Source organism: Cydia splendana, chromosome 17, assembly GCF_910591565.1.
Source record: "Cydia splendana chromosome 17, ilCydSple1.2, whole genome shotgun sequence".
NCBI lineage: Eukaryota > Metazoa > Arthropoda > Insecta > Lepidoptera > Tortricidae > Cydia > Cydia splendana.
The window spans coordinates 6,149,104-6,213,773 of NC_085976.1; the positions used below are offsets into that span (position 1 = coordinate 6,149,104).

A 64,670-nucleotide genomic window follows, 5' to 3' on the forward strand; every position below is an offset into this window, starting at 1 on the left:
AACTCGTGAACATTTTAAGCCCTCGCTTCGCGTCGGGCTTAAAATTGACACTCGTTCGTAATTTCTTATTTCCCGCCCTTAATACACAATGTACTATTTATTTTTGTCTGGAATCTAACGCACTAGGAGGTAAAATTGCCTTGCTTTTGTCATTGCAAATGTCATAATATCTTGGTTGAATCTCAAGTGTAAAGTGAAGTCCAACGAGGATTATCCAACCCTATTGCCACCTACAAATAAATAAACTTGAACCTTTCAATCCAATGATCAATTCAAAACAATCCAATCCAGCCAGATTATTTGCAGGTATCATTGCAAGAATAAAATCCCGAACATTATTATCACCCCTATTCCAACAAAGTAACAAAATTGCTCAAAACTCGTACAAATATTACCTTCTCCTTTCAGAAAATTGCTCGCATACAAAGCCCATTACAATTGTAAAGCGATTACGTAACATAAAATTGTATCCCGATTTAAGTGAGTTTTGAGTTAAACAGTTGTAAACCTTACCTGCATGAGATTACATACTGAAATCGGATGGACAGTTTCTAAAGGATTGTGCGGTGATAGGCGCTCGTGTGCTTTTAAAATTAAATGTTATTTGTTGGGTAGCGCACAAGTAAAGGCTGAAACGCACAGTGCCTTGTAGTGTAACATCTATTGCGCGGTTGGTCGGTCGACGCGATGCGGTGGTGGCGATTGGTCGTAGTGGATATAATTATCTTAAAACACAAACAAGTGTCCAGAACGGTGGCCTGAGGTGATGTGCTATCGTCTACCATCGTGGACATCGCTTTTTAACAAGTATTTAATAGAATGCGACATGTAACATTAAAACACCAAAATTATTATTAAAGAAAAATAAATACCACAACATAAAGCAATTCTTTATTCTAATACAATCACCTAGCAGGTGTACCCCCTTAACCCTACAACTGCAATAGAAAGATGTCGTTAAACAAAGCGGCCATCCCCCGGTTATGGCCGCTACAGAATTGCAGAAGCTTAAAATTTGCGGGAACAACGCTTCAGCGACTGCGGTAGGGTTGACTGTACCTAGTAAAGGTTTAATTGATATGAAATATTACAATAGGTAGTTTACCACCCGCGTCTTTAAGCGGGAGTTTCTGATAATTGCTACACTACGATATTATGATCTCTCGATTTGAAATTAGATATGGACGTTAAGACGAAACAGGAGCTGAGTTTTAAATATTTTAGGTAAATATACCCGTCTCGCTAACGGAAGCGGCACCTAAAAGTAGTGCGATAAGGACAAGGCGAAAAATCCTGCGTAATAAAAATCTCAAAAATCGAGGTTTCGTACTCCTCTGTTTCCTCCTCCAAAACTTAACCAATCGTAACCAAATTTGGAAATCTAAATGATTATGAAATTATCTGTGTCGGACCGTTTTGCTTTTTTGGCTAATTGATATCAGTTTTGAATGCCACGCCTCTCATTGCGGCATAGTCAATTAGGCCATTTTGGCCATTTTTGAAGGGCTCTAGCGCCTTAAAAAACAAAAATATCAAAAAAAGCAAAACGGTCCGACACAGATATTGACAATATTAATCTGTGTTGAAAAAATCATTGCTCTAGCTTCAAAAACCACGGAGGAAAACGAGGAGTACGTTTGTATGGAGAAATGACCACTCCCGTTGGCTCTTAAGGTATGTATATAATAATAAATAATGTGACATTTGTTTTTACGGTTCTGAAAATTTGTTTGGTTTTGTAGCCAAAGGATTACGGGGAACCCTACCTAATTCTAAGTCTCTGTTGTTGAGCTGCATTTCAAGTACCGTATAGGTAGACTGATGAAATTTTCACATAGTGTTTCTAATTATTTTTAGGTATAACAAATAATAGAAGTAAACATCAATAAAAAGGAAGGATAGGAAGCAGAATGTATCCCAGTTGAATGTATCTTTACTTTATCTACTTAATGAAATTTAAAGGGCCATAATATTATGTACCTAATGTAAAACGTTGTACGTGAAAAGATGTACTTAAAGATAAAAGGATATCCATAAGTTGAGTCGTAATTTTAAACACTTAGGTCGTCATATTTCCATAGAAATTTGAAATTAATCATGATGATCATGACTTTGCCACATTTGCCAGACTTTGTCATTGCAATAGCCATGCAGAGTTTGCTTGGTCCGACTCTAATTGGGTTTAATCTATCGTACCTAAGAGTTGCATGTTACTATTGAAGCACAATTAAATTAACCGACCCGTGCTCCCCGCCGGCAGCCCTGTCCTAACAACCCGCCATTACAATTCAATTTGAGGCCGTCCGTAATCCGCAGATAAACTGAACAATTATATTAAAAGCAAACATGAAAATTTGCCAAATCCCGCAATCGGTATTAAACGAAACCGCGCCGTCAGCCAACGACGTAATATGGCGCGGTATTGAAAAACAGGTATTGTGTGTGGTACATATGTTGATTGTGTTATGAGGATTTGGGATGATTATCGGTAATTGATTTAGAACTTTCATTGTGACGAACGTTGAAATTAAAATTACATTGTCGCATGCTGAATAATCTTTTTAGTCTTTCAAAAATTGTTGGTTTTTGAATACAGAAAGACTGCAAATAGAGAAGAGTTCGGGACTGGACTGTGATAGGCGTAATATCCTACATCCGTAGAGGATGAGGAGGAGGATCGTGTAACAAACTGAGTAAGTACTATACACACATGTTTGTAAACAGCTATGGGTCTTTACTTCATGTGAATGCGAATTTAATATGTAAATCCGACTTAAACCTGTCACGAGCTTTAACGCTCAATTGAGTACCGCTCGATCGAATTTTTAGCGTGATAGGTACCTACCTATTTACGTACCTACCTTATCCGAACACCTACTTTACCTAGCTAAGTACCTACGACCTAAACCTAAATAAAGTGAATTTAACACAAGCTTTACACAAACACATAGGTACAATCAATTTCGAGTTCCGGGGACTTTCCCCATGTAGGACCTAATCATAATTATGTATTAGGTAGGACTATATCAATCATTAGAACTAGGTATATAGGTATCATGCGATGCCTTGATGAATTTCCTTTGCAGTAGACTCCACGGAGCAGATTGCACACGATTCGTAGCAAACTTGAGCGGCCTGAGATTAGTGCTCCGAATCGATCAAAATCAGATTCCCGTTGAGCACACAATTGTAATGACTTGCCAAGAGCGTCGGAACAATCGCATCACGCCTAGTGGTGCTACGCGTTCCAGTCTATCAATTGTCGATACATCGATAGATTTATTCGTTTAATTGTAAAATCCTTTTCCTATTGCTAATATTCGTATGTGACGGAATGACTTAAAAGTATAATATGCTGTTGCTTATGGCACCACGTCTAAAAACGACCAGAATCTTAAGAATGGATATAGAATCTGATGTGCCTAGGTATAAAGTATAAGAGGTGGGTATATAAACGTGGTTAGGTAAATCCATTAGAACAGAACACAAGCTTTTGTATATACTTAGCGTCGTTCGCTTCGTTGAGTCTGGCCAAGTCTGCCGGAGTGTGGTCTGGCCTGTCGTGCACTTTTAGCGCCTACGCCAGTCTCTTGACCTGTTCTCAATTGCCTTTCCGGGGAGCTGAGAGTTCTCATTGGATAGGTACCTATGCGGATTCATTGTCCAAAGAGTTAAAAGCCCTCAAGTAAGTAGGTTTCCACTTTTATTTCTTTAAGATGTTCCCTAGACGCTATACTCCATCTTCATCTAAGTTCGAAGCTTAGGCTTGCTTGTTTTACAGTGACCATGTCTCAACTGTGTTATATAAATTAGATTAAAATATAGTAATAATAACGTCAATGATGTAACTAAAAGAAAACCTCTCACTTAGCTAATAATCTATTATAGTGTAGATTAGGTTAAGTACATAAAAAATATTGTAAAATTTATTTATAATAAACAGTTTAAATTTTAAATTTTTTTTTTTTTAACCCTGGACCGGAATATGAACGAATAAAATATCCTAAGATTTAAGTATTTAATACATGAGATGTACAGTACAGACATCTTGTGATCCATTATAAATGTTATCAATTGTCTTGTTCATCGAGTCCCGCCCCTCTCTAGCAGAGGAGCGGTAAGCGGGTTACGGTAAGTCCGCTTCGCCCCGCCGACCCCCATTACGCAAAACAACCTCATATAATCACAGCGCATTTTACGAACACTTATTTTGTAAGTATGAGACATCTTTACTTACTAATAGGTTTTGCAATGACCGTTTAAGTTTCTGATTAATATTGACCTCATTTATTCGTATAGGCAAGTGATCTACAATAGGGTTGCCATAAGTGTGGGGACTCAGACCGGGACATTTAAAGAAAACCGGCCAAGTGCGAGTCGGACTCGCGTCGCGTTTAAAGGGTTACACAATTTGTAACAATGTATTTTTTCATGTGAAACGTGAGTGAAATGTCTATAATTAAGTCCGACTCACGCTTGACTGCACATTTCTAATAGGTTTTCCTATAGATAGGTAAAGAACTATTTTGTGTTTTTTATTTCAAAATTTTAGCACAGTAGTTTCGGAGATAAATTTTCCATGTGTTTAAATTATTATTCATTGACTAGTCAAGCTACCATGTAGATTCAGGGGATTCAGGGTCAACCAGCAAAAAACGCGAGCGAAGCGAGCGCGAAATTTTTTTGACAAAATTGTGAAAGCGTGTTAAAAAAGCCGGGCCGGGCCTAAAAATCCGAAGTTCCCCAGTGAGGCTAGCTTTCATGCGAGGTCGAAGCCGTGCTTCAGGATAAGCTCAGCTAGAGCATAGACGCCAACCAATGTCCATTGTATTAAAAAGCGAAACCGTAGGCCGAGCTTGGCGCAGCGAGGTCAAAGGCTAAGCTGAAGAAGACGAGATTTGGAAGACAAACCAAAAATTTAGGTAAAATGTGAGGCTGAAGGTCGAGCTCAGAAATCTCCACATTACTTAATAAGCCCGAAGCGTACTTATAACCAGCGCGGTGAGCTTACATGCGAGGCAAAAGGCCAAGCTTCTCAAATCAAATTTTTATATTTGTTAAAAATTAAGCGACACTGAAGGTCGAGCTGTAAGAAAGCAGCGCTAGTGTTACTCAACAATAATATGTGTCATATGTACAAGAGTTACTCGGAGGGCCGAAGTTCCATTGATGAGGTTTTAGGCCCTTGGAAGCCTGAAATTCGAGCTCTACATTACAGACTTTAAAAGCTATAAAATAACATAATTTCCATAATCATCTAATTATTGTGTGTCTGAGAAACTGATATTGGACATTAGGTAAAAGTAGGTACCATAAAACATTTTTTTTTAATTTTGTCCATATGAAACGTAGAAATGTAGGTATATTATTATTTACCAAGTCCAGCCCCCTACTAAATAACTATGATTTTTAAACCGGGACAATTTTCTTATCGGCCGGGACGCCGGGACACCGTGCTTCAAACCGGGACATGTCCCGGCGTACCGGGACGTATGGCAACCCTATCTACAATCTACATGTTTTATTAGTTACAGTAGTTTAGGTAGGTACCTATAGTGCCCATATGTACGATATGGGCAACCATCTTTTTCACCATTTTTCTCGGACATATCTATTGCGAATAAATACACGGTGGCCAAAAAATAACTAAAATAAGTGCATTCCCGTTGCCAGGGAGGGTTTGGGATTAAGTACTGAGCAACTTTTACCCCGAAATTGCGAAAAAAAAATTAGCCTCATAGAAAATGGACCAGCCAAAATGTATGGAACAGCCAAATTTTGTTTTCGCGATTTCGGGGTCTTACGAACGGCGTTAGGTGCGACGGGCGGCGCGGCGAGCATGCCACGACTTCGCAGCAGCGGCGGCGAATGGGACGTACTCAAGTGTTTAAAAACGTCTTTGTCAAAAGTGGCTCTTCAGTGCCACGACAGCAGCTCAATAGACGCTGTTATACGTTAGAGAATAAAATATAATTTAATTAAATCAGACCCTTAAAGTTTTATGAATACCTAAGGTGGTTAGACACAAATGAAACACTCAATCATATTCAAGAAACAACACCGCCGTAAACCAGGGCTCGTATTAAATCGCCAAACCGACATGGGTGGATAAAATGAAACGCTCATAAAAATGTATGAGCAAGAGAATGGGCAGATAACAAGAGGGCTGGCTAGTTATTCCGCCTCGGCGGTAATTGTGACAAATGAACGCGCTGTTATACTTACAAATGGACGGTGTTCGGGGTTGGCTGGACTCGGCGTTGTTACCTATGTTAGGTGTCAAGGGTTTTATATAAATAAGGGCGTTTTCTCCGTTTTCGGTATCCGCGTCTTACAGAAATTTAGCTAGGTACCTACCTAATCATTTATCTTTCTTTGCCAAAATAAAATGATACTAAACAATCAATTCACGAAGAAAAATAAACTCAAGAGTCATAATTTTAGCTAAGAAATATCATCCATCTTCGATGTCAGATGTATATTTGAGTTCTGATAGCAATTTAGGCCATAAGGTCTACAGAACTACTTCTGTGTATTTATGTGTGGATACGAGGACTACGAGATTAAGAGTCCATTAACGTGCACACTAGGCGCCACTGCTAATTAATCGTGATTATTTAAATTTAACGACAGGTATTTACCGCTACCAAAGAGAATCGCTACGTACTGTATTGTGTATTTCAGTACCTTTTGAATAGATCATACTAGTTTTTAAATTGCTGGATTCGTCAATCTATGCGTCCAAAGTTAAAACGGCCGTAAAACATAAAAAAAAATCGGGCAAGTGCGAGTCGGACTCGCGCACGAAGGGTTCCGTACCATATAAAAAAAAAAACAAAAAAAAAACGGTCACCCATCCAAGTACTGACCACTCCCGACGTTGCTTAACTTTGGTCAAAAATCACGTTTGTTGTATGGGAGCCCCATTTAAATCTTTATTTTATTCTGTTTTTAGTATTTGTTGTTATAGCGGCAACAGAAATACATCATCTGTGAAAATTTCAACTGTCTAGCTATCACGGTTCGTGAGATACAGCCTGGTGACAGACGGACGGACGGACGGACGGACGGACGGACGAAGGGACGGACAGCGAAGTCTTAGTAATAGGGTCCCGTTTTACCCTTTGGGTACGGAACCCTAACTAGTTTGATGTATTCAAAAGGTACTTAAATACACAATACAGTACGTAGCGGCCCCCTTTTTAAATACCTGTCGTTAAATTTAAATAGTCACGATTAATTAGCAGTGGCGCTAGCTAGTGTGCACGTTGATGGGGTTTGTCTAGTAGCTAACATTATTCACAAATATTACGTACCTGGCGCCATCTAGTGAGTAACACTAGCAAATATACTTACCGTCGAAATTGATTAGATGTCATTCGAAGTGTAGGGGCCTATGTTAAGAGAGTACAGTCAAATTAAACTAGATGGCGTTAAAACACACATCATAACATAGAAGGTAGGATCGCATAGAAGTGGTATGCGCGTGCCTCCGTGAGGGACAAAACATACGCAAATGCGACACTGTGATTGGTCGAATTTATTCGTTGCCCACCATTATCCATACTAAAAAAATGGTGGGGAGCAAAAAATATGTGAGACTGTGATAAGGACAAACAATAATAGCGCTTTCTCTGCTATTCCTACTGAAAGATACGTAAGACTATCCCGTTCTGTCAGTTATCCCCACCACTCATGCCCAATCCAGTTTAATACTAGATTCATGCATCATAAGTATTAGAACTTCTGTTGGACCAAAGACGATCAAATTCTGTCCAACGTGGGATACAAGATGTATTATATTCTTTGTACAAGATGCTCCATTCGCGTAGCCGCCGAACGGGGCAAAACATACGAAATGAGAGTTGCGTGATATACGGCGTTATGTTCATTGAAATAAACATTGTGACACCAAAAAAGTATATACGATGTGATAAGTAACACTTTTGGCATCGTAAAAACAGTCTGATTCAGTTTATGCTATAATTGATGTAGTCTTCTACAACAATATATTGTACAGCGAAGCACGCAGAAATACCTATATAACACGCTCTACAGATATTTTCACGCACTAAAATTCGTAGTGAATTAGGGTGGTACTCCACCTATCAAATTTCTATGTCCAATGTGTGTTGCGTCGACATTTTGCTTTAATGAGAGAGTGAGACGCGCTGACATTGGACAAAGAAATTGGACAAGTGGAATACCACCCTCAGTTGAGCGAATTAGCTGGCCAACGGGGCAAGTTTCAAGTAAAACAGCGATTATTTTAAAGCATTTTTATTAATATCATCAAAAAATAACTAGTACGTAATCACGCAATGTATACTAAGTTCAAAATATACTATGAGAAATACGCGCATTACGATTAACAGTGGACTGCGCTAACACGTAAGTAACTATCATATTCCATTTGTATCTACATTCAGTTCCAATGGCTGACCCATCTAAATATAATCATTACCAATTTCAACATTATTAATTTCTAATCGTCTACTTATACTAATTTGTTTTTACAATGCGTTTACAAATTTAATGATTCGTTGATTAAGCTATGTAAAAAAATGAGTATAGTTTTATGAATGTAATTAAAATAGGAGGACTAGTCAACCAGACGCGCTACTCTTCCAACGTACTGCTTGTGAAAGACACGGGGTACCAAGTAACAAGAGAAAAGTAAGCCAACTTTGAAGTATTTCCTAATTAAACAGTATGCGTCTAAAACATTTTTGTATGAGAGTGGCGTACTTTTCTCTGTTGGCGAACGGTAAGCACGGCGGTCATTTACAATGAGAACTCCAACTAAAAGCGATTATCACTTGGCCCGAGATCTATCAAAGGGCTTTTCATACACTCGTCAGACCAACCACTGTGTCTAAACTAGAAATCTATGGACAAAAACCAACAAGTTCCCATGTCAATTTCATAGTGAGACAAGTTTTTGACAGAAGCGACTTCTTGAGTTCTAGCTAATAATAATTGTCTAGGTAGACCATATTAGCAAAGTGAATTGATTGTTATAGAGAGGTAAAGTCTAAGAAAAAAACGTGCCCCTTAGTATGACATCCAAAACAGATTGCGCAGTACTGCGTCATATGTTTTGCGGTCACTGAATTGTCAAACGTCAACTTTTGACAATCAGAGTTACCGCAAAATGTATGGAGCTGTACAGCGCCATCTCGTTTACCTGTCAAATCCGAAGCATGAAATTGTCTTAGATTTTACGCATCTTACTTGATATTAGTCACTTCTGATTTTGACTTGATTTGACGAGTGTCTATTTTAAAGCTAATAATGTGTTAAATGATGTTCAGTGATTTTTACTACTGACTCCGAGATATCTCTTTAATCGTCAATGAGAAAGTGTAGTCCTAAAGCATTTATGAATCTTGGCAGTGGGTTGAGAAAAAAGTCATTACATTTTACAAACAATCAGCTGTGAAGTTCTAATCTAAAGCAAAAGGTAACACTGTCGCTTGACAATCAATCTTTACAATAGTAGCGAACAATTTACATTCAACCCCACATGCAATGCAAATCATTGATATTTGTATGAACCCCAGTATTACCCAACTATCGTACCTTTTGCCTGAGAAAATATTTTTAACCGCCAACATCTAATACGAGTACAGCCAGCAGCAGAAGTTGCTATTTAAGCGGCCGAGTTGTTCAAAATTACCTTGACACTTATTCTCTTCACAATAATATCATTTTGAACTCCTCGCCCGCTTAGCAACTTCTGCTGCTGACTGTATAAGTGATAAGATAAGTGTATGAGTGACGAAATGACCGTGTAAATGACACCTTCGTACATTACGAGAGAGTTCAAAACTGTACGGCAATTGAAATGTAAATTTGTAAAAAGTAATGAAGCGTCCTCGCTTGGTGGTTGTGGCCTGCCACGACACCACTAGTTTAAATGCATATTTCTCTAACATAGCTCTTATTTAAGTCCCCATTTGGAATTAAATTTACACAGAAATATACATTTACAAGCAATCATTATTATAATTAGTTTATCTAAATATGGACAAGTATGGACCATGGATATTTATGACAATTATCATTGTAAAATATAAAAGCACACAAATAACTTAATGTACAGTCAGGTGCAAAAGTATCTACTCACAAAAGTCTCTACTGTCAGCGCAATAGAGTTGTTGTCAGATGTTAGTAGTGTAGATATTTTTGCAACTAATTGTTCCGCTGGCTTCCTGCTGGCAAGCACTTGATGCGATACATTGAAATGTCGTCTATCCATTTTACATGATAATTGTCCATTCAAAATTGTTTCAAATATATCCCAAAATATAATAGACATATGCAAATAAACACGGTTTTCTACGTTGGCAAGACAAGATAATATTGCATTTTTTCACACGTAAGCCTCGATTGTGGTGCAATTTGAGCAACCCAAAATTAAATTGAGCTTAATTTTTTTTTACACATAACTGACATAACATTCAACAAATACAAAAATCAAAATATACATATATTTTGTTACTGTTAATTGTTTCTTTAGAAAACTTGAACTTTTCAGCACAACTCAAGAATAATGTGGGTTCAAAAGAAATATTTCCATGTTTCTTTTAAATAATTTCTGCATCTCTGCCACGCTAATATTAATTAAAATCTGTACTTACAACATTATATTTTAGCTATATATCGACCCATGGCGACAGTTATTATTTACGATAAAAATATTACAATATCAATCACATTAATTTTATATTATATGTTATGTAATTTCATATAATTCCCCTAGTATTGCATTGAACCAAAAATGTATTAATATAAATAAAATATGAATTAAACATTGTGAACCTTGTACCCGCATTGTGAAGATATAAATCATAAATATTGATCTGATAATTTTCAAATCGATATATTAAATACAGTGATAAATCGGTGCAAATGACTCCGCTATGGAAGTGGATCGAGTAGCCTCAGAGACATAACATGTACAGTGTATACTTGTATAGACACCGGCACACTACAAATTCTACGCATAATTACAAATAAAATCACAATATAAATGTCGTGTAAAAAACAATTCAATGATACACCTCTGTACGACCGTGCATACATTAGAAACTCAAATTATGCTATCGAAATTAACAAAATCTTCAAAATTAAATGAAAATCTGTTAGGTACCAATTTCATCGGAAGTTTGTAATGCATCGACATTCAACACCATTAAGTTCAAATTGAGTTCTTAACCGGTCACGAGATCATATCAGAGGAGTTTAACACATCGAATCATCGTCACTAGACAAAGGACTAACATACGCTTCCCGTCAATACAGCTTCTCTAAAGACTGCTAATGTACAGAATTCGAGCCGCATTAAAGTAGCCGATACTCACCGCTTTGGTTCGCTCAATGGTTGATAATGGTAGAATGCAAGCACTGGGGCACAACATGTCTGTAGGGGAGTTTGTAGTTTTTGACGGTGCGCGCGGCGAGGCATTTGAGCGTGGTGTACTTGAGGGGGTTGACGATGGAGGCGAGGGACTGGTTGGAGGCCTTGAGGATCTCGGCCGGCGTCTCGCCCTCGTAGTTGACTGTGTCGATGTGTGCGCCGTGCTCGAGGAGCGAGCGGACCACGTCGGGCGGACACGGGTTGAGCTGTGGAATACATAACAATTGTTATTAAGGAGAATCCAGCAGTAGCATGCAGCACAGGAGTCCTTTTTGTTTTAGTTTGTAGTCAAATTTTCGATTTAGGTCACAAGATGGTAAATTCTATGGCATGGATTTAGCTGCGGGGTACGTTACAAATGTTACAAAAGGTGGCAGTTCCATTGAGTTTTAGAACGAATGATGGGTTTGGGTGGAGACAAACTTCGAATAAAACAGTTTTAAGGTTTCATATCTTAATGATACCTTTCAAAGGCTGCCTTTGCCATCAAATAAATATTTCTTTAATCTGAGGCTTCAGGGGCGCGCATCTAATGAAGCGTTTGGCTGCGCGTGCAAGTCAAACCTCCAAGTTATTGCGGCACGTCTCGTCGGAGCGTCCACTCAGTTCGCATCGCACATTTACGCCTCGACCACGAGCGGGTACGCGCCGATCTTCGGGTTGGGATGATTCTTGGGATTTATTGTACGACGTAGGAGGATTGCAAACACCCAGTATAGGTTTGGCAACAGGCGGCGGTGTTACCTTGCAGACGAGGTGGAGCGGCGTGTCGCCCCGGGCGTCCCTGGCCTGCGGCGCTGCGCCGAGGCGCAGCATGAGCTGCAGCAGCGCGCCCGCGCACGGCGCCGCGTCGCCTTACCTTGCAGACGAGGTGGAGCGGCGTGTCGCCCCGGGCGTCCCTGGCCTGCGGCGCTGCGCCGAGGCGCAGCATGAGCTGCAGCAGCGCGCCCGCGCACGGCGCCGCGTCGCCTTACCTTGCAGACGAGGCGGAGCGGCGTGTCGCCCCGGGCGTCCCTGGCCTGCGGCGCTGCGCCGAGGCGCAGCATGAGCTGCAGCAGCGCGCCCGCGCACGGCGCCGCGTCGCCTTACCTTGCAGACGAGGTGGAGCGGCGTGTCGCCCCGGGCGTCCCTGGCCTGCGGCGCTGCGCCGAGGCGCAGCATGAGCTGCAGCAGCGCGCCCGCGCACGGCGCCGCGTCGCCTTACCTTGCAGACGAGGTGGAGCGGCGTGTCGCCCCGGGCGTCCCTGGCCTGCGGCGCTGCGCCGAAGCGCAGCATGAGCTGCAGCAGCGCGCCCGCGCACGGCGCCGCGTCGCCTTACCTTGCAGACGAGGTGGAGCGGCGTGTCGCCCCGGGCGTCCCTGGCCTGCGGCGCTGCGCCGAGGCGCAGCATGAGCTGCAGCAGCTCGCCCGCGCACGGCGCCGCGTCGCCTTACCTTGCAGACGAGGTGGAGCGGCGTGTCGCCCCGGGCGTCCCTGGCCTGCGGCGCTGCGCCGAGGCGCAGCATGAGCTGCAGCAGCGCGCCCGCGCACGGCGCCGCGTCGCCTTACCTTGCAGACAAGGTGGAGCGGCGTGTCGCCCCGGGCGTCCCTGGCCTGCGGCGCTGCGCCGAGGCGCAGCATGAGCTGCAGCAGCGCGCCCGCGCACGGCGCCGCGTCGCCTTACCTTGCAGACGAGGTGGAGCGGCGTGTCGCCCCGGGCGTCCCTGGCCTGCGGCGCTGCGCCGAGGCGCAGCATGAGCTGCAGCAGCGCGCCCGCGCACGGCGCCGCGTCGCCTTACCTTGCAGACGAGGTGGAGCGGCGTGTCGCCCCGGGCGTCCCTGGCCTGCGGCGCTGCGCCGAGGCGCAGCATGAGCTGCAGCAGCGCGCCCGCGCACGGCGCCGCGTCGCCTTACCTTGCAGACGAGGTGGAGCGGCGTGTCGCCCCGGGCGTCCCTGGCCTGCGGCGCTGCGCCGAGGCGCAGCATGAGCTGCAGCAGCGCGCCCGCGCACGGCGCCGCGTCGCCTTACCTTGCAGACGAGGTGGAGCGGCGTGTCGCCCCGGGCGTCCCTGGCCTGCGGCGCTGCGCCGAGGCGCAGCATGAGCTGCAGCAGCGCGCCCGCGCACGGCGCCGCGTCGCCTTACCTTGCAGACGAGGTGGAGCGGCGTGTCGCCCCGGGCGTCCCTGGCCTGCGGCGCTGCGCCGAGGCGCAGCATGAGCTGCAGCAGCGCGCCCGCGCACGGCGCCGCGTCGCCTTACCTTGCAGACGAGGTGGAGCGGCGTGTCGCCCCGGGCGTCCCTGGCCTGCGGCGCTGCGCCGAGGCGCAGCATGAGCTGCAGCAGCGCGCCCGCGCACGGCGCCGCGTCGCCTTACCTTGCAGACGAGGTGGAGCGGCGTGTCGCCCCGGGCGTCCCTGGCCTGCGGCGCTGCGCCGAGGCGCAGCATGAGCTGCAGCAGCGCGCCCGCGCACGGCGCCGCGTCGCCTTACCTTGCAGACGAGGTGGAGCGGCGTGTCGCCCCGGGCGTCCCTGGCCTGCGGCGCTGCGCCGAGGCGCAGCATGAGCTGCAGCAGCGCGCCCGCACACGGCGCCGCGTCGCCTTACCTTGCAGACGAGGTGGAGCGGCGTGTCGCCCCGGGCGTCCCTGGCCTGCGGCGCTGCGCCGAGGCGCAGCATGAGCTGCAGCAGCGCGCCCGCGCACGGCGCCGCGTCGCCTTACCTTGCAGACGAGGTGGAGCGGCGTGTCGCCCCGGGCGTCCCTGGCCTGCGGCGCTGCGCCGAGGCGCAGCATGAGCTGCAGCAGCGCGCCCGCGCACGGCGCCGCGTCGCCTTACCTTGCAGACGAGGTGGAGCGGCGTGTCGCCCCGGGCGTCCCTGGCCTGCGGCGCTGCGCCGAGGCGCAGCATGAGCTGCAGCAGCGCGCCCGCGCACGGCGCCGCGTCGCCTTACCTTGCAGACGAGGTGGAGCGGCGTGTCGCCCCGGGCGTCCCTGGCCTGCGGCGCTGCGCCGAGGCGCAGCATGAGCTGCAGCAGCGCGCCCGCGCACGGCGCCGCGTCGCCTTACCTTGCAGACGAGGTGGAGCGGCGTGTCGCCCCGGGCGTCCCTGGCCTGCGGCGCTGCGCCGAGGCGCAGCATGAGCTGCAGCAGCGCGCCCGCGCACGGCGCCGCGTCGCCTTACCTTGCAGACGAGGTGGAGCGGCGTGTCGCCCCGGGCGTCCCTGGCCTGCGGCGCTGCGCCGAGGCGCAGCATGAGCTGCAGCAGCGCGCCCGCGCACGGCGCCGCGTCGCCTTACCTTGCAGACGAGGTGGAGCGGCGTGTCGCCCCGGGCGTCCCTGGCCTGCGGCGCTGCGCCGAGGCGCAGCATGAGCTGCAGCAGCGCGCCCGCGCACGGCGCCGCGTCGCCTTACCTTGCAGACGAGGTGGAGCGGCGTGTCGCCCCGGGCGTCCCTGGCCTGCGGCGCTGCGCCGAGGCGCAGCATGAGCTGCAGCAGCGCGCCCGCGCACGGCGCCGCGTCGCCTTACCTTGCAGACGAGGTGGAGCGGCGTGTCGCCCCGGGCGTCCCTGGCCTGCGGCGCTGCGCTGAGGCGCAGCATGAGCTGCAGCAGCGCGCCCGCGCACGGCGCCGCGTCGCCTTACCTTGCAGACGAGGTGGAGCGGCGTGTCGCCCCGGGCGTCCCTGGCCTGCGGCGCTGCGCCGAGGCGCAGCATGAGCTGCAGCAGCGCGCCCGCGCACGGCGCCGCGTCGCCTTACCTTGCAGACGAGGTGGAGCGGCGTGTCGCCCCGGGCGTCCCTGGCCTGCGGCGCTGCGCCGAGGCGCAGCATGAGCTGCAGCAGCGCGCCCGCGCACGGCGCCGCGTCGCCTTACCTTGCAGACGAGGTGGAGCGGCGTGTCGCCCCGGGCGTCCCTGGCCTGCGGCGCTGCGCCGAGGCGCAGCATGAGCTGCAGCAGCGCGCCCGCGCACGGCGCCGCGTCGCCTTACCTTGCAGACGAGGTGGAGCGGCGTGTCGCCCCGGGCGTCCCTGGCCTGCGGCGCTGCGCCGAGGCGCAGCATGAGCTGCAGCAGCGCGCCCGCGCACGGCGCCGCGTCGCCTTACCTTGCAGACGAGGTGGAGCGGCGTGTCGCCCCGGGCGTCCCTGGCCTGCGGCGCTGCGCCGAGGCGCAGCATGAGCTGCAGCAGCGCGCCCGCGCACGGCGCCGCGTCGCCTTACCTTGCAGACGAGGTGGAGCGGCGTGTCGCCCCGGGCGTCCCTGGCCTGCGGCGCTGCGCCGAGGCGCAGCATGAGCTGCAGCAGCGCGCCCGCGCACGGCGCCGCGTCGCCTTACCTTGCAGACGAGGTGGAGCGGCGTGTCGCCCCGGGCGTCCCTGGCCTGCGGCGCTGCGCCGAGGCGCAGCATGAGCTGCAGCAGCGCGCCCGCGCACGGCGCCGCGTCGCCTTACCTTGCAGACGAGGTGGAGCGGCGTGTCGCCCCGGGCGTCCCTGGCCTGCGGCGCTGCGCCGAGGCGCAGCATGAGCTGCAGCAGCGCGCCCGCGCACGGCGCCGCGTCGCCTTACCTTGCAGACGAGGTGGAGCGGCGTGTCGCCCCGGGCGTCCCTGGCCTGCGGCGCTGCGCCGAGGCGCAGCATGAGCTGCAGCAGCGCGCCCGCGCACGGCGCCGCGTCGCCTTACCTTGCAGACGAGGTGGAGCGGCGTGTCGCCCCGGGCGTCCCTGGCCTGCGGCGCTGCGCCGAGGCGCAGCATGAGCTGCAGCAGCGCGCCCGCGCACGGCGCCGCGTCGCCTTACCTTGCAGACGAGGTGGAGCGGCGTGTCGCCCCGGGCGTCCCTGGCCTGCGGCGCTGCGCCGAGGCGCAGCATGAGCTGCAGCAGCGCGCCCGCGCACGGCGCCGCGTCGCCTTACCTTGCAGACGAGGTGGAGCGGCGTGTCGCCCCGGGCGTCCCTGGCCTGCGGCGCTGCGCCGAGGCGCAGCATGAGCTGCAGCAGCGCGCCCGCGCACGGCGCCGCGTCGCCTTACCTTGCAGACGAGGTGGAGCGGCGTGTCGCCCCGGGCGTCCCTGGCCTGCGGCGCTGCGCCGAGGCGCAGCATGAGCTGCAGCAGCGCGCCCGCGCACGGCGCCGCGTCGCCTTACCTTGCAGACGAGGTGGAGCGGCGTGTCGCCCCGGGCGTCCCTGGCCTGCGGCGCTGCGCCGAGGCGCAGCATGAGCTGCAGCAGCGCGCCCGCGCACGGCGCCGCGTCGCCTTACCTTGCAGACGAGGTGGAGCGGCGTGTCGCCCCGGGCGTCCCTGGCCTGCGGCGCTGCGCCGAGGCGCAGCATGAGCTGCAGCAGCGCGCCCGCGCACGGCGCCGCGTCGCCTTACCTTGCAGACGAGGTGGAGCGGCGTGTCGCCCCGGGCGTCCCTGGCCTGCGGCGCTGCGCCGAGGCGCAGCATGAGCTGCAGCAGCGCGCCCGCGCACGGCGCCGCGTCGCCTTACCTTGCAGACGAGGTGGAGCGGCGTGTCGCCCCGGGCGTCCCTGGCCTGCGGCGCTGCGCCGAGGCGCAGCATGAGCTGCAGCAGCGCGCCCGCGCACGGCGCCGCGTCGCCTTACCTTGCAGACGAGGTGGAGCGGCGTGTCGCCCCGGGCGTCCCTGGCCTGCGGCGCTGCGCCGAGGCGCAGCATGAGCTGCAGCAGCGCGCCCGCGCACGGCGCCGCGTCGCCTTACCTTGCAGACGAGGTGGAGCGGCGTGTCGCCCCGGGCGTCCCTGGCCTGCGGCGCTGCGCCGAGGCGCAGCATGAGCTGCAGCAGCGCGCCCGCGCACGGCGCCGCGTCGCCTTACCTTGCAGACGAGGTGGAGCGGCGTGTCGCCCCGGGCGTCCCTGGCCTGCGGCGCTGCGCCGAGGCGCAGCATGAGCTGCAGCAGCGCGCCCGCGCACGGCACCGCGTCGCCTTACCTTGCAGACGAGGTGGAGCGGCGTGTCGCCCCGGGCGTCCCTGGCCTGCGGCGCTGCGCCGAGGCGCAGCATGAGCTGCAGCAGCGCGCCCGCGCACGGCGCCGCGTCGCCTTACCTTGCAGACGAGGTGGAGCGGCGTGTCGCCCCGGGCGTCCCTGGCCTGCGGCGCTGCGCCGAGGCGCAGCATGAGCTGCAGCAGCGCGCCCGCGCACGGCGCCGCGTCGCCTTACCTTGCAGACGAGGTGGAGCGGCGTGTCGCCCCGGGCGTCCCTGGCCTGCGGCGCTGCGCCGAGGCGCAGCATGAGCTGCAGCAGCGCGCCCGCGCACGGCGCCGCGTCGCCTTACCTTGCAGACGAGGTGGAGCGGCGTGTCGCCCCGGGCGTCCCTGGCCTGCGGCGCTGCGCCGAGGCGCAGCATGAGCTGCAGCAGCGCGCCCGCGCACGGCGCCGCGTCGCCTTACCTTGCAGACGAGGTGGAGCGGCGTGTCGCCCCGGGCGTCCCTGGCCTGCGGCGCTGCGCCGAGGCGCAGCATGAGCTGCAGCAGCGCGCCCGCGCACGGCGCCGCGTCGCCGGGCGCCGGCAGCCACGCGCCGCGCGCGCGCGCCGCCTCCGCCGAGCACGCCACGTGCAGCGCCGACCGCCCCGCACGCACCTGCCACACACGACATATTAGCTGCTAGATCACTAAGTAACCTACTTCATCAAACGTATGGAAGCCCCAGTTTTTGAGAACATAGCGCTGACCCTCCAGCTTCCTCGACTCTTTCTCAGACATCGTGCGTGAACTGTACGCTCGCTAATTCACCACAACTTATAGTTGTTTGGCCGAATACCGGATGTTTGGCCAGACCATCGGCCGAATATTCGGTATACGGCCGACGGAAGTATACCTACAATACCTACATTTGTGTTTTTCAGCTGCGCATTGTGCAGGTTTTGACCTGCTTCGTAGTGAACTTTAGCGCGAACTCATTTCTAAGTTCGAAAATTTAAATTGAAGAGATGTTTACAAAAACAACATAACTGACTACACTGGTTGACACCTGAAACGATTAACAATGTTCTTAAAAAAGTGTCAACCGCTCTAAGCAGTTATGTTGTTTTTGTAAACATCCTTTCAATTGTTTTAAAATAATAAACAAGTACGATTATGACGGTGACTGTTTCTTAAATCCAATATGTTTACTCCGAAATCAAGCAAAGTTACTATCCGGTATCCGGCCGTTTACCGGATAGTGACCTACTATCCGATATCAAAATAAAGGCCGGATACCTGATAGTAACCGAATATCCAGTGCATCTCTAGTAAAACCAGAGTGCGCATAACCGTATGTCTAACCATTTCGTGGCTTACATATATGTCAAGTTGTGTTATGTGTTGTTTTCATCTTTTATTTTGCCTCGAACAAACGCTCTCTATTCTATATATTGGTCGAGCTCACTTCGAATATTATTACAAACTACGATTATAACTTATCTAGTCAAAAAAACAAAATTTTGCTGACATAATGACATAATAATATACACTATACGCTCCGCGGCATCAATACGACACCAACACTGAATCTAAATTACTAAAGTTGAAATATGTCTACAAAAACTATAAAAACATTCAAACCTCCTCAAATAGCTTCGCCGGCAACGCCACTAACGTCTGGAATTGTCTACGAACCTTGATATCCCACTTGACCAGCAAATACACTGCTTTATGTATGGCTTTTGAGTCTTCCTCTGTGTATTCTAGTTCTTCCAATAACCTCACCAGCAACGCCGCTAAATGAATTACTATCGCTAAGACACGTTGTAGAGTAGTTTATGTATATAATTGTCTACCAACCTTGATATCCAACTTAACCAGCGAATAAACAGCTTGATGTATGGCTCTAGAATCTTCCTCAGTACAATCTGGTTCTTCCAATAGCCTCGCCAGTAAAGCTGCTAAGTGTAGTGATATTACTAAGACGCGCTGTAGAGTGGTTAAGGTCTGCTCCCTGTCGATACTGAGCTTTGACTTGAGTAGCTCCATGCCGCGGTGGATTTCTGATAGAGCCTTCTTGAATACTGGGTCGATGTCCTCGAATGTGACGGGTGGGACGATGCGACCTGGAAATAGGAAATCGGCATGTTATTAGTTGACTACTTCGGGTTGCTGTATTAAAGTTTATGGATAGATAAATTAGGTTTAAAATAAAAGAAAAATATAGTAAAGTTATGGACGTTATCACGAGTTAACCTTATATGTATAGTCCTATCGCTAACAAATAACTTAGTGTTGACTTTTCACACTGTTGTTTCACTTTTTCTTGATGCTTGACTCCTTACATGGCGACCGTGACAGTAGGTACTCCCAAGTTTAGCTAATCCACACACCACTTGATTACATTCGTCTGTCCATAATGTTTCTTCTCGGTCACCACTCACCTCATCTAGATCGTTACTTCGTCTAGCGCTACATGTTTAGACGGGTCGCGGGACGTCCTCGAGCTTATTGGAACTAGTATTTAAGCTGTAAATACCGCGGTTGGGCGGGCGGGCGCGCTCGGCGCGCATGTAGGCGAACAGCTCGGCGAAGGAGTAGAGGCTGGACTGCGTGAGCGGGCTGAGCGGCGGCAGCACGGCGCGCTGCATGTCGAGCGCGTGGTGCCACAGCGCGCGGCAGCGGGCGAAGCGGCCCGCGTCCGCGTACACCGCGCCGCGGTAGCGCACGTAGTACGATGTGTCCGGGTGCGCTGGCCCTGCAAATATTCTTACAGTTACCCTCTTATTCATAAAACATAGCAAAATTCAGTTCAATTTTGTCTATCTCTGTCAAAATAACAGATAGGGACAAAAGATTGTTGACGGCTTGTTATATTTAGCAAAGATTCATCTATAACGCCATTAGAAACACGCCGATTTCGTCGTATTTACGCGACACTGACACATCCACAAATCGAGAACGAGCGGTGAATAGCTCTAACGATAAGTATGTGAGCGAGCGTAATCGTCTTGTGAAAAAATCACAGTTTTATCTTCGTGTAGCGATGTCCTATTATTTCTTCGGTCCATGGGCTTACCTAATATTCTTTCTCTAAGCACTAGCGCCTGCATCCTCATGGCATCAGGGTCAGCTAATAATTCTCTCAGCGCGGCAGCGTCGCAGGGCTCCGCGGCCCATTCGTACGCCTCAATGCGGGGCACATCTTTGGGCTTCGGGATTGGAGGGCTGCCGTCCGACGGAAACCTGGATAAAATGCAATGAAAATCAAAATAATATATGTCAACAATATTCTTTCATAATTTTTCACGATTTCAACGGGAAACTCGAAAGCACTTTACTAATTGAAAGCGATGATCATTACATTGGATACGGATTCAGACGTCAATCTGATTTATGTACGAGGAACACTAATAGTATACGTGGGCGCTGTCGATACTCCGCTGCGTGCCGACACCTCTGCTTTAATAGCTTGCACTCTCACACTTACCGGTCGTCCATCGCCCTCTTCCACAACGCAAGCGCGCCGACCATGTCCCGTCTCTTGTCAACATATGTGGCGCCCAACAGTTCTAAAGCGTCGATCCTTTGCTGTCGCGTAACCAGGCCATTTTCTGCATTGATTAGGTGTTCTACGATGTGTGTGTGGCCGGTTACTGAAGCTGCTAGTAGTGGGGTCATACCTAGAAGATAGACGAGGAAAAAAATAGATTAGTCTTAAAATTTTCACGCCTTGCTTGCCTATTAGGTACCTACCAAAGTGTTATTGATTGTAATGATTGTAGAAGAAATGTAGTCTGAGAAAAAATCGCACCCTGAGTTTGGCAACTGAAGAAGATGGTAAGGCGCAGTATGTTTTGTCGTAGGTAACTACTTACATTGTCAAACTAACATTTTTCACAATCTGAGTTATGTCTGAGTTGCATACGGGTCATTCCACCGTTTCGGGTGTTACAGTTGAACTCATAAAATAAGGTTTTATTCGATATTATAACAGGAACTAGGAGGTTATAACTATTGATTAATCTACTACTTTGATAATATTTTCTTTTCCTGGACACACATAATTAAAGTATAAGAGCAATAACGAGAGAAACACTAAAAAGTAGCTGTTTCGGGTGTTACGCGAATTGGCCTGTAGCTTCTGACCATCAGTACCAAAATTCATAATTTAGCGAATTTTCTCAAGTAACCTCCAGTTTTATTTATGTCAAGTAATAATAGTTCTTATAGTCTACTGAAACACTGAAGTAACACCTAGTATCACTTTTTATTAAATTTTAATAAAATACATTACCTGTTTCGGGTGTTACTCATAGTTCGTTTCGGGTGTTACGAGTACGAAATTAAGACAGATTTATACGAAATTATGGCTCATTTTATTGAAATTATTGTCTTTTTAGTAAATTCGATTAAAAACATAAGTAATAAATGCTGAATTATTATAAAATACATTAATCTTAACAATTAAAATTGTTTCTCGAAGATATCATAATTATTTTTCTTTCGATGCGAATATTTCCGAAAATATTCATTTAATCAAAAAATGGTCGATGGTGACACCTATTCATTTTTAAAGGTATATCCAACGACACCCCACATCACAGGATTAAAGGCGAAAGTAAATAAAAAAAATTGTACAGGAGCTACCGTAAAAAAAAAATTTTTTTGTAATTATTGTGTTACTACTTTATCGCCATGATTGATTTATGCATCCATGCCATATTGCAGCTTTCTAGCACTAACCATCACGGAGAAAAGCCGGGGACGGACAGGCGGACGATCAACACGTTTCAGTTGTTACACAACTTCAAACTTTAAAACATACGACTAAAGCAGACGCTAAAACAATAATTATTACACATTTGAATAGGTTCACATCATAGCCTTTCTTTGGCAAAACATGTTTGGGGTGTCGGTGGCACAGTAACTTTATAATAATAACTACATTATATTGGTTTAATTTAAGATTACTTTATTTTCTACATGACCGTGTCGAGTCAGTTTACATCTCTCTCTAGTGTTGCCAACAACACTCCATTCTTTTTCCTCGACGTGAGGTCTCTTCAGATGCGTGGCGATTCGCCACACCACCCCCCCACGGAGACAATTAAACCACATAAAATTTTATAACAGACAAACAAAAATATTACATACCATATCATGTGATAATTTCTGAACCATACAATATTACAATTAAAATTTGGGTGCGTGGCGATTTGCTACACCACCCCCCCACGGAGACAATTAAACATATAAAATTTTATAATTATAACCGACAAACAAAAACATTACAATTAAAATATTATAAATCTAACCTATTCTTGTGCTTTACTATCCTCCCTGCCCTAGTGACTATAGGTATAGGATCAGGAGTTGGAGAATGGGTAGTAGGACCTGGAACGGGCACTGGCGCTGGAGAAGGTGCTGCAGCAGGTAATGGCAGAACAGAAGTTTGACTGGGCTCCGAGCTATCTATGTGTGCTGGTTTTACTCTGTCAATACTGACGGTAGCCTCTCTGCCGTTTATATCTATGGTCAGGGTTTTGCCCTGCCTCTGTTTGACCAGATACGGCCCAGTGTAAGGTGGTTGCAGAGAGCGCCGCACTGAATCGTCCCGGAGAAATACATGTGTCGCGATATTCAGGTCTTTAAAAACAAATGAAGATGGTTGGGAATGTTGAGCAGCGGGTGTGGCTCGTAGTCCTTTCATATGGTTTCTCAATCGAGTAACAAAATCCATCATTACCTCAGAACCTGCTGTTTTCTCTGGGGCAACGACGAGCTCGCCGGGGAGACGAAGAGGCTCGCCGTACAGCAGCTCGGCGGCAGACGTTTTCAAGTCTTCTTTAAGTGCGGTTCTCATGCCTAATAATACCAGAGGCAATGCTGTTAACCAGGTCTCTCCGTGGCACATGACAGCCGCTTTTAATTGACGGTGCATGCGCTCCACCATTCCATTCGCTTGTGGGTGATACCCAGTCGTCCGAACGCGATTAGTACCGCAAACATCCATGAGGCGATGGAAAAGGTTTGATTCAAACTGTCGTCCTTGGTCAGTGGTCACCACAGAGGGTACCCCGTATCGGGATATCCACTCCCGGGTGAACGTTTCTGCTACTTCTTCTGCCGTGATCCCGACCATTGGCCAAGCCTCTGGCCACCGGGTAAATCTGTCGACAGCTGTCAAACAGTACTGGTAACCTTTACTGTGGGGCAAGGGGCCGATGATGTCGAGATGTACATGGCGTAGGCGAAGGGAAGGGCTAGTAAACTTCTCCAATGGTGCGTTTACGTGTCTGGTAACTTTACAGCGTGAGAGATCGAAGTATCACGTATCACGTCGGGGTCACCACTTTGGGGTGTCGGTGGCACAGTAACTTTATAATAATAACTACATTATATTGGTTTAATTTAAGATTACTTTATTTTCTACATGATCGTGTCGAGTCAGTTTACATCTCTCTCTAGTGTTGCCAACAACACTCCATTCTTTTTCCTCGACGTGAGGTCTCTTCAGATGCGTGGCGATTCGCCACACATGTTTGGCTATAGTTAATTACGGGAAAAGTTACACATGCTTTTATCTCTTATTCGTTTCGGGTGTTACTTTGAGACCACAGTCTAGAATACTCATCTAAAAACCGATTAATCCATGCGTTTTAATATTTTTAAAGACAAATTATAAAAATACGATATTTTACCTGAAATAACTGCGGGAAATTTGTAACAGTTTACAGTTACTTTCTTTTTAATTCGTCTTGCCAATATCGCTGTATAAAATTAGTTTTACGCCTATCATTTAAACGTTGCTATCTAGTACATGGAAAACATGTAAAAATTGTTTTCTGACATGATGGTTTGGTATGTTTTCTATGGAAAAATAGGTTTTTGAACCCTTGGTAGCGTTTATTATGGAATGACCCACCTATATTATAATTATTATAAATATTGGTTGTGATTTACCTATAACTTAATTCAAAACTATACCAAAATGATTGCGAGTAGGTATAATTTAAAAAGACCTATATTAGCAACGAACGTAGGTATTAGTATTACTTTGTTACAGTGGAAAGTTACAATGCAAGTAGAAAATACTTAGTTTACATAAAATATTTGCCAACTAATACTTCGCCTCCATCATTAATGATGTTATAAATTATAAACGATAAGATGAGCCATTCGCGTGATGTCAAAGGCATTCCCATTTACGTTAATATGACGTATTTCTGTACCACCGTCTACGTTGATAATTGCACATTCGTGTACCTTATTCCACAGACATAAGGCCCATTGATGGTTAGTTGAGAATGATACTATTAGTAGCCACGCAAGAATGACGATTAAGGCTTCGAAATGATAAAATATATCAATCGCATGAGTAAGTACTTAATGCCACACAAATTAATTATTGGTCTGGGTAGCGCGGTTAAGACATATGGTGGAACTTAACTTATCATGGTAACAGGGTAGCTACTTGAGCGTTTAAAAGAAACCCTTAAAAACATAAAGACAAAACCTAGAATGATTTACGACTCGCCAAATACATTTGGCATAGTGGTATAGGTATTTACCACAAAATTTTCGGTGAAGGAAAACATCTGTATACATCTGCGAAGAAATTCAAAGGTGTATGTTAATTCCCCAATCCGCATTGAGCTAGCGTGGGGACTATAGCCCAAGCCCTCTCGCGCAAGAGAGGAGGCCTGTGCCCAGCAGTGGGACGTATAAAAGCTTAATTATTATTATTCAAATACATTTGGCATAGAAATGGTGGCATTTCTTTCTTCACAGTTATGTCTACGAGTAGGTGGTGAAGGTGGCAACGTCTGGACATTCACCTAGCAGTCGACCATGCATGACCGAACTGGAGCATTTTCTATTATTTTTAGTGCGTCGATGAACGTGTGATCTTACTAGGCGTAAGTACCGTTGGGGGCCTTGCGGTAATCTCTTACCGCCGAACCGAAAGTCGAACCAGGGCTCGTATCTCAAGTGTTTTTGAACTGGTGCACGAAATATCATTTAATCGCTACCATTCGCCTTTTTGGTGACAGAAAACATCGAGAGGAAACCGGAACAATCCCAATAAAGCCTAAATTCCCATCTGGGTTAGAAAGTGATATTGCAGTCGTTCTGTCTGTTCCAATCGAAATAGTTAGTTGAGTGTGCTCCCCAAGTGAGCGGTGGCAAAAAATGTCGGATCTAAACTAGGACGGCAATAAAAGGGTATTTGACCACTAGTCAAATCAGTTTCTTTTTTCGAACTGTCAAAACGATTTTGCTACTATGGAATTTATATGAATCACTAGCATGTGACGTCACAATCAAATTACCTACTCTTTATAGTTTTATACGGATTTAAAAATAGAAATTGTGTCTAAATATAATTGCTGTCTACGTTTTTCTATTAATCTTCTGGTGCTTTATTTCATGCATGGTGTATACCCTATATGGTGTAGGTACTTACCGTATGAGTCAACGTCCATGGTAGCACCGTGTTGTAACAGCATCTTGAGTATGTGTAGCGACCCGCTCTCCGCGCAGTCGTGTAGTGCAGTATTGCCTTTAACACTCTTCCTATTGACATCGGCGTTCAGCGCTAGCAGGTACTTGGCGATTCGGATGTGACCCTTGTAGCACGCTATCATTAGACACGTGTGACCGTGCCGATTCGCTATTTCTATGTCTGTAAAAGAAAGGACAAGTTACATATTGATCTGATTGTATGTGCTATTCAAGCTATACTCTGTAGAATATTGGATTTTCAGAGTCATTATCATACAAAACAGAACAATAGGTAACCAAATTTTGAAAAGCTCTCTCTCAACTATAATTCATGCACATCTATGTATAAGCAATCGCACCTTCGTGTGCGTCAGCTGCTGATTCGGAGCCGCTAACACAGACTTTGTACCTACAGTGTTCTTTTCTTCAAAAACTAAGCGCTGAAGTTTTGAACCAGTTTTATAAAGACACAGAACTATTAAACTTTAATGAAAGTTGTAGTGAAGGGTAGCGAAAGTAAGCGAAAGAGTTGTTTGTTTATGAGGTTTCTTGTTTGGTAAAACGTTTTATTTTAAAACAACTCTCAGAGAGCAGGTGCACTGGTCACCTACCTGTTTGTCTACATTTAAGAGTCCAAACTGTGGCGTCCGTGGTGCCTATTTAAATCAAAAAAGTCGAAGCCTAGTTCTTCCAGCGTGAAAATCAGCGCCGGATTTGGCTACGAGCGACCTATGATGCAATTGACGCGGCGGCGCTAGGAGCATGATCACAGACAGTCTATTACACACCTGCCCCACTCTCCACTAAGAACTTGACGATGTCATAGTGTCCGTCGAAGCAGGCGGCGCGCAGCGGCGTGCTGTGCGTGCGCGTGGTGGAGTTGACGCACGCGCCAGCGCGGACTAGGAGGCGCACGAGGGGGAGGTGACCGGCGGCCGCCGCGCACCATAGCGGCGGGGCGCCCTCTATCGTCTCGCCGTCGAATGTCACTGGAAGGAAATGGTACTTGTTTTACTAATTGGTCAAGTTAGGCAGACATTTATCATAACACTCTGCCGGAATAGGTCTGCCGGCTAACCCAGCTTAGCGATACAGCAGCGTGCCAATTGTGAGTGGAATAAAATGTTAATTCTTCAACAAGATTCAATCTTAAAACTTAACCATAATTCGCAACTGACTCATCGTCATCATCACGCAATTGAGTCTGCGACTATCCCAAATGCGTATGTATATTTTTCAATTATCAGTAACAAACTGTAACAGATACTGTACCTATTTTAAAAAGCTTTGTAAGCTTCGAGCAACACCGGCTTCCGACACATCGGAAGGGAGGGGCCCAAGCGATATCTCACCGTACAAATCTTTCTGCCATTTTTCACGGGGGGAAAGGTGCACACAGACGCACTTCTCACACACTTACATACAAAATACAATCTGTAATGACGACACAAATACATAGAAAATGACACACGTCAAAGACAAATCTTGCAAACCTCGATCTCTTTTTGTGTACGGACCAGTGACAAGTGTCACAACACGCACACTAACACATTTTCGTTGAAGTATGTTATTGTATTCTGAGAGATGAGAAGTCGGATTTGTCGCTCGACCGATCCGCAATTTGTACTGAGCGAGCAAAATCGATAAATCCAACAATTACATGAGACTAAAATATAAAATTGTGTTTGAATGTAATTAAACGTATGATATGTAAAAAAAAAAATTACATGTGAAATGTAACACTTTCTTTTTGTAAATTTGATGTCCCCGACCTCTTTTTATAACAAAAAACCGAGCAAACAGGCATTTTTGTGCAGCAGTGTTCACGCGCGCGTCTGGACTCGGTCTAGTGAAAAATCCAAGTGCAACTAGTTTTATTACCCGCGCTAGATTAGATTGACGCGCTAATCTTGTACCCTTCCGTGTTGCTCGAAGTTTGTAAGAAAATAGTCTCCAATTTTCAGGTGGGTAGCGAATTGTTGGCTATCCGCCATAATCAGGTGTTTTGGTAGAACAGACATGGTAACGTCAACTGTAAAAATATGAGTGTAGCCAAATTATTCAAAAATATGTCCCATAGTTCTTAATTCGCTGACATAAGAGCCATGGGACATATTTTTGAGATGATTTGTGCACCCATATTTTTTACAGTTGACTGTACAGGTAAATAACAAAGACTCGGTTTTACGTTACTGAATAACCTGGCAAATTTAACCAATGCAGTTGTACCAAAGGGATACCAAAATATCGACAAGATATATTATGAAGATATATTATAACTGCTAGGTATGCCAAAGCAGTAGATGTTTCTTTCGACTTTTATATGCACATATTTTCCGGTTTGGCATATCACAGTGGCCGTAAGCCAAGCTATTGACGTATAGAAAAGCAGGGAAAGCGTATAATTAACGTCGCAGACGCTTGCTTCTGTGAACAATGCCTAGTTGATAGACAAAGGTACTTAATGAACGCTTAGTCAGCGGATAGTTTGTGAAACTTGCAGAGACCGATGGGTATTGTTATGCGTCGCCGTTGCATAGAGAATCTGCGTAGATAGCATAGCGTAAGGTAAATAAGTAAATAATCATAGATTGCTCAACACATACACGTCAATGCCAGTGCTTTACGATGCATTAATGGCCTACAGTACCATCGTCAGTCGGCGTCAAGTAGCATTAATTTTACATACAACTTCAGCTTCAATGTCAACCAATGATTTCGAAATTTCGAAGGTATTGGAGTATTTAAGTTCATTTAACGTTATGTAATTAAGTTACTCTTTGGTCCGTACCCAGGGCCGGATTAAGCATGTCGGGGCCCCTAGGCAGTGCGAGGCTCGGGGCCCCCTACAGTCAATTCTGCACACAGCATATTCAGTAGGTACAGGGAAATAAGTTTGCGTTTTTAATTTCAATCTTCAGGCGTCGGCCGAGCCGATCCAAATCGAACGACGTCTTTTTCGCTCTTATTGCGTGGACATGAAGCTTTATTCTATCGGTTTTTGCCGATTCCGCGTCGCATCAAGTGGGGTTGAGGTTTTTAAGCTCAACTAGTGCCGCAAAGTTGATTTTCTCAATAGTTTTAATATTTTGCGAGGCTGAACAGCGATTGTCCGACCATAAGACCAAACGCCGAGCCACATGATTAGAACAACCTAATAATAATGAATTTCCATATGTTAAATTTACTTAAATTACTAGAGTTAGACCAAGATAAGCCTGCAACAATTTTGATAGCACTCGCAGTGCAAGTGTTATTTTAAACGACAAAACTTCTATGAAATTATGACGTATAAATAACACTTGCACTGCGTATGCTATCAAAATCATTGCAGACTTTTCTTAGTCTAACTCCATTCATTCACCAGTTAAGCTAACATGTAGATGATACAGGGTCAACTAAAGAACCAAAAATAAACGCGAGCGCAGCGAGCGCGAAATTTTTTTTAACAAAATCGCAAACTGTGAAAGCTTGGTAAAAGGCCGGGTATCGATCTCCATCTGGGCCTAAAAGTCCGAAGTGAGGCGATCTTTCATGCGAAGTCAAAGCCGTGCTTCATCAGGCTTCAGAATAAATAGTTGAGCACAGACACGAACCAATGTCCATTGTATTAAAAAGCGAGACCGCAGGCCGAGCTTGGCGCAGCGAGGCCAAAGGCTAAGCTGAAGTAGAGGAGATGTGGAACACAAGCCAATGGTAAATTGAGGTAAAAAGTGAGGCTGAAGGTCGTGCATTCCTATGAAAAACTGGGGACACGTTCGTCTTCTTTCTTTTTCTTTGTTTTAATCAATAGTCCTCGTGATTCTGAGTCGAAATAACCTAAACGTTGTTGGTTGTTCGAAAAAAAGTGAACCATTTTTCCTGAAAACCCCTATTATTACAACTTTATAACTGGTACGCAGAAATTTAGGGCTTCCAATACCGGGATCCCGGGATCCCGAAATACCGGGATCCCGTCTGTTTAAACAGATTTTTCAATACCGGTATTTTTAATTGAAAATTTAACAGAAAAAATACAATATTTAGTACCTTAATCTAATGTTTCGCCAAACTGTGAGACAGTTTGTTGGCGGTGCGCTCTAAACTAATCTTAAGCTAAATAGGTACACTAATTATTAAGTGACAAGTTAAGTTATCATTAAGAACATATAAATTTACCTATATGTATGTATCCTAAATCTATCTTGCGATAATCTAACATAGTACTAATAGTGACATTTCATAACACGAACATAACAGGAAGAATTCTTATAATATTATAGCGGCACAAACGCTTTGTTAACAAAAGAAAGTAGGTAGCTAGGTTAAATTTTCATATTTGTGTAGTAAAATCTGTTTAAATTTCGACTTCAATCTACCTGGTACAATGCCTCAAGGGCCTATTTTAGATTTAAGCTAGTTATTAATTTCGTTTAGTAGTACCACAGAGTACCACTGTATATATATTGTATCTACCTATGTTCAATTTAGGTGTTTCAAGTAAAAGAGGGTACTCGTTATAAATTTTGGGGATCAAGTATTCTTTTGTTCTTCGACCATAATAGTTTTTTGCTGACGGTTGTGTCAATCTTATTCTCTTAATGAAATACCGGGATCCCGGTATTTTCAAAAACAAGGAAAATGTGCCTATTATAACGTTTAAAATCTATTAAAATGGTCAATTTCGGCTGTATCAAGAAGATAACTTGCCAATTTAATTAATGAAGAACATTTAATTGAAACAAGATCTGTGCATATGCGTTAGATAAATATTTGTTGATGAGTTCGGATGTTCAGGATATATTAAGGGGCTACCCCACGCGAATGACCTTCGATCTGAATCCCTTAGTTTTCTAATGTTTTTTGTAGCTTATTATATTAACAACAACAGCTTGAAGCAATATATAGTGCAAAACGTAATTCAAGACCAAAAAAAGTAAGAAAATGTTGCCACTTTTTACTAGCGCGTCTTGTATTTATGCAAAAATAAGTATATAAAAGTACTTTTTTAAACCGCAGGAGTAAAATTACTACTAAATAAATTATCTTAGCGTGATTATTTATGAAAAGGAATTTACTATTTTACAAACAAATTATTGCAGTGGCAACATTGTCTTACTTTTTTTGGTCTTGAATTACGTTTTGCAGTTTAGTATCCTATGTTTACTTTAAAGTTCATTGCCTTCGAGATATTTGGCATCAAAGTTGAACAATTTTAGGCTAAAAACTGGTTTTATGGCCATAACTTTTGTGTTAATTAGTTTAAAATGAACACCCTGTACACGTTTCTCGAGACGTCAACGACGAACCCAAGTATTTAGATTTTGTACATGTAATTGTAAGATTCTTCACTGCAAACTAGATACGAAAAAAGTGGTTTTTTTTTAGAAAAAATAGGAGATTCGATTCAAAACTTGACAAAAATGTCGGGTAGCCCCTTAATATAATTAGTTCTTAAAATTTTATCAATAAGTAGAAAGAAATTAATTGTAATGGCATACGAATTTTTGGTGCCAAAGAATATTTATTTGCTGACTATTAGGTTGAACTAAAAATGTGACTTATGAAGTCAACAAGGCAGATAAAATGATTGCCAACCTGGAGGGTTCACATAATTATTGCAGATGGCGATTATTGTTTAATATCCTAAGCTAAGGACATACATATCTGGTGTAAAAGTGAGCCTTTTAAAAAAAAACTCAAATTTTTTAAGCCATTTATAGTCAATACCGGGATCCCGGGATCCCAGTATTGATGAAGACAGTTTCGGTATTAATACCGGTATTGAAAGAAGTCCGGTATTTGGAAGCCCTACGCAGAATACGCCCCGTAAACTGTAACGTATTGCTTCAATTTTATTACAGTATTTCATTAATTTAAAGAATTGATCGAAAAAAAAATAACAAAGCATTATACTCATTATTATAAGAATAAAAAATTTACTCATGAAATTTGACCTTATGGACCAAAATTTTATTTGGTGCGCGCTGAGCCGCCGGGGCCCCCTAGCCGAGGCGGGGCCCCTAGGCAGTTGCCTACTTTGACTTAGGGTTAATCCGGCCCTGTCCGTACCGTACGTTTATGTAAGTTAAAAGAGTTTCAGTATATCTTTTTCTTATTTTTATGTCTTTTTCTTCTTGTCTACCTTCCGAGATTCTTCTCACTTGATGGTCTCATCGGAAGATCAGCGCTGGAAGCCAAGCCACCAACAACATGCTGAGATGTTTCGTGGCACTTTAATCTTATTATGTGTTTTCTTTTATATTATGTACTTATTGTCTCGTATGTTTGTGCTTACGAATAAATTCTATTGTATTCTATGTCCTCACCTGAGCCGGGTTGTTCGATGTCGGCCTTGCACCTCTCGATGAGGTACTCGGCCACGTCGTAGTGTCCGTTCCTGCAGGCGATCACCAGCGGCGTGGCGCCGCCCACCTTCGCACCCACCAACATGTTCAGCTCGTCTGCGGAGCGCCAACTGTGTAGGTACACCTGGAACAAACGAACAGGATGTTATAGTAAAAGTTTCTATGGTATTGTATCATTGTCTGGTCTCAAGACTTGAAGGAAATCGGGCTGTAGACTAGTTGTGTGTGATTAGTTTCACATACATTTTATGCACGGATTTGCTGAAATCGCGATGTTTTCCCTCATCGAAGGCTTTAGTGCATTGCGTGTCAAATGGTACCCACGTAGGTACATAATATTGACTAGAAGATCAAATTCCATACTTTGAGTATTAGAATCAAATATACTTATAATCCACGTCAAATTGCTTCTTATATTGAGGTATATTATTTAAAGTTAAAATGTTGTACCTACCTACAGGTACATACAACAGAACCAATAAGGTAAATATTCCACAATGCATAATTTGTACAATAAATAACAAACGCAAAGGCCAAATCTCAGTTTTCCAAGAATAGCTCGATCACGGCGCAAGGAGGTCAGCTCAACTCAGCTCCTTGACGAAAATAAATACAATTGTAAAAACTCACGGCATCGGCATCGCTTTCCGATTGCAAACCTTGCAGCTGCACTTGGGTTTAAAATTAGCAAGTCATCGGCTCGATTAAACTTTCACTAATTTCGTGCGTATTGTTGTTAATGAAACCAGAATCAGTGGATATAAAAATAAACTGTACCCATAGTGTACCAGGCAGTAACCTGCATTTTGATGTTAAAGAGACTGACTCATTGTTATCGAGAAAGTGGGTTAGGTATAACTTTAAAATTCAGGTTATTGAACGCAGTGCAACTACATAATACTTTAATTTTACTTCAATAAGTCACTTATAAAGAATGAAATTGAATGACTGCTTTATAATATCAATTCCGTAGATTCTTCGTGAATCAAGCATAATCCTAGTACTTACTTACCGAAAAATGTTTATTTGCATTATAATATATATAATATACAAAAAAAAATACAGTGGGATCGGAATTGATAGGATATAGGTACATGTAAACAAACATCGAAGACGCCATCACTGAGTGACCCAAAACAACAGAGCGAGTGAACATTAGTACAATTCAAAGAAACATGGTAATATTGCTACAAGAGACCCGCGAAAACCTAAATTGGTTTATCTTCATCACTTTCACACCAATAAGGCGAGAGGGATATAGCGATAAAGACAGAGATTTGACGTTTGAATTTCGATATTCGTGATAAGTGCCGAAATTGCAGCGTGTCATCACCGATGAAGATTCGCAAAGTGAAATCTCGAAGGCATCAGGCACAACAAGTACAACAACCGCAGCGTTTGGCAACAGTCCCGGCCGTGGTGCAACAGTGGACCGTTGCAAAACTAACAATAAAAACAAGCTAAAACAGACCTTAGCACCTCGTCATAAAAACGATGACGATCGAGGAATGTTCACCTGTAAAACCCACATGAGTCGTTATGTAAGTGGGTATTGAAAACCGTGAATTAATAGATAAACAATGCGTTAGTCAACGTATTGTAGGTATTCTAGTTTTACAATGACACATCGCTAACTGAAGGTTATCGCTTTACATTATAGGTATACCTACTTCATACCCAGAAAACAATCAATAGCAGCAAATCAAGGACTAATGGATTATTACACCCCTTAAGACGAAACAGGAGCTGAGTTTTAAATATTTTAGGTAAATATACCCGTCTCGCTAACGGAAGCGGCACCTAAAAGTAGTGTGATAAGGACAAGGCGAAAAATCCTGCGTAAAAATCTCAACTATCGAGGTTTCGTACTCCTCTGTTTCCTCCTCCAAAACTTACCCAATCGTAACCAAATTTGGAAATCTAAATGATTATGAAATTATCTGTGTCGGACCGTTTTGCTTTTTTGGCTAATTGATATCAGTTTTGAATGCCACGCCTCTCATTGCGGCATAGTCAATTAGGCCATTTTGGCCATTTTTGAAGGGCTCTAGCGCCTTAAAAAACAAAAATATCAAAAAAACCGGGCAAGTGCGAGTCGGACTCGCGCACGAAGGGTTCCGTACCATAATGCAAAAAAAAAAAACAAAAAAAAGCAAAAAAAAAAACGGTCACCCATCCAAATACTGACCACTCCCGACGTTGCTTAACTTTGGTCAAAAATCACGTTTGTTGTATGGGAGCCCCATTTAAATCTTTATTTTATTCTGTTTTTAGTATTTGTTGTTATAGCGGCAACAGAAATACATCATCTGTGAAAATTTCAACTGTCTAGCTATCACGGTTCGTGAGATACAGCCTGGTGACAGACGGACGGACGGACGGACGGACGGACGGACAGCGAAGTCTTAGTAATAGGGTCCCGTTTTACCCTTTGGGTACGGAACCCTAAAAAGCAAAACGGTCCGACACAGATATTGACAATATTAATCTGTGTTGAAAAATCATTGCTCTAGCTTCAAAAACCACGGAGGAAAACGAGGAGTACGTTTGTATGGAGAAATGACCACTCCCGTTGGCTCTTAATCTTATATGAGCTGAACCGAGTGGATAAGGGCCCTAATTCATAAACCCGCAACATTATTTATATATCAGATCGTATAGAACGAATATCTAAGAAAGTGTCAAGTGTCAAAAGTCGTTGGACACACGCATGGCTAGTGGTTTTGGCCAGATTCGACCCTTTGCCGCTTAAGAGCCAACGGGAGTGGTCATTTCTCTATACAAACGTACTCCTCGTTTTCCTCCGTGGTTTTTGAAGCTAGAGCAATGATTTTTTCAACACAGATTAATATTGTCAATATCTGTGTCGGACCGTTTTGCTTTTTTTGATATTTTTGTTTTTTAAGGCGCTAGAGCCCTTCAAAAATGGCCAAAATGGCCTAATTGACTATGCCGCAATGAGAGGCGTGGCATTCAAAATTGATTTCAATTAGCCAAAAAAGGAAAACGGTCCGACACAGATAATTTCATAATCATTTAGATTTCCAAATTTGGTTACGATTGGTTAAGTTTTGGAGGAGGAAACAGAGGAGTACGAAACCTCGATTTTTGTGATTTTTACGCAGGATTTTTCGCCTTGTCCTTATCGCACTACTTTTAGGTGCCGCTTCCGTTAGCGAGACGGGTATATTTACCTAAAATATTTAAAACTCAGCTCCTGTTTCGTCTTAAACTTGTAAAATTGTAATTTGTAGTTTTTAAAGAGTGCACCTATTCTAGATCTAGATGCATTACACATTGGTCTCATTTCTTTAGCTACGTACACGCCAAAAAGGAATGTTACACAATTGTCAGTTTGCTGTATTTTTCTTTACTATTAGTATAGGATTATACAGTTAGTAGCATAACTCAATTGAGTCAATGTGCATCACTTTGACATGCTTCTTTCATTATTTGAGAAAAGGCTAGTTATTCAGTTACTATTCTATTATTAATGGTTTACAACCCTGATAAACTGACTGAACCAGTATGTTATTGCAGATAAAAATAATAATTTTATCCATTAGATACTATTTAGTACTGAATCAGTTTTGCACCAATGTCGTTAAATGAAGATTAGTCTGATAAATCTACAGAAAAATATAAAACTTTTATGTGATATGTGTTTGTCTCGGTGTCAGCAATCTATCCATATGTGAAATTGATTCCTATTAATTGCATTCACAATATTGATTTTTTCGTTCATCCTATATTTTGACGGAAAAACTGTTAAACTTCCTTTTTTTAAATCTGCCTAAAATTTATATTTTTCTTTGACCCGTCCATATAAAGTAAATGGTAGTACATTACATGCTCTTTATAATGTAGTATATAATTAATATTGTATCTAACGTATTTTTATAGCTATCCCAGAATGAAGTTCACTCCAAAATTGAACGAATTACAAATTTGTTAGGCTATTTGCCTTGACTCAGTTTTGCACCGGACTATACATCGCCAGTAACTAAATACAAAAATAAGCCTGATTGAAATGATTAATAACTATTACAATGGGCATAGAATTCCTTACTTTAAATCAGATACTGAATTGGGAATGCCTAAGAAAAAAAATAAGTAATGCGAAAAATAAGTTAGGTTAAATTTTACAGTTTTCAGTATGAAATTAAGAAAAATGTATTAGACGGAAGAAAATCATTTGCAATAAAGTTTTGTAGCGGTACTTAAGTAGTAGATATTCTGCGTATAGCTTTTTCAGGCAAATTTGTTTGTCATCATATTATTTACATTTTACTGAGGTACTGATATTGACTCAGTTATGCTACTAACTGTAGGTATTTGTGTACAGTGCTTTAAATATTATCGATCATATAGATAGAAAGTCCTAGGTATATTTCTAAGTTATTTCCGCATTACTCTAGCTAGACTAGAACAACAACAAGCGGCTATCTAGATGCGGTCCAATTTCCCTCGCTAGGCGCATTGCTCGGTGCACGCGGGTCGACGACCTTGCCGCGCCGCGCGAAAGGAAATCGCTGCACATCTACTAAACGAATACGTTCCTAGGTTGTGATCTAAACCTAATGTGTCAATTTATGTGAATACAATTTTTAAAACTTAATATAATAATTTAATCTGAAACGGGACGTAATCGCGTGCACTTAATAAAAGTAAGGCCAAATGCCTAATAAATAAAAGTCCTAGCGATTAAATAAATACCTACCTACCGGCTCGTTGTACACGAAATCACTACGAATCTTTACTGATTTTATGGCAGATATTTGGGTTCAGACAAGAATTGTCAGTCAGTCCCAATGATAAAATAACTAACTAATCTAACTAACTTATCATTCTGTATATGTATATTAAAATTAGAAACAGGTTACGAAGCCAAACCGACGCAAAACAAGTTTTCATAACTTTCACTTATATCACAACGAATAATAGCTGCATAAGATTACAACACCCAAATACATGTTACTAATCTGCTACGTAAGGAGCTGTTACGTTACGGAGGCTAGACGATAGAAACTAGAACATCCGTACTTTTCGAATCCTTAAACCTACTATCTGCAATAGAATGATTAGACACGCGCATTTGATAGGGAAATTCAAATAGATAAGTACGAGAATATGCAGCAGATAAGAGAACTACTTTATCCATTGTGCAATAAAATTACGTCTTAAAAGAAAACAGTTACTGGATGAAAAAAAACTACGAATTCTAGATGTACCTACCTTTGCACATCGGTAAGCAACAGCAGCAAATCTCGCCTACTGACGTACTACGAGAATAGCTGATACACAACATCCGCTGTAGAACCGTCCATGAAACATGGATTATTGAGATTGACAAATGCGTTTAAGAATACCTATATCATGTACTTGCGATCGATACCGGTTGCATGCAAAAGTTTCGGAGTAGACCGCAACACAACTGCATTTTGCAATCTCGAGTACGACTGCATCAGGCTCTGATTACCTGTAAGTTTCATCCAAAGGTGCATCCACTTCGCAGTTAACTATTATTTCGCAGTATACTTATTAGGTAAGTTAATGTTACCGTGTTGTACAGTGTTGCTCCACAAAAGTTAACTGCGGTGTGGACCTCAACAGTACCTGCAGACGGTGTCGCTACGAGTGTTGGCTTCGAGCTCCGCTACGCCTCCACAGCCGTACACACTTCAAAACCTGCACTGAACCATTTCCCACAGAGAGATATGCTGATACTGCGCCCGCGCGACGCGATCCGTAATTAAATATACGCAGAAACAATGCATGCAGCAGCCGCGTTTCACAACTCATTGTTGTCGGGGTTGTGCTCTACGTGAATTACTTTTATGTCGCAAGACACATGGTTCAATGTCAAAGTGTTTCGGTCACCGAAGTCGTTGTGTGAAAATTTACATAATAAATAAGAAAAATACGTAAAAATGCAGCAAATAACTAATTATTATTGTGTTGGCACGAAAACAGACAAATGTCATTACGTCACGTGTTAAAGCTAAAGGGTAGCAAAATCCTGAGACATAAATAGAGATACATGGACGAAGGATGGATGGAGAGACATGGACAGTGAAGGAGCGAGAGATACAAAGAATCGACGCACTCGAAATGTGGTGTCGGAGGCGAATGCTGCGAGTATCTTGGACACGACACCGTACAAACGTCTCCATACTTGAAGAACTCAAGGTGAAAAGAGGCTCTCAGCTATACGGTCAGAGCGCGTATCCTCAGATACTTCGGACATGTGACGCGACGTGGAGAGCAGGCCATGGAGAGACTTGTTGTCCAGGGACGGGTCAATGGCTGTAGGTCAAGAGGACGTTTCCCAATGCGTTGGACGGATCAGATAAAAGCCCTTGCCAATACCCCACTTAACACATGTGCCAGAGAAGCATCTGCCAGGGAGAACTGGCGTAGAATCGTTCGTCGTTCAACGAGACCACGACTGCTCTGCCAAGAGTAATTCGACGGAGAAGAGAAATAGAGATACAGTCAGCATCAAACATATAGTGACGGTCAAAATGGCCAAATATATCAGTAGATCAGTACACATTATATTTTTAGGTGGTAATAAAGGTGTGTTACGATGTATTTGACCACCCTGGCCTTCACCATCTATTTGACATTGACTGTACAAGATTTTTCTCTATAAACAGTTCTCGACTTTACTAGAATCATCGTATAAGTCAATGACCCGCGAATCGATAACAGACTAACCAGCACGCAGACGCAGGCGCATCTACGCGCCGTTTAAGTGCATCCGGCGCGCAAGGTCTCGGAGTGGCGTGAGGCGCCGCAATGGTAAGCAGACACGATACTGGATGATCAAAACAATGCAATGCCAATCTAGATTTTTAATTAATTGGTAGAGAGTTCGAAATCTGCAGCGATGTTGTTTCTGTAACACGTCCACGACGTCCTGGACGAAAGCATCTCACTATGCCCGAATGTTCGCTGCCTATAACTATAGTCTGTATCTTTAGGTATTTAAATAAAAGTAAACAAAATCTACCCTCAAATGGCACCTTAAGCCAGTTGAAGGTTGATGAAAACATTACACGATCAAATAATGTAGGTTAAAGTCAGGTCGTTCAGTGACAGATCCAGGCGGTTTTGTATTTGGTTGGTTAACCAATAAATGTTATAACTACCCGAAAATGGACAAATTATTTGTTTACTTTTATCTAAATACCCAAAGATACAGAGTACCTATAATATGCTCAGCTCTCAGTAGCTGAAGATCTATTAGTTATATTTAGGCAGAGACACTCAAGTCTACAGCGAAAATCCCTCCCTTTGCTCTCTGCTCCTCTGCTGCTCTTTTGGAGTTCATAGCCTGTGTTCCAGGACATTTGCTCCCCACCTTGCGTGGACTTTGGAATTTTGGCATACTGGTACGCTATTATGTTGGTATATCAATGCTTTTATAATTCGTACCATCAATACACTTAGCGATTATAGGTATAGTCAGTACCTATGGGCAAATATTTGCCAGATTTCATCCTGCGGATTTTTATTCGGACATATTCATAGGTTTTCACCGAAAATATTTAAATTGACTAAGATTTGTTAACATGCATTAAACGAAATACATACATTATTAATTTGTCATTATAACTAACTCAGTTTGCACAACTAAGTAATTAACATTGCTTACAATTTAACATATTAAAATCAAAAATGCACAAATTTCATTGTTGAGTAATGTACAAAAATTAAAATCGTTTATAACATATGTATATTTTTAAGTTAATAACGTGCCTAAATATCGCGTTTTAGTATTAGTTCACTGAAAATCAAAGAAAAAATGCAAATAACTGAATTCAGCACAATAGAAAACCTTGAATTTTAAATCGACCACTGGGACCAAGTTCCATGAACCTTCGTCCTCCTCCGTCAGTTTAATTCAACAAGTCTTAAATTATTACTGCGTACAAAAGATTAAAAATAGTGCACTGCAGAAAAACTGCTAGTTAGAGAACTTACTATTACGAGATTGCAAGTCTCAATGCGTTATTAACTTAATAATGTGCAGCGCCAATTACTACGAATAATGATAAATCGCAAGACATTCAGTTGCAATGACTTCCTAGTAGGTATATATACTCGTACAAGTCGTACATTACGCTAATTGAACCTAATTGCATAATGATGGTGGGTAGTAGATGAATATTTAATCTAAATGTCGGCGGCCGATCGTAAGATCAGGCATATCGTGAAACGTGAAAATCTTTGACTCGTTCCCTGAGTCGACGAAGCTCCGCTACGCGGGGGTCCTATTTCTGGGCAGTTTGCCCTTCGGGCATCTGAAGCAACCTAACGAACCTATACTACCTATATATTAGTTTAATGGGACTATCGTCAAAACGTTACACAGGAACATTACGATCTGCCTGGCCCCAATTTCACCACGGTGACAGGTGCGACAATTGTAAAATCACTGTTGCTGACGTCACAGGCATCCATGGGCTACGGTTACCACTTACCATCGGGCGGGCCGTATTCCTGTTTGCCACCATCATTGTATTATTTAAAAAAACTTTATTATATCGGAAAAAAACAGATATTTATTTTGCGAAGTTTCTGACAATTGTCAAGATTTAGAAGAATTGTAGGTAATTCTTGGCAGGTAATGAGGTTATATGTCGGAATTTCGTGACAATTGTAGTGTTTCTTGTGACAATTGTCATAAACTTAGCAAGAGAAATATCTGTTTATTTCCGATATAATAAAGTTTTTTTTTAATAAAACAATAATGGTGGCAAACAGGAACACGGCCCGCCCGATGCTAAGCGGTAACCGTAGCCCATGGATGCCTGTGACGTCAGCAACAGTGATGTTTTACAATTGTCGCACCTGTCACCGTGGTGAAATTGGAGCCTGATCTTACGATCGGCCGCCGACCATAAATGTAAGATGTCCATGTTGATAGTTGATAATAAACGAGAGACACGGAATCGCAAGAGATAGTGTCCTCGCGGACTAATAAGGTCACTTTCCCAGCTAGTTTTAAGATCAGCTTATTTTAATATTACGAGTTGTTTGAACATATGTTTCTTTTATGTGTCATGTTTTATCTTATCTTTTATAAATATTTACCTTTTTGATACGTCTAAGAATCTTGCGTTGACGGCGCAGGAGCGTTTTCCCGCAATGTCTCAGGGTCTCGATCCAGCGACACCGAACCGGCACCAAATCCCACACTACCGAAGACATGATCAGCACATCACACCACACCGATCACTTCACGACAGACTCAACTCTCAACACTTAGTACCACTATATACTTAACGAATCTAAAAAGAGATGAAACAAAATATGAAATACGACTGTGCTGGTCAGTTTCGTTCTATAATAAACATCTCCAAGCGTATCATTGTTGGCCACTGACCTCTTTCCGTTTACGTACACATTTTTATTCCTTCGTAGAATAGAGGTAAGTATGGGGATTTCCTCGCTATATTTACCAGTACCGAAATAGTTAGTGATAAAATTTCCGAACCCACGTCAAAGTAACTTTTGAGACCTCTCGTTTGAAGGTCGCATTGTTATACAAGCTTATTTTTTATAATTCTATCATTCTATAATTAAATATCTAGTTTGTATTTGGCGCATCCCTACCGACTGTGATGAGGCAGAAATGGTAGTGACCCAGCGTATGTAATTTATTAAATTGTAACTGTACGTCTTGCATTTATAATTTACAGAATACGGAGGTGTATTGTGATTGTGACGATTACGTCGAGTCATGCAATGATTAAAATAAGCATATAAAATATTGTGTAAACACGATAAATGTGTAAAGATAACGTGAATGGTAAATAAAATAGGAAATAGCTAGTAATCTAAACAGGGGCCGACACCGACCCGACGGCTAATATTACAGAAAGAGTTAACAAGTGTGTAGTTTTCCGGAAAATAATTCCGCTTAGCAGCCACGTAACTACTCACTGCACAGTACTTTCCAAACCTATGGAAAGGCGTTCGTTACTTACGAACCGTTAACGTAACCGACAAGAAACGTTATAATAAAGAATATTATGGCTCGGGAAAACCGCAAAAAGGTAAATGAGTTGTTGGGTCTCAAATTCTTGGAACTATAACGCGATACTGGTAAAGATTTAATGGTTAAATACGATAATTTACTTATGAGTTGGAAGTTAAATGGAAGGGGCGCCGAAATCAACAGGAAAAATATTCGATGAACAATCGAACTCACTTTAACAGTAACTAAATACCGTTTATTGTGAATTGACGTATCATCTATAGTACCCTAAACTAAAAAAAGAAAAACACATCACCGATATCAATTTCAATTTGTTGATACGAGGTGAACTGCCAATACCAAATCTATCAGGAGCTGTCAAATGTACCTAATGTTGATCAAAGCGCAACCGACCTTGAAGGCAATTTAGCGTGTTCATATACATAATAACGATAAACGTGATTCGTCACGTGTGGCGTCTATCGTTGATCTCGAGGATGGTGCACGCTCACTTGGGATCTTGGGAATCAGGATGTTGACTAATGTATAGCTTATTAAAGCGACTAATCTACGGGTAGCAAAAAACGTTGCGACAAGCTTGCGACCGTTGCAACTGAAACAAACTTCTAAAACATTTTCTTTAATGGCGCTATTCAATACGTTTGTAAAATCTAGGTATTAACAGACCATTGATAATCGTTTATCCGTCATTTTGACACTTCTGTCTAGACGTGTGCGCCGCGCCGGCGCGCCGCCGCCGCCGGGCTTTTTGACCACGCCGCCGCCGCCGATAAATGATCGGCGTGAAATCGGCGTGACCTTGAGTGTTGTTAAGGGGTCATCCATTAATTACGTCACACGTTTAGGGGGAGGGAGGGGGTCAAGAAAATGTGACATATTGTGACATGGGGGAGGAGGGAGACACAAACTTTGTGACGTCACTTTAACTTCATCAGTAACCGAATTTTTTTTTAATTATTTTATTCGCTGTACATTTAAATAACAAGTTTTTAAAACGATAATCGTTTTTATTCTTTTATTTTTCTTTCCTAAGCAGTTTTGGGTTATAAAATTACTAATATTTTTATCGTCAAAAATATTTTGATAAAATATTAATAATACTTAGGTACTTACTTAATTCGATTTGGCGATTTCGTAGAAAAAATGTGACGTCACACTAGGGGGGAGGGGTTTGCCAAATGTGACCAAATGTGACAAGGGGGGGGGGGGAGGGGTCAAAAAACCTAGAAATTCGTGTGACGTAATTAATGGATGACCCCTAATTAGCTATTCCAAGTTGGTTTTTGGATTACAAAATGGATTTTTTGTATTATTTATGTTACAGTTGTCAAATATACATCAATTAGTAATTAAATGAAGCTAAATAGCTAGTTGCAGAAACTATTTGACACACCAATTAAAGTAAATGAGTAATCCTAATTATTCACCGTCAACTGTTAACGAACGAACGAAGACTGCTGCTAGTGCTGCTTATACCTTAGACAGCTAGAAGAACAAACCCCTCCATTCTCAATGAGTTCTATATCTCCAGTCATCTCTTCCCAACATGCCATGGGTGAGCCCTTAGATTCTTCGGACATATTATCCAACGCATGACGTGGAGAGGAGAAACACATGAATTAAAGCCGAATGAATGGTAACGTGCTCGAGTTGGAGCATGTGTGAGACGGTCGAACGCTATGAAGAGGTCGGCTTGCAGCAGTCTGCACCGTGCAGTCTATACGGCTTATGACCGCACCAAATGGAGACAAATTAAATGTGGTCGCGAGCCTCAGCAATGAGAAAACGAGAAGATACGTCTCAGTGAGCTTGGTGCTTCTACGACAAGAAAACCATTAAAAAGAAGCCATAGCAGTCCACTATAGTCTAGCAAATGTCAAGGATATGTGGAGTTCTGTTTTGTTAAAGTACGTCCTTTTTAATAGGATAAGCCATGGAAAGCTTGAGAAAACGGAGAGTTACAGATCAGATCGAAGGTCATTGGGACCAGGTAACCTCTTAATGCAAGCCAGTTACTAGGGAAAATAAGTTATTATACACAATACAAGCCTTATTGAGCTTACCGTGGGACTAGATTGATCTGTGTAAAATTATCCTATAATATTTATTTATTTATTTTTATTTATTTATCCTATATTCATTTACAAACCCTATTTTACTCACAGCATATTCAAACTATACGTAGTCGCACCAAACAAAGTCTGCAGCGGATTTGATAGCCCACGCAGTGTAAGTGTTATGTATACGTCATAATTTCATAGAAGTTTGACGTTTAAAATACTTGCACTGCGTGGGCTATCGAAATCGCTGCAGACTTTTTACGGTCTGACTATAACTGACCAGTAACCTGCATTGATCAAATGTTCACGAAAAACAACAAATTAATGATTTTCCTTAAGAAATCTGAAAGTCAAGGTCACGCCGATTTCACGCCGAAAACACGCCGCCGCCGCCGATTTTTTGGCAAACGCCGCCGCCGATCATTTTATAATCGGCGCACACGTCTACTTCTGTCTGTTAATAAGAGATGAAAATTAGAGCTTTGCTAAGTTTTATTTTATGAATAAAGGGGTAAGAAACTTAGTAAAAATTTCTTAGTAGGTATAAAAAATGGAGTCAATATTGTTGCCTTTTTTCTCGTCTCTAACTGTCTCTAGTATAAGCACTTGGAGATCAGTAACAAGTATAGGTACTTAATAGGAGATCTTGTTATACTAGTTAGCTAGAGGTAAATGTGCTCCATAGAGTTGTAAACAACAGTTTTGTGTCGAGTGTCATCTTGAATTGATCAATTGAAAGAGGTCACGCCTGACAGTGGTCACGTTTAGAGAGATCGTGCTAACGTGTAGAGTTGTTTATAGAAATTGTTTTTAAAAGACATAAGTGGTAAATGTACGGTGTTCATATCATAACATAACTGTAGTCTAAGATGACTCTAACAAAGTAGAAGTTGGAGATACGGCATGGGAAATAAGACACCAATCGAAACCACGCACTAGCTATAGACCGACAAGAAATTGTAGAAATTAATAAGTTACAACACTACGGTGTGTCGTCCCGTTTTCTTAGATTCTTTTTGAGTCTTAGATTGATTTGAAAGGGACGACACTACGATGTTTCCACTTTTTAATTTCTACAATTTCTTTTACGCCCGACTGTTTAACAGGAAAAATTATCCGTAGCTTCACTTTCATATGTTTATGAACCTCATGGAGTCCCTTGCACGATCAACCAGAAGATCTGGCTTTGGTTATCTTGTGAGATTTTTCTTGACTTACAGGATATAAAGTGTATTATTGATCATTTGCAGGTAACGTAGGACCGGTACTGGGTAAACCAAGCGAGGCCGCCTCGACTGGAAACATTGCGATATAAGCGTCTCGGTATTCCCGCCGAAGGACACGTGAGCTGTAGGTATAATATGTAGCACTCAAACATCAAATAGATAGAGACAGTCGGCGCGATTCGGGAAATGAATTAGAGATTAACTAGATATGAAATAGTAAAGACATGTGACGTTCCACGGCAAAAGATACCATTGCCCCGGCTGAATATTGGAGCGGCGTTAATAATAGCGTAAGCGCCAGCCGCCATAAGGTACCTTTTGCCGTGGAACGTCCCATATCTTTACTATTTCAACATCTGTCTCTGTTTGACCCAATGGTTGACTGGTAGAGAATGCCTTTAGGCATTAAGTCCGCCATTTGTACATTCTTCCTGTGTTTGTGCAATAAAGTTTAAATAAATAAATAAATATTTCATATCTAGTGAATGTCTAATTCATTTCCCGAATCGCGCCGAGTGGCCAAATATATCGTCACATACACACATCCTTATTATCCTTGTAACAAAGGTGTATTACGATATACTTGTACACTTTGGGCGACACTATGTATTTGATGCTGAGTGCACCATACCTATAGTATTTATATACATAGGTAGGTATATCATATTATATAGCTAACGTGTCCTTCATTATCATCGTCGAAAAACTTGTAGGTACATGTTGAAGTACTAAAATGTTTTATGTAGAAAAAACGGTTTTCATCGAATCGATCATGCATCAAATATTTATTTTAATGACATTCGCTATCTTTACTTTGTCTATTAGGGCTAAAATAACTCACGTGAATCGTTTACTTAATTTAATAAATTATACGTTCGACATAGGTAAAGAAAACAAAATATATTTTATGGATGGATACCTGCGTTATTATCAATTTAAATGGATAAAAAAGTAACCAAAAGCAATCTTTCTGGTTTAGATTCTTAAGCATTGATCGCATCAATAAGTAAACTCTATTTGATATAAAGCACTTTCAAACAAATGACTAATAAATAAAAATTCTGATATAAAATGGAAATACAACATCTAGTATTCCAGCAATGTCTGAGCAGTGTTGCGTGCGCAGAAATGCTTGAATAAACACTTTGAAGAGTTATTTCATAATACATCGTATTGTACGTGCCCAATATTGAGAGCGGTAAAGGTAAGACTAAAATACAATACACATTATGAATACACACAAAAATAATGCCTTTATTTTCCTTTCATATTAGCAGCGTATACTTAAATGTATCAGGTAAATGCAGCAATATTAAAGTCGTTATTTCGTATAAAGAAAAAACGTTATGGGTTCAAAAAACATGATTACAAACTACAACCACAAAATCGAAAGCGAGTAATTTGTTCAAGTAGGCTGTAAAAAATGCCTTCTATTTATATTTGTATAGAAAATAATACATGGAACCGCAGTGCGACAGTTGGCACCGAATCAATTTAGTGACGGAAGAAACAATTTGTCCCAAGGATCGATCTCTACATGGCAGACATAATTCATTATCTTATTCATTCGTAACACACGTATCTTGTCGTGACAAGTCATAATAATGACACAAATTTGGGGTAACTACTTAAGAGTATTGACATAACACGTTCAGAAATAACATAAGAAACGTAGAATGTAGATATGAAAGCATATTACGATTATTACGTGACCAAGCCAACATTACATCCTGATCGTACCACTAATGACTGATGGCATTAATATTGATTGTCATAGACATCCAAGACTAAAATTATTGTTTTAGAATCGTTTCGTTTCTTTTCAATTGTGTCTTATATAAGTCTTGGTTGTTATGCGAGTTGTTTTTAAACAGGGTGTTCCACAAAATTTCGTCACTTAATGACCGTCAGGCATCGAGATCACCAGCACACATGACACGTAAATAAACCATGTCAACAGAACGTTGCCCAATGGAAGAAGGCAGCAAAACGTACAAACCAGGCATTATCTTGTTGCGTTTGGCTTTGGAATACAATGGTATGTTTGCTTGAGTGCTAGCGTATGTGGTACGGGCCAATGGCTGCCCATGAGGATATTTACATGTCCAATTGAGAAGGTTCCGGATTATCTTTAATTGTCAATTTCCGTACCTAAGTTTTAGATTAAATACTAGCACAAGTGTCACGATAAAAACAAAACTTCTGCATATTAACCGAAAGATTCCTTTAAAGTGTAAAGTTATTTTATTTCATTTTAATTTTTTTTGTTAAAGGTTTAAGGTCATTTAGTTTTTACAGTTTGGCGTATTGTTCAAAACTCTCGTATTTCCACAAATCCGCTATTGTTGCGAAATTCGTACTGCATTGCGGTCTCCTATTACAAAGTAGGTAAGTCAGGATTATTACGATAATTGCATCAAGCTCATTGTCCGAGGCGGCATCGGTAGCCGTAACAATATCGCCTTTATGCAATCGAGTTACGGTGCTTTCTCCCCTTAGCAATGTAAAATTACATAACACGAGTGTTTGATAACATACAGATTTTAGTTTGTCAACCCAAAGGCTGCATATTTCGGTCACGGTCACTTAACTTCTCCGAAAACGCTTAAAACTTAACATTTAACTTCTCCCAGTTGCTACTGCACCGAAGGTGGCATTATTTACAACGGAGGCCGAATACAAGCCTTAACACAATTGACAATATCCTCTCTAATAAAACGTCTAAATGACACACTGCAGTTGTTTTACTTATAATCCGAGTACTAGTCTAGATTTTAACAATGAAACACACTGAAACCAACCAGCACAATCATACCGCACAACACAACAATAACCCTGTGGTCGCCAGCAAGCGATGCGGCGCGCGGCGCGGCTTCGACTGGCCGCCGTTGCAACATGCACTGGTGGGAAGGCTCTTTCACCAGTTACACAAGAAAGCTGCTTACGTAATGGAGCTTTTTGCCTTTCGTGAAGCGATTGCTGTTTGTGCACAATCGATTTGTGTTTACGTGGCCTGCTGAAGTTTTGAACTTTAAATATATGTGGCAATTTTTGATGTAGTATGGTTTGTTTATGTCGACATACCTGTTAAACCGTATATACAATGTCATTTGGTAGGTTAGCTATATCGCTAACTTAAAAGAAGCTGAAATAATAAAAATATATAAAAGTTAATTTATATGCCTACTCTCACCATGAATAGCATCAAATTATTAAACGTTTAGTCTTTAAAATGATGACTCATGACATGACTAAACAAAAAGATGAATAAACTGACAAACCAAACCAAACAGCATTCTCTATAAGTCAACCAGGGTATGAGGGTACCCCCAGGGTAATAAGGATAAATGCTAAATAAGTATTATCGATATCTTTACTAAAGTAACCTAAAACGAAACCTAGAAAAAAAATATTAGGAAACTAGTGAAAAGTCAAAATGGTTTGGCAAATTAAATAGAAGATAGACACTAAAGGAAAAAAACAGACAGTATAAAAATAGACAACTGCGATAGAAATAAGCGTATAAAATAATAAGTATATCTATAATGAGGATCAGGCGGTTGAACTTAATGATGACAATTTTCATTATACTTTAGGTACTTACTTTAATGAACAAGCAACTCATAGATTACCGATTAATGAGGCAGGGGTAAAATATTTAAAACCCATTGAAACCTAGTTGAGAACTATTAGAAACATTAACACTTTAGTAATTAATATTACTTTACTATCATTAAAGGTAAGTTAAGGTTAACATTACCGCCTTCAATTGAATTTAACTTCAAAGCTGCCGTGAAGTAACTTGGCTACACTTATTAAGCCAGGCGCTAAATCGATTTAAACCTAGCATAAGCGCTTCCCTCACCTTACTTAACTTTACTCACTAACTGACGACAACAGGGACACAGCAATATTACGTATGTTACGCAGATATTTCTACCGCGTCGTCCGTGTCTAACGTATAGTTGCGTCCCTTTCGTCACTTACTGAGTAAAGTTATGTAAGGTGTGTGAAGCGCAATAACACCGTATGTATAGGTAAGTTCTTGAATTGTTAAATGTAGTGTTACTATTTCGAATTTTTAGAATGTGTCTAGAACTTCCATACCTGAACCCGACTAAATGTGTTGTTTTGATTCTATGATCAAAGATGACGTAGTTATTGTAGTTAAGAACAACTAAAATCGAATAAAGACCATAGTAATATCCGCTCCCCATAAAAAACACGAACATCAGACAATCGTACAATTCAATCATAGTAAGTACAGTTACCTGCAATAATATATTACTCTTCGAAGGCCGCAAAAATATCTGACACGATCTTATTTGTAGACCCATAAGAGCGTGTCACTTATTTTTGCGGTCTTCGAAGAGTAACATATTATTGCAGGTGACTGTACCTACGTAAAATATATTGGTAGTGGAAATCTGGCTCTCGATAATTTATAAACAAATTTCTGACTGATGGTTGTTGCTCTATGTACATTTCCAATCCCATTTATTGATCATTGACTTGTACCCTGAGTCAACAAGTACAAAGTCAGTCAGTCTGAAAGTATACAGTATAAAACTGATTATTTTTACTAAGCTATAATTCAAATGTTCAAAATATCAAAATCACCAAAGCCATGTCACGTAATGTTTATTTTAGTTCTAAATATACCTAACTATATTAGACCGCGGTTGGCTGCCGGGAGAATGTGGAAACCAAACAAGTTGTTCAGAAACGTGCGCTTATGTAAAATACATATATTCAAAATAAACATAGGCGTGTATAGCCTGTCCGATTTCTAAGATCCAGTTCGCCACATTTACTATGGCGTACTTGATCTTAGAAAAAACTGATGGACTATACCTACTACCATGGGCATTGAAGCACAAACTTTTCTTGAATTATAATCAATGACATTCATGACAGCTGTATGTATGAGAATGGAATGTATGAATTATGTGAGTAAAATGAGACTATAAGGAATAACTAACCACGACGCCTATTTTGCCTATTTTGGATATTATTGCCTAGGACCTAGGACTCGTAAGAAAGGAGTTTCTGTCCTAACTAACTTTAAAATAAAACTACTAATATTAGATATTCATTTGTAGGTATTATTTACGAATGAAAGGAAAAAGGGATGCTCGATACTTGCCTATTTAAAACCAAATTATATCTCGATATACTTGTCTATTTAAAAACAAATGTAATGAAGATACATCAATTTCACCAATTTAACATGTTCTTGGTTCAAAGCCGTGACATATCATCGCCATCAATATGATTGTTCACGGCACGCCAACTACAATAGAGAGATCAACAATTGTGCATTTCCTTTCTAATGGAGATGCCATTTTTCGAACACTTGTACTCGATTAACGACAGACGAACGAAATCTACGCAACGCTCATCGACACAAAGAATCAATCAATTGGAAAGAAGTCACAAAGCATGTCAGGCCAGACAATAGAATACCTATAGGGTTCCGTAGCCGTAAATATGTATACATAAAAGCCAATGTGGGAAACCAGCATACCTATAAAATGTTTGGTTGGGAAGAATGGGAAGACCGTCATATGACAAGAACTCACCTATTTGAACTCTCATACTTCGCTCAGACACAGTCAGAAGGGAAGAGTTTCTATTCGTCTGCTTTACCGACCTTCTGTATGTGGAGTATGTGTATGAGTTAGAAGCGACGAAGGTCTTACCTGATATACGGTCTTCCGCACATTGATCTTATTCAAATTTAAACTAAATTCCTAAAATCATATGTATTGACAACCGTGACCGCCGTAAGCAAGGCCTTCCCGTAATACAGTTTAGGTGCGGATTACATGTAAAGACGTTAATCGCTTGTAACTCGAAAACATATGGAGTCTACTTACTTTGCTATAGTTTCCCTTAATCCAAATGGCAAACGGAAAATCAGATAAGTATTTGAATCTAGGTCACGAGACCTGTTTTTTAGAAATACCTATATAAGAAAAACTATACATTCAGGGATTTTGAAATCCAGGATATTTTAGTTTGTAACTTGTTAACATTGCTGGCATTTCTTTTGTAAAGTACGAGGGGCGTTCAAAATATTCTCGGTATTGATATCTTACAACCTCTTCTTAAATTTCTTTCGTTACTGGCCGCTAAGGTTTATTCATTGACATTAAAAAAAAATATAATTGGAACCGAGATGTTCTTTTGTTTTTCTGCAATTGCTGAACAAACATGAACATCATGTGCGAATTGACCATGTTAACTAAATTAGAACATCAATGCGTCATAAGATTCTCGACAAAACAGGGTAAAAATCAAAAAACCATAAAAGAGGAAATGGATTGTGTTTACCGTGAGTCTGCTCCTTCTTTATCTACCATTCAAAAGTGGTCAAGCGAATTTAAACGTGGAAGGGAGAGTATTGAAGATGACCCTAGACCTGGTCGGCCTGTAGTAGCTACTTCACAAGAAAATATTGATAAAGTGGAAAAACTTATATTGGAAGATGGTCGAGTGAAGGTAAAATCTATAGCTCAAGTAACCAATCTTTCTATTGGTATCGTACATGATATTATCCATGACCATCTTAATATGTCAAAAGTAAGTGCAAGATGGGTTCCGCGAATGCTGACTCGGCTTCAAAAAGACATGCGTGTAGCGTGTTGTTCCGATGTTATTGACCTGTGCGGTGAAAATCCTAATGAGGTGCTGCAAAGAATAGTTACTGGAGATGAAACCTGGGTTCATCATTATGACCCAGAGAGTAAACAAGAGTCCATGCAGTGGCACATTAAGGGTTCAGCTCATCCCAAAAAGTTCAAGGTCGTCCCTTCAGCTGGCAAGGTCATGGCCACGATATTTTGGGATTGTAAAGGAATATTACTAATCGATTATAAAGAAAAAGGTGTAAATATCACACGACAGTACTACGCTAACATTCTACGTCAATTAAAGGATGCAATCAAAGAAAAGAGGCGAGGAAAGTTAACCAAAGGTGTTCTGCTTCTGTGTGACAACGCCCCCGTCCATACTGCTCATATTGCCAAGGCAGCTATTGTTGAATGTGGGTTTGAAACTGTTACTCACCCACCGTATAGTCCGGACTTAGCCCCCAGCGACTTCTTTTTGTTCCCCAATCTTAAAAAGGATCTGCGTGGATTTTTTTTTCTGACGATGAAGCATTGAAGGCTGCAGTGGAGGAGCATTTTTACACCAAAGATAAAAAATATTTTTATGAGGGATTAAAAAAATAATTGATCGATCTTTTAAGGGGATTAACATAGGGGGGGAGTATATTGAAAAATAAAAATATCAAACTTTTCGTACTTGTTTGTTTTCATTCTCATACCGAGAATATTTTGAACACCCCTCGTACATGATCTATTTTTATAAACAAGAATTCGGTGGGAGGATTATTCGATTTTATCATCACAGAGCTTCATCATCAGACCCACGAGTAGATATCAGCAAATGCATTTACCAAGAAACCAGATCAATCAACATAGCAGAAGCCAGAATGCAGGGCAACACATGTAAATACAAAGACGCGTTATTCAACAGATTGACCAATTATACAGGGTGGAAAAATCGAGTGCCACATGGATGGCAACTAGCTTAAATATTGTAAATAGCACATTTTGTGTAAAGGAGACTTTCTTTTGTTTTTAAAAACAATAAATTCTGCATTTATGGATTTATGAAAAATCGCTTGCCTCAGTCGGGACTCGAACCGGTCAAATGTGACAAAAAATAACGTGCCGTATTTTATGATGCAGATTGAAAGGGTTACTGATAAGGTTCATTTTTCTCTAAATAACAAATACAATCAGAATAACGGAAGGCCATGAAAATTGAAAACTAACGCATTTGACCGGTTCGAGTCCCGACTGAGGCAAGCGATTTTTCATAAATCCTTAAATGCAGAATTTGTTGTTTTTAAAAACAAAGGAAAGTCTCCTTTACACAAAATGTGCTATTTACAATATTTAAGGTAGTTGCCATCCATGTGGCACTCGATTTTTCCACACTGTATATAATCTTTATTCATATGGGGCAAAGCCGGTACTTAATCAAGTTGCATTACCACTGACGGATGTTTGCCTGTCATATGCAATTATGACGACCCGGATTCAACAGCGGTTAGAAATAATAAGGAACATAAGTAGATTGGATAATGCTCAAGTCATAATTAGAAGTGCATTGAATAATAGTCTTAGCTTAGTACCAAAATTACTGTTCTTCGTTTTAGTATTAAACTAATGTCCAACAAAGTCGTGTCAGAAATGTTTGCGTGTTTTATTGCACACAAACAGGTCAATGTACACTAGGTCTTGCACAAAGGATTAAAATCGATGAAGAACTAGCATCATCATTGGCCACAGCATATATTTTGGAGATGATAGTTGCAGCCACTAAAGAAGGTATTATGAGGAGGTGGTCTACAGCCTACATCGACAGCGAAGACTGTATCAGATAGACCAATGGCCGATTGGCTTTCATGCCGCATCGATCACAGACGTGTATTGACTCCATGGTGATCCAACCAGAGCTCGTCATTCAAGAACTAGCACGAGATTGATTAGGTACTTTCAACATTTGGCGCTGTTCTGAATCTATCTCTCAAAATAAATTCTGTCGCAGTGTTTTTGAAGGCATACCCTTACAATATTTCGTCAATACCCCCAAAAAAGAGTATGTACAATCTTCCGAAGAAAAATGAGGCTTGTGAATGGCAGAGTAAAAGTGTAAAACGCTCTTTTAAAAAAAGAACTAACGATCCGAATATCAATTTTAGTGAACCAGTTCAGGTCGCGGCATACATAGACGCAACGTTTAGGCAATCGGAGGCGATGAAACAGAAACGCGATGAAATTCATACACGGATCGAATCATGCGTATGATGTACAAACATGAACCTTAACTGTCCATCGGTGAACCTTATGCCTTTTGTAATAAGGTTTACCAACTGTCAGTTAACAGTGTGGGCGATGGTACTCGTATAAGCCGTACAACAGTTTAAAACATTTTCAAAAGAGTCCCATTTGACTGTAGCAACTTTAAGAAAATGAACTGTTTGCACCCCTGATCAATTCCAAAATCGAGCCTGTTTTTGCAATCGAATAACTTGTAATAAAGGGCACACCATGATTTGTTTGTTTTTTGTAAGTAAGACCTTTACTTACTTGATAAATAATTTATTTACGACCATAGTGTAATGCAAGCCGATTGCACACGTCATGATTAACCTTTAACAATTTTGTTATGGTTTGCTCCAAAACAAAATCGAAGCAGGTCTCAGGTGGTAGATACTTGACAATTAGACCGAGAGATAGTGACACATTTTACTGGGTCATTTGTACCAGTATAGCGGTTCGTCAGGGGTCTAAGCATGTAATGAAGGAAAGAAAAATGATGGTCATAGCGCTGGTACCGGCGGCCCAATCGCGTGGGCGTTAGTCGAACGTGTCGGATAAAATACGAGTGTCGAACGATTTGTTCCACAAAAATCCTCGTATTTTCCGATAGTCCATAAAAAAGAAGTAGGCGGTAGCGTAATGCCATACTTCTCCGGTGTGACTTACAGCCCGCCATACTGAGGCGAACACATTAATTAAAAAAAAACAATTCAACCATTTGTGCCAAGCTAATTTTTGCACAGGTGATCATCGTCGAGCAGCCATTCATGGACATCACCATGCCATACTCTTCGGACGGTTCCAAATGGCCGCCAAACCGCCGCAAGGGAGTTAATTTCTTTTTTTGTTAAACGATTTGTACCAGTATTGCATTTAAATTTTTGGAAAGTATTTGATAAAATGTGACCGTTATTATAATTGCCATACTTATAGTAGGGGGATAAAGTGCTGCCATACTTGAAAAACTTATTTAATCGACACGTTTCAAAAATACGACTATGTATACGTAAAATAATTTTTTACAGCATGGCATCATCATATTCTGTTTGTTTGGATACAATTGTACCTAAAAAAATATATTTCAGATTATAACTACGGGGCGGACGACTGTGAGACTTAAGCCAAGACTTAAAACAAAAAACAATTTTTTGACGATTTGTACCAGTATGGCATTTGGATTTTTGGAAATTATATGATGCAATGTGACCATTATTATATTTGCCATACTTCTAATAGGGGGAAAAAGGGGCACCATACTTGAAAAAAAAAAATATTGTACACATTTGCCACCTCCTACAGGTATGGCATTATGAGATTTCCATTTATGATCACACAGAAAGTCTTGAAAAAAAATTACAAGATGGTACAAATCGTTTAGCAATAAAAAAAAATTAACTCCTTTGCGGCGGTATGGCGGCCATTTGGAACCATCCGAAAAGTATGGCATGGTGATGTCCATGAATGGCTGCTCGACGATGATCACCTGTGCAAAAATTAGCTTGGCACAAATGATTGAATTGTTTTTTTTTAATTAATGTGTTCGCCTCAGTATGGCGGGCTGTAAGTCACACCGGAGAAGTATGGCATTACGCTACCGTCTACTTCTTTTTTATGGACTATCGAATAATACGAGGATTTTTGTGGAACAAATCGTTCGACACTCGTATTTTATCCGACACGTTCGACTAACGCCCACGCGATTGGGCCGCCGGTACCAGCGCTATGACCATCATTTTTATTTCGTTCTTTACGTACTTAGACCCCTGACGAACCGCCATACTGGTACAAATGACCCAGTAAAATGTGTCACTATCTCCCGGTCTAAATACTGACATCACATCACAGAAAAAGGCCGGTTACTTTTCGAGTCATAAGTAATTTCATTTTCACATCACCTAATCAGAAAATGGATTTTTCTTCCCTGCTAGGAGGGATCAAAGTGGCACTTTTCTGTTCAACGACATTTCATTGCCAGTATAAAATATTAATATAATTAACTATGAACATCGCATGTACAGCCTGTCAAAAAAGAGTAGACATTAAAAAGTGGCAACACTGTAGTGTCAACACTAAGATTTTTTTATTTTCCTCATAGTTGATGTGAAAAGCAGTATCATAATTATTTCGTCTTGGGCGTTAACACTTGAATCCCTCATTACGCTCAGGATTCTACTTTAGAATCCCTCACTACGTTCGGGATTCTATTGTAGAATCCATCGCTTCATTCAGGATTCAATGTACGCCCCTGATGGAAATATATCATTTTGATCCCTTGTAACACAAACTACTATTCCGGGCGATCCAGAGCCCATGAAGGGAATGCTGAAGGCTAGACAAGAGCCTCTTATCAAAGCAAACAAAGTCGAGGTCTCATTGTTTCTACACTGACTCACTCGCACGTCCAAAAGGGATACACGGCCTCGTCACCTTGGCGATTTTAGGCCTGAACTGGACCCGCGTACGAGTCACCCAGTAGCCCAGTTAGCCGGCCGACTTTCGCGCGCTCTCTAAAGCGGCCCGCGTCCGACACGACGCCGAGACGGTTGCGTAATGGCCGGAAATCGATGTCAATCACATTATGGTCGTCGCAGGATTTGACTGATTACCTATACCTAATATACCTATGTTAAAAAATAAGTGCACACTGGAGTGATAGGTTAGCATACGATACGACAGGAAATACGTACAGCCCTTGTCTCCCGAGCAACATGAACGAATCGACAAATAAATGTGGCTTTCCATTGGGCAGAGAAGGGCCCTTATGCTTCATGTGCAATAAGGACCTTTCTATCAGAATTTCTGTTGGAGTTTCAAATAAAAAAAAAATCTTATTGCACTTGAAGCTTAAGGACCCTTCCGTGTGGAAAGCCACAAATACACCGTGCACATATTTTGATACGCTCGACAAGTATTGGCAAAGTTTATATTTAATTTTAAGTATTAAAGAAGATCAAAAAAAGAAGCTAATCGCTTTCGTAAAATCCAGTACAGTTCGGAAAACTGGACCTCTGTAGGGTAGGATACAATAGGAAACCCTATGGCTATGATTTTTAACTAAACGTATGAAAGGAATAGACGTGCTTGAAATCCCAAATCCCAATACATATGTACTACATACGAGCAAAACTCTTAGAAGTACAATACAAATACAGAAAAAGGTTTTCCTTTCTCAAAATGGACAGACGGCTGGTAAGTAATTCTGGTTTTCATGCAGTTTATCTGCTACGTTCGTAGTAGGAAATACATCCGGCAATTTTTTTGTAAGTTTGAGAAATAATATAATAAGTCTACCCGCTACCGGTCTGCATTCCCTAGACTAGATCATAATAGCAATTGATTTTTGTGCCAGAAGTCACAGTACAGTAATATGAGATCCTTTGAGACTTTCACAATCAATAATACGAAAAGTACATAAGAAGTGGCACAGAAATCAAATTCCTTGACTACTAAGTTCATGGCTCATGGCAACAAGATACTAAACAATACAAGGCAATCAAATCACGATATAATCTCATAAACCTGATCTAATAACCGCTTTCAAGGGAAACCCTTTCGTGACAAAACAAATTAATACGCTAGGAAAATTTATGTAAATGATAAAATTACGAGCAGCAAATATATGCAATAGTTCAGTGCAGTTGAACAAAGTCATTTGCAAGCGCATCTAACTTTGAACCTTGTAACATGATGAATAAAGTGTAGATTTAAAGAAACAATTTGTTTCTCTTGATGCTGATCTAATTGAACCAGTGAAATGTAAAATACGGGCGTGCCTATTGACACTGGAGTAACGCATAATTGTTGATGCCCTGTCAAAGGAAAATGTGCCGTATTGCAGGGCAACAATGGCATGGAGGTGCACAATTTGCACTGATTCAGTGATTAGCATCGGGTGCATTGCGTAAACACTTTCGCTGCGGTTTCACTGCAGATTTGTCACACGGCTGACATAAGAGAGCGGTATTGCCCAAGATACGCCAGACTGATAGCGAATTTATTATTTGCATTGGCTTGCATTCGAATAACTGGGACGTTAGGCTGCCTTTCCAATAGCATTGGCTGTAATCCAACGGACCGGAGAAAAGATGAAGATTACAACCATTGCTACCATGCTATTGATTGATTCCCTCACGTCTCCTGTCACACCTCAGTGCAAAGACAGCCTTACTTTCCCTTCATCATCATATGCACAGTCCAGGTGCACAGTTAAAGTACAGTCAGAAGCAAAGTTGCTAAGCGGGCGAGGGGTTCAAAATCAAATTACACATCTTTATTGTTTAGATAATAAGAGCGTCAGAAGATGATTTTGAACACCTCACTTAATTATTTCTGCTGATGACGGTACTAACAGCAACATTCTTAACTGGCCATCGGTAGACTACGAATTCTAAAATGTACAGGGTAACAGTGTGTATATATATAAGGTGCCGTCACGGATATTTTTACAGCTGATAGTACTCGGTTCTCGGAGTACATTTAAGTATGAAACATCATTGCTTTTGTTATCTTGTTTTGGGGAAAACTACGAAACAAATTACGTTAAAACACCCTGTTAATAAGATAATTAAATGAGACCACTTTAGACATTCTAAAACCTCTTTAAACTATCATTTCCCACCGAATCATAACGACATTTAAAAAAACAACTTTTGACGTGACATGACAGACAGTGTTAAACATCTTGACAGGTACATAATAGGGGTGATTATTTAAAAAAATTATTATACATAATATTTTTTTTGTTCGGTAAATGAAAACAAAAAAATTATATACAAAGGTTCCTTAATTACAGTTAAAAGTTAATTGTTTTAATGTAATGTATCATCTCTTAAAATATCCATGACTAATTTGTTAGCACCTTATATACATATATTATAGATAGATAGTACATTTTATTGGCACAACTCAGTAAAAAATGCAACTTAAAGAAAAACAATTGATTAAATATTGCGAAATTTTTAGTGTCAAGAGGACCGAGCTAAATGAAAATCCTTTGATATGTTACAGATGAAGAATGAGGGAATAAATCATCACGGTAAGTCTAATCTACATACACATGAAGAAAATTCTTGGGAGTTAGGCAAAGGATCTATTGTAGAGGCGCTGGCGACCATTAGTGGTGGAACTAATGTCATGTGGAAAATAATTTTATCTACACACATATCATAAACGGATGCTGATACGCAATAATGTGTCAACCCACATTAATTTTTCAATAAGATGTCAACTCAAAAATTAGACGCATAAAGTTGACATTTTATTGCAAAATGGATGTGGGATGACTCATTTTTGCTAAACACCACTGTCTATGATGCCTTCAAAATCCGTAAATAATGGCACACATAACGATAAACTGTTTTGTTACAGCAAATTTCTTATCTGTGAAAATGTGGTAATAGCTTCATTACTATATCAAAATCGATTTGGTAATGCATTCAAATTTCGAACATCTCTGAAAAAAAAGCAATTTGATTTGACCCCTATTCTAAGTATCAGTCGAGATGACGTTTTATTCGAAATCAAATGACAATTGCATACAATATTGACAAATCTCACATGTAAGTTGGTATCGGACGATATGGTAATCGACCCCGACTCTAGTTTGTCTCTGAATAAAAAAAAACTACGGATGCGTGACGTGCGTGAAAAAAATTTGACGTACAGTTTATCTTTTAATTAGTTTGTAAGTAAAACATAATTTGTTTTGTTGTTTTCAAAGTAACTAAAACAAAAGTTTCCTGTAAAATGTGCGATAAAGATATTTCGGAGACGCCATCTCATATCCGCGAGTTCCGCCAGAGAGCAACGTCGGCTGTAATATGAGGTTAGTGAATATATCATAGAAAGTTTATAATATGTGTGTAGATAAAGCAGTGTATGTAACTGTACATAATTAGGCATTAAAACACTCGTGTGATACTATTATGAAACTCATTTCATTCGTTTCATAAACCCACACTCGTATTTTAATGCCTTTCATTATGTAGCAGTCACATAAACTACTAATATGCATTCGACACAATGTATATTGTTTAGAATAAAATAAAATAAATATGTCCAGCGCATGGGCACCTAATATGATGATATTGATTATGACATTCACATTAACTGCTTGTCAATCATTTATCATAGTTAAGCGTTGTTTATGCTGGCGTGGAGTCCTTTCCTATTCTCATTGCCATCTGATTAATTAAAGTCATTCACCAAGTTGTCACACTAACGTCAAATTGTCAACATTAAAAAATAATAAAAATCGAATTAAGCATGTGGGGTATTCCACAAAAAGGTTTACTTTGTCGAGGTTGTGACGCGTGCAGGAATCTGTATTATGCATATACCGTTGAATTTAAAGCTAAGTAATCAAGCGTTAAAAAAGTGTAAAAAAAAAGCGTCACACCCTACACTTTTCTGGTATGCCCCCTGTGATTCTGATTCTGACTTAAGAAGAGCCTATAACCTAACTATACTCGTAATGCCTGGTATTAAAAGCAATATCAATATTTCATTCCATTCTACACATGATAATGTGAACAAAACGGTAGTCTAAAATTTTTCACCGTTTTTAAGGGTCTTGCCGCAAGTCCAAAGCATATATGTACAGTCGACGTCAAAGATATGATTACATTTTTCGCCTTATTACAAAGGCATAAGGTGCAAAAGTGTAAACATGTCTTTGACGTCGATTGTACCTAATATCTATTAACGAATCATACACGACGAATGTCGACCTCGTGAATCACCCAATACGAGGTCATTGGTATCAGTTCGGCAAAGCAATTGTACCGATTTCACCTCATAGCCTGTATTGTATGCGTCCATGGAGAAAGTTGAAGACAATAGTTGATGTATGGTTTGGAGCCTAACGCCTCCATACAATTCTAGTCCTACGGCTTCGCAGAAATGGAAAGGCATCGCGTCGGCGGTTCTAATAATTTCGATGAACTTAAAAAGTCCTGCTACCTAGGCGCACTGAAAGAATTTTTTAGTTGGTTTTACCATATTTCAACAAAATTTATGGGTTAATATAGCACCTACCCTTGAGTTTTGTTGAATCAACAAAAACTGTATTGTTGATCAGTTACGGTAACTTTAACTTATTGCATATTTGTTGATTCAACATTTCAATATAATGGTAAAATTAACCCTCTAACAAGGGGTTAATATAGCACCAACCCTTCGATTTTTAGTTGTTTTTACAAGTAGCACAATGGTTAATTTAACCGTCTAGCAAACTATTAATTAATTACTTAACCTTTACATTTTTGTTAGTTTTACTAGTTTGCACTTGGTGCAAACCTGTAAAAACAACAAACCATGACAGTAAAATTAACTCTCTAACAAGGTTTGGTTTAACGCACTTGAAATGTTAAAAACACAAGTATGTTTGTGTTTAACCTACTTACTTTCAATGGTTAGTTTTACTAGTTTGCACTTGGTGCAAACCTGTAAAAACAACAAACCATGACAGTAAAATTAACTCTCTAACAAGGTTTGGTTTAACGTACTTGAAATGTTAAAAATACAAGTATGTTTGTGTTGAATCTATTTACTTTCAATGGTTAGTTTTACTAGTTTGCACTTGGTGCAAACCTGTAAAAATAACAAACCATGTCAGTAAAATCTACGTGTTTTTAATGTTAGATTAACCCTTTTACTCAAGGTTGTGTTAACCAAGTTACTATATTGGATCAACTCTTACTATATTGTTGGCTCAACCCAATATATTTTAAATACAGCCAACAAAATCGTGGTGTTGATTCAATCAATGTTTTGGTGTTGAATTTACCTGATTTATAGGTTAAATGTACTTTCAGAAAGAGGTAGGGTTAACAGTCCTGCACTGTTGAAACAACTTTGGCTGTAATAGTTAGGTCTACATGTATGTTTTGTTGAATTAACCTCGATTAAATAATAAAACTAACAGTGTATTTTTGTTGAGGCAATAAGTGTCTTGGTGTTGTATTAACCTAGAATCAATAGTATTTTCAACAAAGCAGTTTTGTTGTGTCAACATATACTAATTTTGTTGGGAATACTCAAAATTTTTTGTAGTATCAACCTAGATAAAATAGTATTTTCAACAAAACAGTTTTGTTATGTCAATGAGTGCGTTAGTGTTAAAAATACCTAATCTTAATGTTGAATTAACCTTTAAAGCATAGGTTGGGTTGACTTCGATTAAATGGTAATTTTAACAAACTCGTTGTGTTGATTCAATCAAATGTATTGATGTTGATATTATCCGCTTTAAAGGTTAAATGTACTTAAAAAAAAGGGTAGGGTTAACAGTCCTGCAATGTTGAACCAACTTATCTTGTAATAGTTAGATCTACATGTATGTTTTGTTAAATTAACCTCAATTAAATGATAAAATTAACAGTGTAGTTTTGTTGAGGCAATAAGTGTCATGGTGTTGTATTAACCTAGAATCAATAGTATTTTCAACAAAGCAGTTTTGTTGTGTCAACATATACTAATTTTATTGGGAATACTCAAAATGTTTTGTAGTATCAACCGAGATAAAATAGTATTTTCAACAAAACAGTTCTGTAGTATCAATAAGTGCGTTTGTGTTGCATCTATCTGATAAAATACTGTTGAATCAACCTTTCGAAGTAGAGGTTGGCTCAACACGAGCTACAATGTTGAATCAACTTTCGCTTTAGTTGTTAGGACTACAACTTGTTTATAGCGGAAGTTGATTCAACACTGTAGCTCGTGTTGAGCCAACCTTTACTTCGAAAGGTTGATTCAAGGCTTTTTTTTATCTGTGGAGCCTAGTACGCTAAATTGTATGTCTGACATAAAGCATTCGTCCCTTTCTGGCAAATATGCGAGTGGAGAGGACTAATGCTTTACGTCGGACATAAAACCTAACAGACTAGGGGAGCAGGTACATAATATGCAACACAAATGCAAACTTGATACAGCAAAACTGTTGTATTGACAATACTATTATGTCTAGGTTGTTAATACTAGGTACAATACAAAACATTTAGTGTTCGCAACAAAATTAGTAGAAGACACTGCAAAACAGGTTTGTTAAATATACTAAATTGATTCTAGGTTAATACAATATAATTACATAAGTTCCTTGAATATTTTGATAAATTTACACACATTAGTCAAATTCACACAGATAGGAAGTAGACACGACACTAAACAAAAATATCTTCTGCATGCGTAGGTACACATAACTTTCAGTCAAATAAAATAGAGGTTAATTATAGCCTAACTAAGAAAACAAGTTGGTTCGGCATAGCAAGTACTGTAAAAAGAACATTAAAAAACGATTCATACGACAAAAAGTTTATTCTTAAACAATTGAACCTACCACAGGTAGAAAAAAAATCGAATTAGATTTAGGTGGCGCGCATATTATGATGCTTTATACATATATATATATGTGCGAATATATATTCAAGGTGTTACAAAAACCCTGTATACTTAACCCGAAACCTAGTGACAGTACAGTAGGTACTCACAAAACTGAACAACTTTTCCCAAGGAACATGGGTCATGAAATACAAAATGGTTTTTGGGATATATAGTAGCATATTAGATTAAATATGTTCAAATCTAAAAACGAAAAGATATAATAGCTCGACTGCCTTTCAATCAGGGCTCGGAACCGGTTTTTTGTAAAACCCAAAATAGCCCCAATATTTTTAATTATTTTATGCTCTTTACGTAGGACTGAATCATGTATTTAGGTAACAACTTCTTATTATTAGATTGTCAAAAATGAAATAATAAAACCAAAGAACGAAAAAGAACGTAATAATACCGGTATTTTTTGTATGAAGAAAAAACCGGTTCAGAGCCTTGATTTCAACTGCGAAACGACTACAAAATCGCAATGGGGTAGGTGGGCTGAGTTGCGTTCTCGCGCGCGACTCCATACATCTGGCGCGACTTCAAGTATGGAGTCGCGCGCGAGAACGCAACTCATGTGTATCATTCATTAATCTTATTTAGTATTTGCTCAGTCATATAGGGCTGGCTCTAACAAAATATATAATTTATTATAAAATAGACTATTATGGAAAACACTCTAAAAGGTAGCCAACTCCCTACAAGCAATTCTGCCATAAAAAATTTACTACACAAAGCTGCCGTCCTAATAAAATACGCAGTAACTATGTATCAATCTCATATAATATATAGTTATTGCATTATTCGGGTTACTCGCACTAGTTAACACCAATTACCAGTGGTAACTACTGGGATTTTTTTCCCAGTAGTTACCACTAAAATTCAACAACTAATAAAAACAGTATACAGGGTGATCAATCCAAATGG

At 41.5% G+C, this 64,670-nt stretch overlaps 1 protein-coding gene across 2 annotated transcripts; it reads right to left on the reverse strand.

The window, feature by feature from the left end:
* Positions 1-8,264: 8,264 nt before the first annotated feature.
* LOC134798694 (protein fem-1 homolog CG6966) lies at positions 8,265-41,439 on the reverse strand. 2 transcript variants are annotated; one of them, XM_063771073.1, is made up of 10 exons: positions 41,276-41,439; positions 32,135-32,297; positions 26,615-26,815; positions 25,789-26,007; positions 20,809-21,001; positions 20,398-20,564; positions 19,858-20,076; positions 19,179-19,444; positions 17,802-17,993; positions 8,265-11,628 (listed from the first exon to the last, which is right to left on the reverse strand). In XM_063771073.1, exons 1-10 carry the CDS (start codon positions 41,390-41,392, stop codon positions 11,380-11,382), a joined length of 1,986 nt encoding a protein of 661 aa, XP_063627143.1. In that variant the 5' UTR covers positions 41,393-41,439; the 3' UTR covers positions 8,265-11,379. The 2 variants fall into 2 exon arrangements, with proteins under 2 accessions (XP_063627143.1, XP_063627142.1); XM_063771072.1 differs by lacking the exon at positions 17,802-17,993 and having other exon boundaries at positions 41,276-41,436.
* Positions 41,440-64,670: the final 23,231 nt, after the last annotated feature.

Coding starts and splice junctions, on each gene's coding strand:
- LOC134798694 (XM_063771073.1), bottom strand. CDS start 41,392: ATGTCTTCGGTAGTGTGGGATTTGGTGCCGGTTCGGTGTCGCTGGATC. Junction 26,816..32,134: donor CATCGAACAACCCGGCTCAG/GTGAGGACATAG, acceptor ATTTCCTTCCAG/TGACATTCGACGGCGAGACG. Junction 20,565..20,808: donor AAGAGGGCGATGGACGACCG/GTAAGTGTGAGA, acceptor CATTTTATCCAG/GTTTCCGTCGGACGGCAGCC.